The 55,447-nt window shown below is 44.7% G+C and overlaps 1 protein-coding gene across 3 annotated transcripts; it reads left to right on the top strand.

Moving 5' to 3' along the window:
* The first annotated feature begins 2,230 nt into the window (after nt 1–2,230).
* setd5 (SET domain containing 5) lies at nt 2,231–42,641 on the top strand. Of its 3 annotated transcripts, none has more exons than XM_084463991.1 (24): nt 2,231–2,636; nt 26,117–26,439; nt 30,245–30,347; nt 30,783–31,018; nt 31,129–31,187; nt 31,259–31,446; nt 31,567–31,605; nt 31,757–32,059; nt 32,337–32,485; nt 32,574–32,691; nt 32,791–32,900; nt 33,215–33,461; nt 33,853–33,936; nt 34,098–34,247; nt 34,336–34,704; nt 35,051–35,311; nt 35,766–35,883; nt 36,153–36,379; nt 36,595–36,651; nt 36,767–37,276; nt 39,023–39,300; nt 39,599–39,717; nt 39,796–39,875; nt 39,961–42,641. In XM_084463991.1, exons 2-24 carry the CDS (start codon nt 26,369–26,371, stop codon nt 40,468–40,470), a joined length of 4,386 nt encoding a protein of 1,461 aa, XP_084320117.1. In that variant the 5' UTR covers nt 2,231–2,636; nt 26,117–26,368; the 3' UTR covers nt 40,471–42,641. The 3 variants fall into 3 exon arrangements, with proteins under 3 accessions (XP_084320117.1, XP_084320116.1, XP_084320115.1); XM_084463990.1 differs by having other exon boundaries at nt 30,753–31,018; nt 31,259–31,440; XM_084463989.1 differs by having other exon boundaries at nt 30,753–31,018.
* Nucleotides 42,642–55,447: the final 12,806 nt, after the last annotated feature.

Here is a 55,447-nt window from a genome sequence, read left to right as displayed (position 1 = left end):
CGGCATTTCTCGGAGGCACGCCCCCTTTTGGTCGTGCCCCCTCGGAATTCTGAGAGTAGTCCGAGCGATGTGATGACGCTCTCAACAAAAATGGCTGCGCCCGTGAAGAGATTTATTTACTCTGGATTTGTAACACGTTGGTCATTTTAATGTCGATTTTAAATGCTCTTACACACTTGATTACTTTATTCCGGTCACCAATGTATGCATTGCACGATCTTGCTGTGCGTGCAATACAATGTAAAGTTGTGTTGTCCGTTTTCGAGCTGGTTTGCTAAAGAGGCTAATGTAGCTAACAATGACTAGCCAATGACATGACACGATCACAAAGACGAACGGGAACGCTATAACAGGAAATTACGTCACAAGTGAAACTCAGAAGGTTGGTGTCCGAGGCATCTGGAACACACCATTAAATGACTAGGTTGGCCTTATATGACAAGGTAGACCGTATAGGACGAGGTAGACCTTAAGAGACTAGACTTTATATGACGAGGTAGGCCTACATTACTGGGTAGACCTCATATGACGTGGTAGGTATTTTATGACGGTGGCCTTAATACGGCATTTCAGAATGTTAGTAAACAATAGCCGTAACGACACTTCCGGGTGGCAGAACGAGCGGCTACCACTGACCAGAAGCCATCCAGCCGGCTGTAAACACAAATAATAATAATAAATAAATAACAAAGACTGTCACACAGTCAACAAAACATTGTTGTTGATCTGAAGTTGAAACGATGACGAAAACTATATTAATATAATATATTATATATATATATATGTATTAATGAGACGTCCCGTAGCACCCCGCAAGAAGAAAATTATTAATTCAAGCCATTTACCCTGTTTTTCTCGATCGTGGAAGGGTTTGTTTACTAGTGGTGCCAACGGAGAATGCATCGGCTTTTGCCACCCGGAAGAACATAGTGTGACGTCATGGTGAATTGCCGTATAGTTCTTTAGCTACGCTGCGACAACGGGCCCATTGTGAAGGTTCGGGGAGACGGCCATGATGGATCGCTTTGAATCAGGCTGTTTTAGTGCGACCCTTTCAGAACCTGGTAAACCATAAATATCTGCTATATCTAATTAAAGCGGCTTCAGTCCTGGGAAGGTGTGTAGAAGATCCCCATCTCATCTCTTGTCTCTGGGGGCTCCAGCGAACCTACGATGAGGACCTACAAGCCTTCACTATCTTATTATATATCAAGTTTTAACAATCCATAAATGTTTCCTTTATTTTTATGAACCCTTATCAGACATAATATAGCAATGTACAATGCGGCTTTCTTCTTGGTCCTCAGAACACCGCAACAAATGACGTTGAACACCTCAGCCAATCATAACCCGGATCCCAGGTCCCGTGACCTGACAAGAATCCAATCACGCTTCAGGACAATATATTACATTCTGACGTTAACATAATCAAAAATATCAATATAAAAATGCTTTTTAGACCGGAAACATATGAATACCTCGAAATTACAGCTATTCTTCAAAGCCTAATAAAGTTAAAATTTCGCTTTTTTAAAGTTCCACACTTCCGCTTTACAACGCGAATTTGTTCATAAATATCTGCGAATGCAAAGATTTGGGAAGAGGTGAGTAAACGAGGCGGGACCTTCATGAATAGATGTAACCTACTGGTCATTTCCCCTGCCCCATCCCTTACCAGACCATACAGGAGCGTCCCCTCCTACTCCCTTCATTCTACTGGGCCTGACGGGCCTGACCCGTGTCCCTGGAACCGGGCCACAGAGACCCCGTGTAGCTGACGTCTGCCACTAGATTCCTCCATATAGATAATACAACGTCAAATCAAACAAAAACATAATTCCACTACTGAGATAAAATTAGTTCCAGGGTAATTGCATTTAATAACGACATTCCCAAAATGTGAAACAAATCCATATACAATTACTTCCGAATGCATCCACACTGTACTGCTCTCCTCCTCCAAATGGCTCAAACACAAGTACTGCGAAGGACACGAAGCTCCGCTTCATATGGCGCCCGCCCCTCTGTGCGTAGACTACCAAAACATTCAGTCGCCTAGCGGACCAATGACGTTCCTTCCTTTTTATTTGACTTATTACCAACACATCTCTGACCAATGGGATGTGAGGGGTATGATATCCGCGCAACGCCCCCCCACCAAAGAAGCCCCTGCTTGGTCACCGGGAAACCCCGTTGCTTGGTTGTGTGTCAGTTTGGTTGGACCCGCGGTCGATGCCGGTGAGGAGGGGGATGGGCGCCGACGCGAACGTAAGGACCCGAGAAAGAGTCAGAGCCCTGAACACATAGAGCAGCATATACCCTTTATAATACCGACTGTATATATACAAAACACTAACATACATGGATCAGGCAACCGGGACCTATAGCAGACACTCAATGGAATAACTGTACCTGACCGGGACAGGGGATTTAACTTTATGGCAATGCGTGGAAGACATTGAGAAGTTTGTTTCCTACCCCTGGAGAGGGAGCTACTTTTAAAGGCAAGGGATATAGGAGACGCCGAGGTCGAGCCACGGGCCTGCTGGGCTGGAGCATTGATGTTGGAATACCCGAAGGCTCCTCTGGCTGTTGATTCGATTAACGTGTTTGCACTGGTGGGAATGTCTCTTTAGGTGAGTGCTTTATTGTGTTACTATATGTTTATACCACTTATATGTCACCTTTAACATATTTACAAGATACCATCCCTGTTGTAAAGTGAACCAGCTAAACACTTGCTAGCTAGGTGACTTCATGTACGTTCTTTAGGCAGTACCCTTCTGGTCTCGTCTTTCCTATGTTGGATAATAATGTTCCTGTAGGAGACCAGGCTGCAGTGGCTCTCTGAATTGATCTTCGATTGGTTTGTGATCAGGTCCTCGTGTGATGTTTCCCAGTCCTTGTTGCTCCAGCCATGAACTAGCTCAATACTCCTAAATGTTTCCATGTCGGCTCCTATTCCTCCTAAGCTTATTACGCTATTATGCAACAGTTTTCTGGAGTTTCATTGAAGAAGTTAATCAATTGTAGGTTATATTCCGTCATTATTTCTCAAGATTTACACACAAGGAATGACCCTGTCTAACGTCATTCCGCCTCCTCTATTTTAAGTGTTTGTCTCGGTGCTGTTCATGTAAATCAACGTTACAGCTGGTATTTGGTATTTTTGGTTTGATCAACTATAGCATGCCCAACGTATACAGTTGGACTATTTAACATGAGTGCATGATATGAGGCTCACATCATAAGATAGTTATATTTTGACATTAAATGGATCAGGAGTCGACATCAACTTCTGTGATTAGCTAGTAGCACAAGGCCAGGTAACAACCCGCTGGATCAGAAGGTTTGGACTGAATGTGGTTCACTATTGGGTTACTAAAGAGCAGCCTTTTAGCTCCATGGTGTATACCCCCCCCCCCCCCCCCCCCCCCCCCCCCACACACACACACACACACACACACACACACACACACACACACACACACACACACACACACACACACACACACACACACACACACACACACACACACACACACACGTTAGCAGAAGTGGGTTAGTAAAGAGCAGCCTTATTCAACTCGGTGCACTCAACATGTTACCAGACATGGGTTAGTAAAGAGCAGCCTTATTCCACACAACATGTTAGCACACTTAGGTTAGTAAAGCCAGCCTTATTCAGGTCATTCCACAAAACATGTAAGCAGACATAGGTTGGTAAAGCCCAGCCTTATTCAGGTCAATCCACACAACATGTTAGCAGACACAGGTTAGAAAATAACGGCCTTATTCAGCTCAGTATAAGCGCTCCCCCCCACACACACAACATGTTAGCAGACATGGGGACAAGCCTATGCTAGCCAGTTGGCTAACTTTTTGGATGTTTGATGTGTTGTAACACAATTAAGGCAGTTTCTTAACACATCATTGTACGACTTGGTTAGTGGACAAATGTGTTTATTTATAACTTGCATACAAAATAAAAAATACAATTGTTCTACATAGAATATTTGAACCGTGTAACTGAGGCTACTGTTTACAACAACATCCATCTGGCAGTGGCCACACACTGGACTTCTGCTGGCGAGGGAAGTGAATGAAACGCTGTGTTTTAGTGTGGGATCAATGAGAGCAGATCTCCTGAGTAGTGACTTGCTGTTCTCCACCTCCCAACCCCCACCTCTGGCGCTCAACACCAGTGTTTGGTTCTTCCTTTTTTAGCCTCCATCTTTTATTTGAACGTGTGAATAACTGACATTGTTTCTCGAGAATTTCCCGATGAAGACATGTTTAGAGCACAGCCATACACCATTTTACAGTATTTTGTTATTTAGATATGTAGCAAAACGCAGAAGAGGCATTTCCTGTTTCGTGTAAGAAGTTTAAATTAATTGCTACATCTTTAAAACGTGTTCGTGTTTTGGAAGCTTCTCCCGTCCGCATGTTAGTGGTGGAATTCACCCACACCTTAACCGCACTAATGGCCGCCTGCGCTGTGTTCGCATTGCTGAGCTCAGACCCAGCGTCCTCCGCCCGGGACGAGGACCGAGACGTGTTGTTCTCTGCCTGGCTGACTGTGCGACGACCTCCACACGACGGACGCTTTCTGTCCGACTGATGTCTGACGTGTCAATAGTGTTATTTTCCAGCGATCTCGAATCCCACACATTCAGGAACAGCGTGTCACATTTCGTCGAACGTTTTCTTATTTAGAAAATGTAGTACGTTTGTATGTGTTGTATGTATTGTAGATACAAGTTTGATACGTGTTCATTATTGCGTATAGATGTACAGCAATCGTCTAAACATGCTCAACAGTGTAATATCAGCGAATTTTCGTTTCTTCTGCGTTTGTGTAGTTTCGTCCTGCTGAAGTGTGAAAGAAGTCTGTCGGTACGAAATGTGGATCCCCTGGATTCTGCGTGTTGCCATATGCGATTTAGCCAGTATGTTTTTCATTGGTTAGAACCCACATTCTCCGAATATGTTTTACATCTTTTAATAGCCTCTGTGCACTGCAGCCTGCCAACTTGGCCAACAGAACCCCCTCCCCCAGTTCCCCAACCCCCCCTGCCTGACCCCTCTTGTTATCTAGAACAAACGCTGGGTTCTTTACCAGAGACAAAGACAAGTACACAGTCCTCTCTAAGAAATGCTAGGAGAATTTGGGACATGGGCAGGGCACACAATGCTGAGCTTTCTTACTCAGCCCAACTTGCTATACCCTGGGAAAAGATTGTCAATGCAGTGTGAGGCTAGTTGGGGTTTGCTTTTGTTGTTACTTCCTCAACTCTTTGTAAAAAAATAATAATAATAATAATAAAAAATAAATAAATAAAGGCAAAAACAGCAGCCAAACAAACCTGTTTGTTACCTAAGTTAAAGGGGTGAGTGAATATCCAAAACAATAGCCTAACAAACCTGTTTGTTACCTAAGTTAAAGGGGTGAGTGAATATCCAAAACAACAGCCTAACAAACCTGTTTGTTACCTAGGTTAAGGGGTTAGTGAACATCCAGGGGTTGAGTTTAAGTCTAACGGCTAGGAGTTCCTCCTGTCCCTTAAAGCCGGGCCTCTGACAAATAAAAAATCTAAGGAATTTGCAGACAGGTCATGTTTGTCTGGCCCGGTTCTGTTGCTAAGGAAGTGGTCTTAGTCCCTCTGGCTCTCTTTATCTCTCACCCACATGTATGTACGATCACTAGTTAGGAAATACTCATTGCATTCATCCAGTTTTGGTTCAATTCGTTTAGCCAAATCATTAGAGACCCGATACGAATTATTCACTGTGTGTATGTGCGTGAGCACCTCCTGGAGAGGAAATGAAGCAGGATGCTGGCCCGTTTCCAGATGAGGAAGACAGGATCTTAGCTGGCCACAGACAGTTTTGAAGAGGTGGAGTAAGACCGTTTTGGAGAGGGATTGCTGTTAGCAATGGGAAGAGGAGAAAGCTGCCCTGTTTTCTGCCTTTCCCATTTGCATGCTGATGCCATGCTGTATCATTATCCAGAAAAAGCAGGTGTAGCTATTGACATGTTAATTGAGACGGTGTTGGTGTGCGTGTGCTGTGATTATGCAAGTCTTAAAGACAACGTCACAAATCCACAGTTGTGAGGCTAAGGACAAAATGAAGATTACCTAAGAGTTATTTTGCTGATATTGGAAATGTAGGTGTAATAATTTCAACAATCTAATTTGATTCAGATGGCTGCACTGTAATCTGCCACCATATCCGTTTTTTTCCTTTTATGAAATGTATCAACTTTGAAAATGTTTTTTTCAAGACTTCTAAGCCTTAGCCGGTGGTTAAATGTTCTACTCCTAATCCTCTTCATTAGAAAAAGGGAATTCATGCAACATGCCTGTATTATAATAATAATAATAATAATAATAACAATAACAATAAAGACCAATGAATCATCTATTTGACTCATTGGATATTATTTAACTTCCCTTAATATTGTTATTGGTTGACATGGTTCACGATATCTTTAAGCCCTTTAGATTTGTCTGAAAGGTTGCTTGTATTGTCTTAGAGTATTGGTAATGACCAGGAGTGTGTCGGGGGTGGGGGGGTCCTAGGACTTTGTATTTCTATTTGCATATTTGAAAAAACATCTTGATCCCGGCTTCTACCTTCTGCATTTGTGTCGTGCTTGTCTTCTTGCACAATGAGGTTAAAAAACAAGCTAGTGTGTGACGCCCGTCCCTCTGCCCGATTCCTATTGGCCCAGGCATGCTGGAGCAGCTCCAATGGGGCGCGTCCGTTCCTCAGCACTGCCTCAGTGCTCAGGGAGCCGTGTTGCAGGGTGCTCTGCAGGCTTATTCTTTATGTGCCGAACAGCAAGGCTTCTTGGGAGAATAATGTAGGAGGAGGAGGCTGGGAAAAAAAAGGCTGGGGCAGAGAGGGACAGACGAGCTACGTAATAAGCTCCTCTCTGCCTTAGTCTTTTTCTCCTACTGCCATGTTCTCTCCTTGGCTTCATGATGGGAGCTACGCTCTACCTTTTTGCTTAGAAAAGAACGATCCAAATGAAATGGTTCTTTCTTTACCTTGTTCTAAACATATGGAAGCCATTTTAGGTTTAGCCTCTCGCTCTCCGTCCACCTCATACATAAACAAGCACATTGCCAGAATGCACCCAGGGTCAGGTAAAACCCAGTCAGAAATGCTATTGGCATAATACTCAGCGTGTTTGCTCAAAGGGTGTTGTCAGTTGGAGGAAAAGAGAAAGTAGTTGAGGGAGAGAAAAGCAAATGAAGGGGAGCAAATGAGGAATAGTGGTGAAAAGAACCACTCAGCCATTTTGTCCTGCCTAACACCACCTATCCCTTTCACATCTCCATGTTAAGTTGTTTTCTTTTAACATGAAACAAAAATGTTGTCAAAGAAAACTTTTAGCCATATTGTCAGAAAGGCAGTGTACATTATTTATTTGATATTTAAAAAAATGCAGTATTTTCAGCTAGTTAGCTTAGTTTTAGCTAGTAAATCTATGTTAGGCTAACATATCAAAACAATTGCTTGGCTGGTAGACTCTTTCTCATGCAGGTAGGACCCTGGCTGCAGTAAGTGAATGATGTAGAAATTCAAAATGGTAACCGTGTGTGTGCATGTTTAAAGGATTGGGTGTGACTGATCAAACACTAGCACACAGCATACATCTCTAGCTTGAATGTGGAGGCAGGGCCGGGCCTTATGTCTCTTTCTCGCATTTGCACTCGTCAGGCAAAAGGAGGAAATGGAAATGTTATGTAAATGTGTTTTGTCACGCAGCGACGGATCACGGGGCGAGAGAGGGAGAGGTCTGTTGGGCCAAAGTGTAAGCTTACCTCATGGCACTTCTCAAAAAATGTTGCTTATCTTGAAAAAACTAGTTTCTACCCATTCAGCTGTGTATGATCTCCCACCCTAGATCTCTTCTCAACCAGAAACCGTGATTCAAATGTACACGTAGGTAACTCAAGTGTTGTTTTTGTCATACCCACATTTCCTGTACGGGCAGTTATGCCTCCTTTTCTAGGATATGAACATAGGTTAAGTTTAGCTTTAAGATTAGAGGCTAATTCTCATTGCTAGACATCCCCTGGCGGGAACAGTCTGGGGAAAGCCATAGATGTATAAATAGACACTGAGACAAAGATGGCTGCTTGTACATTTCTATGGCTTTGCTCTGTGATGCAACACAACGAGAGAGAGACAAGGAGAGGGGGAGAGATAAAGATGGTAAAGATTATGTATGCAGTTCTATGTTTCGTATGCGGGTCCCCATAATTCCTAGTCATATTCAGTCAACTAGGAGCAGCCTAAGAAATGTTATTTGGTAAGAACTGAGTCACTGCATTAATTACATAATTGTCTGTCTAATGATTGTCATTTTCCAGTACACCTCCAAAATGGTAATGACAGTCATTGGATTGCAAAAGAATCAGCAAAAATTTAAAGTTCATGAAATTTTTTTTTCCCCAAAAGAAACATTACAGCACTAATATATCATCAGCGGATGGAGAAAACCGGTTTGCACAGTGCCTGTATTGTCTTGAATAGTTATTGAAGCAAATGTTGTGCCTATTGCCTATTTATTTCAGTGTAGTCCAGAGATGCAGCGAGCCAGATAGAGCTGATCAGGTTTCGTCCCCACCCACATGCTCATCCACTTCTAGGTTACTGGTCGCCTCACACACACACACTGGCTGGTTTGTTTGCTGTGGAACAAATGATTGATTTTTGTGTCCCGCTGGCCCTTCTGTCGACCTCTCTCTCTCTGGCTCTCTTTTCCCCCCCTGCCCCCATCCCTCCCGGAACCCAGCCCTTTGTCCCCCATTGTGTGGCTCTCATCCCGGTCCTGGTCCTGGTCCATTCAAGCAGCTGGACATTGTTGTGTTAATGCTGGGCTGCGGCGCTCCCAGTCGTCAGGAGGGCACTCGCCATGTCTGCTGCTGGACACGGAGAGCGCTGCTCTGCATCTATCCACTTCCGGCTAGACCTGCTGCATCAAACTGTTGTCCAGGTCTCCTCTTTCAGCTTCTTATGTGTAATTAAAATGGCCTGCAACTGATTCCGTTCTTGATTGAATTGAGCTGTGTATTTCCTTGTCGGCCTCGCTAGAGAAACATCTGCTGCAGATGGTGTAGTTCTGTTTTCTGGTGGGTTGGACTAGAGGGAGAGAGATGCAGTGGTCGGGCTGGCCAGACCAGACAGCTGTGAGTCATGTGATTATTTGAGCAGACAGCCCATGCCAGTAAGACGATTTCTACTACTATTGTTAGTTACTATTGTTAGTATTGGAGTGGGTCATGCAACCACATTCTAGTGTATGTAACTATACACCAACATCCATTAGATAAGGCCACACTAGGACTTTGCCATGTCTACTGTGGGACTGTTTGAGTGGGCCATGTAACCACATTATAGTGTAGGGCTGTGGATAGGGACAAAACCTCCTATCACCATATGGGACTCATTTCATATCTCCATAACAACATATATCACGATATGAGTCATCTCATATCTTCATAACGATATATAACACAATATGGGTCATTTCATATCTCCATAACGATATATATCACAATATGGTTAATTTTCTTTCAATTCCCAGAATAACCACATGCATTATGATTTTTTTTTTTAATAATCCTGTCACCTTAATACAAATGAAAGGCACTTTATTCTCCTTTTGTTTGGAAGTGACTTTGAGCAGAACTGTTTCAAGTCTAAGATTTCAGGAGCTAGTAGGAGTAGGAAAATAAAAAAACATCAGTCCATTTCATAAATCTCCAGTACTGCAGCCAGTAAAACACATAAGTACAATAACAAATATAAAACCCCTCTGTTTCAAGTTTCAAAAATCTCCAAATGACCAATCAACAACTGAGTACTCTGTGTAACTGGGCGGGTCCACAGCTCCGTTAAGTGTGAGTGGACCTGCTGATCAGCTGGAATTCAAACACTAACTTTATGCAAAAATAATAAGTATTTTGAAAAGGAAGGGGGGGGGGGGTTGTTACGAGCAATGGTAACGTTGTGATTCTTTGTTAGTACCGTTGTTGTGTATGAGCGCTTTAACGAGCAGTCTTCTATATGAAAGACTCCACACACACAGTGGAGTTAGACTGAGCCTAACCCTCACTGGGACACGGACATCAGAATGAGCCGCTGCTCAGATGAAGCCCCACACATCCACATACACCGTAGCGTTATACTGAGAGGCCCAACCCTCTCTCAGACACCCTCATCAAAAACGAACAGTTCTTAGCAGCACCCTGGAATTGAGAGAGTATGTGAATATATGAATCATGTACACATATTTTCAGTGTATTATGAACAACTTAAATGTTTAACCAGGCAGCCAGTGTAAATAAATAATGTGAGAGCTGCTTGTGAGGCTAAATTTAGTGTGCGCGCGAAACAGCCAATGTGCAACAGTGCCATCAATATATATATTATATATATTGTTAAAAATTCCCGTTGCTAGAAAACACACAATGCAGCATGTTTTTCTAAATGAAATCCTGATTCCAACAAGTATTTATAGGTCAACAATAATACAAGACTGTTAACTTGAGCACAATGTTCGTAAAAGCTGAACAATGCGCTCAACACAGGAAACAATTGAAAAAGACAATCTGTATTAAACCGCTTGGCTGTTCCGTTCTCCCACTATGCAACACAATCTCCTTTTGATCAATAAAAATATCACGTAATCAACAAAATTCTTAACGATCAATGATCAATCATCGATTAATCATGCCCATCCCTAGTGGTCACCCTATGAATTATGATCGGGCGGGTTGCGGGTATCAATTGAAAAAAAACATTGCTTCAGGTGAGTGGCGGGTCGATTATTGATATTAAGCAGCGTGTGTGGATGACATTACAGCTCATCCGTGCATCTATGCGGTGCTTGTAAAAGCTGAACAATGCGCTCTTAAACACGGGAAACGATTCAAAAAGACATAATCTGTATTACAGAATAAGAACTTATCGCCAACAATAATCATACAAACCACTTTAAGTGAACAACTACTTGAAAATAATAACAAATGTAGGCCTATGCGGCACTCGTAAAAGCCAAACAATGAACCTATGGCGCTCTTAAACGTTTGGAAACAATTCAAAAAGACAATCTGTATTCCAATTTCAATAAGAACCAAGAAACAGCCAAGTTGCTTGGCTGTTGCTTGGCTGTGAGTACACATGTTTGATTGCGTGAATTTCAACACTTGCCAAGTGTTTTGAAGAATATCGGAGTAGGGGCTATCTTTTGAACGCCAATACTTCTTTCTGCCAATTCATTCTCAACCATGGCCGAGATAACCACCAATGCGAGTGATATTATATAGATATTATAGAGCTCCGGGAGTCCTCAGACCGCAAAAATCACTTTCTCCTCCTTTTTGGAGTTCAATCTGGACTTAAGGGATTGTACACGGATAGGCTGTCACGACAAAGCATCATGGGAAATTTGCGGGGAAAGGTCAAATATTTCAACTTGAGCTAAGGTTTCGCACGAGTAGAATAATTAATTAATCCATTTGTGCCACCTGCTTGGCCAGCATTTCTATTCATACAACTTTGTATGTATTGGCTCCATGCATTTTTATTTGTTTTGTAATGCACGTCTCTCACGCGGCCACTTGACGCTTCCACAGGAAAGGGGATGGATAAAAAAATCGATCATGGGATTTTATTAATCGATATTGGAACATTTAAATGAAGATCGATTTTAATCAGAAAATGAACCGATGGAGGGAAATTTATTGATCAACATCTTTTTGCGATCAGATCGCATATTGGTGATTTAAGGGATGATCAACAATTGTAGAGCCCTGTTAAATCTGTAAAAAGTTTTTGTTTACGATTTGTGCTAATTTTATCATCAGAAAGATGTCTACTTATGTGAATTAATAAAACGTCAACAATTGAATAAGATATAACAGTATATTTTTAAGGATGCACCCAAAGTATCTTTTTATACTATTGTACACTATTTGGAACTATGGAACGATCGTCAGCTAGGTTGACAGGCAGACAGCTTTTGGAATCATTGCTATAATTCACCACGATAGCTTGTCTTTTAGAATATCACTGATGACTATGTTTAGAATGATATTCTGTATAATGGCCCTTTTGAACACACAGGGCAGGTGAGTTTGTCGGAGGCTGCTCTCATATATGGTGCTTTAAGGAGGCATGCTCTGGTAACACGGTGCTGTTCCTTGTTCTTGTAACAGTTTATTCCCTGACTCATAATAGTCCCGGCATTGCTGTGCTCTGAATTTAGGGTTAGGGTCGATCATTTTTAGTTTCTAAGAGGACTGTTCCGTCTTAGATGGCCTCTTTGACATGTTTCTCAAAAGTCATGATGCAACCGAAACCCCTTCTCAAAACCCCCAGATCATAGGGTCCTGCACTTGGGTTTTCGTACACTGATATTAAGGCGGTTTTATCTATCGGAACACTCTTAAACACTAAAAACAGAGCGCACGGCGACACCGTCTGAACGAATCACTCTGCGCCCTTCAAAATATTACTTTAAAAACGTGTTTGACTGCAAAACCCCAGATATTTTCAATGTCCTTCTTTGCAGAATGTGCGCATGCACAAAAGAAGCTTGGAAATACTGTTGACGCACTGATTGATCTGGCACCGATCCTTATCGGCTGATATGCGCCCTAAACATGTGATCAGTGATTGAATTTGACAAATGCAGGGAGCCAATCACGTGACTCAAAAAGTATTGTGCACAAGATGCGCCATCATTAAGGTTATCATACTTTGACATAATTAATCTTCACCTACAATAAAGGTAATTTCACTCAACCAAAGAAATAGCTTTTTGTTGATTCTTTTTTTTATAGCATGTAATAACCAGCCTGCCTTTGAGTGGGCTTCATTCTCCCAGTGTTGAATTTCTTATGTAGGTTTGCACTAAAAGTCGTAGACCTAGTCTTGACCTTATTCACACATCCATAGATTTTCAATGTAATTATCTCTCTAAAAAACAGTGTAACCAAAGTGTACATCATGATTGCAGTCATAGTACTTTAATGTCAACATAGTTCCTAGAATATGAAGCGGGGGGATTCAGACGGGCCCCCCTGTCTGAGCTGGTGAGAGAAGCTGTAGATGGTGCTCCTTTCATGGGCACGGACGTCACAAAGAGTCGGTGTGTAGCGCGAATACAGGATAACCTGAATACAGTATACGCTTCCTTTGCATATTGTTTGTTTAATATATTGTAGTTTTGGCTGAATTCATTCGTCCAAATGGTGCAGTTCCAACTTGTTTCCGCGTGTGCAGATTTTATTTATCTGCAACGTTATGTTGTAGGATTACAGTTTTGCACAATAAATGTTCTCAAAACGATATTCTATATTTCTTTCTTTCGTTTTTTTAAAATACATTTAGCAGTTTGGCTTTCCTTAAGGTCTATGTAACCTGTTCTGAAATGGTTCTATTATGATTTATATATTGTGATATATATATTGTTATCGCAAGAGGCTGCAATGTATATCGCAATATGGATTTTAGGCCATATCGCCCATCCCTAGATTGAACCTGTAAAAAATACCTGCGATGACCACTGAAAGTCTGTCCATGTGAAGAACAAGGAAAATATCTGTTACCAGAGCATGCCTCCTCAAACCACCTAGCACTAGTGGTAGCGCATCCACAGATTCAATGAGAGAATCTATTCAGGACTTCTTGGCTGTGTGCGCAGAGTCAGAAAAGCTAAGAAAGCTACCGCCGTTTCTAAGCGTTGCAAAATGGTACCCTGGAAATCTAGGATTTTCGCGAGAGCACAATTTGAATTTGTTCAGCGGGTCACTCTGGGAACAAGCAATATACTCACTCCCCGATTCCCCTGGCCCAGAACATTAACCAATCACATTGGTGTATCTGATATAGGCGGACCAAAAGCGTTGCTGTTTCACCGACGGATACGGCAAGAGTAGGGTTGGGTATCGTTTTAAATATTTCGATTCTGATTCGATTTCGATTCCTGTAAACCGATGCCGGTTCCTAAACGGTTCCGTTTTCCGGTTCCGTACTTTTTTCTTTTTTTATAGAAATGCCATGCCAACACTGATTCTTTGAAAAGGTACCAGTTCCTAACAGTACCAGAACCAAGATGACACCTTCTTTAAAATAAAGACCAAACAACTGATTCAATTGTTGAAATTATTCCATTTTTAATTATTATTAAAAATGGTAAGACATGAGCAACTTAGGCTTTGCGAAAAGGTATAGACCTATTTAAACAAATAAAATTGTCACTGTAGGTTATAAAAAAAATTGTCTCTTTGTTTATAGTTTCATACACTGCTTTGGTGTGAAGCACTTTCTGCTCAGAGGTACCTTGGCTAACATAGTGTGCTGTTACTGTGATGTAGTGAGGCTGGTCCACCCATCACATGTAATTGCAGCCTTTTTTACTAGTGCTGCTAACTCAGTAAGTATATTGTGTTGGGAACGTTACTTTAAAAAAGTAATTAGTTATAGTTACTCACTACTTGTTCCAAAAAGTAAATTAGTTAGAGTTAGTAACTGAATTACTTTATAATAAAAGTAACGAGAGTACTTTAACTTTTAAAATAAAAGTTACCAGGGAAAGTAACTATTTGTGTTACTGTAAAAAAAAAAAAAGTTGCTATATGTCAATGAATTTGAAGTAGTGCTTATATCTCCACCTTGAAAATGCCAGCTTTTCATCGGATTGCTCCGGACTCACCATCTCTGCTGCTTCTTCGAATCTGTTTGGTGTGTGTGTGGTGCTTGTGGCCTGGCTTGTGTGTAAAAACACTGGCTCCGATTGGCTACCATGAAACATGACTCTGCCGTAGCCAATCATAATCGCTTATCTTGTTGTTGAACCAGCCGGTCTCCTCACTAGCAGTTTGTGTATGGAGCCAGGGGTGCGTTCGGATTACGCAGTTTATTCAATCAATTCATAGTAACGCACCACATTTAACGTTCAGTAACGATAACGGCGTTGTAACAAAAGATACAGTAATTAGTCAGATTACCCCGTTACTGAAAAAATAACGGCGTTACCTAATGCCGTTCATTTAAACAACGTTATTCCAAACACTAAGTGTTTCATCAAATTGGAGGTATTTCCCCCCTTACACAAAATAGTTGTATTGCACTTACATGTGCTGCTCATTTTTTGTCATTTTTTGTTTTAGGAAAGTAAGGCGAGAGCATTTTACTTTGGACATGATGGCTGCAGCTGGGCAGCAGGGGAGGAAAGTGCTCTGCAATTTTTCCGACCACAAGAGGGTCCGGTCATTCGGTCCGGGTAGAACCATGTTGCCACCGGTACCACTCGGTCCTCGGTACCCAACCCTAGGCAAGAGTCTTATCTATTGGTTAGCTCCACTGGTCTGGATAAGTCACCCCTTGTAATCTTCTGATTGGTCGTAGTATTATCCAATTGCGTGCAGTGATATTTTCAAATGCATGCTTGGTGCCGCCCCTCGAGTTGGGCCATTTTCATTACTCGTTGCCAGACCCTACAGCTTTCTAGATGTGGGTCTGGATTTATAGGCTAGCAAAATGGGGCAGCGTCGCAAAAAATGAGAGTAGCCTCCGGCAAACTCACCTGCCCCTTCATTTTAAATATCCAAAATAAATAAACAAAACCAAAAACGATAAATAAAATTGAAATAAAACTACATGAAGCGAACTACAACTGTCAGTGAGTGCACACCATTTGAACTGTCCTGTTTGTACTTTGTCGACTAAACGCCCCAGTGATTGTGGACTGAAGACGGAGACGTTCCATGATCTGTTTTTTTTTCGCAGCTGGGAAAACTGCATCGGATGATTATGCTTTAGGTGCAGATGCATGTTTGTTGTATTGGCTCGTTTAGTTTCTACCGTTTTACAACAAATGCGATATACCGGCTCGCACAGGTTAAGTGGTTCACCACGGTCATTTGGTTTGAACCTGAAGTGCTCCCGCACAGCATCTGTCGTGTTCGGCTTTGAAACCAATTCCATCTTTGTTTTTCATTCCTCCAAATCTCAACTAGCGTTTTCTCTGGCTTGCTACTCCTCACGGGGCTCTCATGCTGCACTCTGGCAGAGAATGTCTAGGAAGACGGGCATATAGACGGGCTCTGACTCTGTGTAACGCCAGGGCTCCGCCTCCCCACACAGAGACCATGCGGCTGACCATTGACTGACACTCCTCATTACGTCAAGGAAGCGAGAGGGGTCTGTCGAGGCCGATGCTCCGGAGTGAAAACTCTTGTCATCCAGTCTCTTTGATAGAGAGAGACACGAAAAAAAAAAATTAAAAAAAAGCTCATTTATCACGGACGGCAAAATTATCGTCTCATTTGAATTTATTGTGCGATTAATTGATTTATTGCTTATCGCGACAGGCCTAGGTCTATGTCTGTAGAGTGACGTCAGGTCTATGTCTGTAGGGTGACGTCAGGTCTAGGTCTGTTGGGTAACGTCAGGTCTATGTCTGTAGAGTGACGTCAGGTCTAGGGCTGTAGAGTGACGTCAGGTCTAGGGCTGTAGAGTGACGTCAGGTCTAGGGCTGTAGAGTGACGTCAGGTCTAGGGCTGTAGAGTGACGTCAGGTCTAAGTCTGTAGGGTGACGTCAGGTCTAGGTCTGTTGGGTAACGTCAGGTCTATGTCTGTAGAGTGACGTCAGGTCTATGTCTGTAGGGTGACGTCAGGTCTAGGGCTGTAGGGTGACGTCAGGTCTAGGGCTGTAGGGTGACGTCAGGTCTAGGGCTGTAGAGTGACGTCAGGTTTATGTCTGTAGGGTGACGTCAGGTCTAGGGCTGTAGAGTGACGTCAGGTCTAGGGCTGTAGAGTGACGTCAGGTCTAGGTCTGTAGAGTGACGTCAGGTCTAGGTCTGTAGGGGGACGTCAGGTCTGTAGGGATTAGCCCGTTTCACTAACGGTAAAGGCTTAGCTACACCAAGTGTTTCTGGTCTCGCACTCAAAAGGGGATATTGGTACATTAATTTTCTATGAACAACGGTTGTACAGTGAGAAGTTACATACAAATTTAGATACAAACATAGCAATTGCTGGTGCAACCTGCAGACTGCAAACGGAACGAAAACGATTCCTCCCTTATTTGTGTTAGGGATGCTTACTTACATTAGTTAAACAATTGCTGAGCGAAGAAGCATGGAAGCTTTGTAACCACCCAAATGGCTGTGGACATCAGGGTGGGAGTATGACCGGGGTTGTTTAAGACGATGGATATCAAATCTGCAAAACTTGCAGAGAAAAGTTGTGGCTCAAGGTGCTTGTACACCAGATGCGTATCAAATGCTAATGATGCGAAAATGTCAGAACGGCGTTTAAAAAACACATTTACATCAGCCGTGATGCGAATATGTGGCATATTCCGATATAATCGCACAGGTGAAAAAGACAGGTGGCCTACTCAACCTATATAGTCTAGTGAAGAAGACTGCATCCTTTTCACCACCCTCACCCTTACTCTCGCTTAGGGCTGACCAAAAGTCATATCTCGATATTTTCAAGCAGAATGTCGATATAAGATATATATCGATATTTGTTGACGCAATAACATAGTGGTTGCTGCACTCCAACTCGTCATTCTACGTTGGGGGCGCCGCTGTGCTTTCATTTCCCACCTGCCTGCGTTGCTGTGCCCGTTAACCTTCCATGCTGATTGCAAACTCAATCCTAAATTTGGGTGTAGGCCAGGGTAGCTAAACAATTTCAAATTAATGAGTCAAAAACTGTTGGAGCAGGATGTGGCAAATGCGTTTGACAGTCTCCATGTTTCGCGCTGAAGGGGATTTTAAAAAGTGACGTGAGTGGAAGAGCGGGGCCGGGGTGTGTGCTAGTGTGTGTGAGCAGCGTTGCCAGATTGGGCATGGTTTCCCGCCGAATCTGGCAACCCTGGGACCAACACGCTGCAGCCAGTATTGCCAGATTGTGTGGGAAATTTTACCCAATCTGGCAACACTGTGTGAGCCAGAGGCACAGCACGACGGAGAGAGATAATCCATTTGTACGGAACGTCGGTACGTCCGACCTGCTCTAGTGAGAACTAGGCCTACACGACAAATTGTTATAAAATCGATCTTGATTCACCCCTGTGCGCAATTTAAGTTTTAAATTACTTCGATTCTCTTTTTTTTTTATGAGCCGACTGACACACGGTAGACAGGGTTGTGTGTAACGCGTTAGGTAACTACTTGTTCATGTACTTGTTCAAAGTCAAGTTACACGTAACTACTGAAAATATGGTAGGCCTATATATGGGAAAATACTAACGAAACGTAGTTCCTTTTTCAATTCCGCGCAACGTTACTTTTCTCAGGGACAGATTTGACAGAGATACTGCCTTCTCATGCAGTATGCTATTGCGCAAGCACACAGCCGCGCAGCAAGCGCGCCTGTGTCCCTTCACAAGCTCTCATTCCACACCGTACGAGACAGACACTGGTAGCGTGAAGCTGTCTCTGCATCTCAGACATCGCTTCTGCAGGCATTTTCCAAAGCTTACGACAAAAAAAGCCAGCAGTGGAACGAGATAACAAACGCCATCACTGTTTACCAGTGTATGGACTAGGGCTTTGACTCCGAACTCCGAAACCTTTTATGGGCATTATTTTTTGCAAACGGGACATAGACCGACTCATTTCCCGGATTCCTGTAAGACCAGGTTGCCTTAATTACATCTGTCTCATATTTAAGGTGAAAACTAAATGTCATGGGAAAGAGGCGGTGGTTGCAAAAAGTATTTCGATTGCTTATTAAGTTCACTCGTTGCTTATAATGGTATTATTTGTTTCTCAGTATCATTTCCTTAATTTAGAAGACAGTTTTTTTTTTTTTTTCATTTTTGAATTGTAAAATAAATAAAATGCAGCACAGCGCAACGCAGATGTCAGCACAACGCAGACATCTATTACTGACACCTTGCACAATGCGACCCCATACCCACGTAACTCCAGTAGGAGTAAGGAAATAACAGACGCAATTGCTTACCATCTAGCAAAAGATATGGTTCCAATAAACACCGTAGAACGTGACAGATTACGAAAGATGATCCATACATTGGACAAACGCTACTCAATACGCTCCCGCAACAATTTTTCATCCGTTGCATTGCCAGCTCCTATAAGAAAGTGCGGGATGTAGTCAAGGCAGAAGTGCAGGAAACAGATTATTTTGCAGCAACGACTGATTTAAGGTCCAGAGCCTAACTGTCCACTTCATTGTGACTGATTTCGCCATGAATAAACATTACATTTCGTGAGAAAAAATCATGGCAGAGAATCGCGATATAAATTCTAAACTAAAACATCGGGATTCATATTTTTCCCCGAATCGTGTAGGCCTAGTGAGAACATGATGTAATTTCCTGGCTTGCAGCACTTATAGCGATCCCGTTTCTCATTGGCTAGTCATTGTTGGCTACATTAGCCTCTTTAGCAAACCAGCTTGAAGACAAACACAACTTTGACGCTAACAATGACGCAAAATAAAGATTTTTGCGTCATTGAAAGCAGTTTAAAAAAAACTACAAGCACTAGTTCCAGTGTGTGGGACTTATGGGTGTATGGTATGAACGGTATAGAGAGTACACTGGTGTGAATTTGTGCTACGGTATGGATTTTGACGTGACCGGTAGATCACACGAGCGCTAAAGAAGCAATGATGTAGTACCAGAGACACAGTTGTTTATTCATAATACCATCCGGAGGCGCACACAGCTTTTGACCATGTTCTATATAAATATTAAAATATTTAATCGGGATTAATCGCACATTTTTGTCTATTCTAAATGTCTATTCGGCTTGCTTTGTGTAAATGTTTTTTAATTGAAAACAACATTGGCATATAATGTAGTGTTCAATTTCACACTAACATTCTCACTTGGAGCAGTCATTCACATTTGGAGCAAATAATCTCTATATTAATATATATTTTTTATAATATCAAAACAGAATTTCGATATCATTTATACTTTATTCAGAATCACAGTTAAGTTTTATATGGCTTCGTTTTCAGTTGGTCTCATTGATTTACGTTGATGAGTGTGAGGACATTCAGCAGGTGTCGCCAGATTGGGCATTTTTCCCCGCAGATTAAAGAACGTTAATCTCAGGATAAAAAAAATTATGCTGTTAAAATGGGTTCGTTAATAACGTGTTTAACTGATAGCACTAAATATAATATATAATATCACAGCCAAAAGCTGTGTGCGCCTGGATGATATTATGAATAAACGACTGCGTTGGGTTCTCCGACGTCTCTGGTCCTTCCACATCAATCTGAAGTCGTGGTTCAATCTGGACTTCAGAGAGTCAAAGCCAAAGTTTCTTCACCCAATTCCTTCTTCACCATGGCCGAGAATCAATACACGTGTCTTATTTTACAAACCCCCACCCGCCCGTACCCGCAATACTTAAAAACTGTATCCGACCGTGTTCCGACAGTAACGGGAATTACAGTCCGCACCTGACCAGACCCGCTATAAATTGATATTGACACCCGACCCGCACCCGAAGGAAAATTACACATTAGATGTAACGCTGGGGAATTACACTATCTGATGTTTGGCATGCTGCTTTAGTTTGCTGTACAAAAAAGCACATCATCCACTGTGGACGGGTTTAGTTGACTCCTCTGGACCTATATATTATGTAATATTATATTATTTAGATATAGAGCTCCGGGAGTCCACATATACAATACATATAACAGATTGTGATAATTATTAGGGGTGGGAATCTCTTGGCACCTCACGATTCGATTCAGATTCAGAGGTCAACGATTTGATTCTAAAACAATTATTGATGCATCTCGATGCAACAATTTTTTTTATGTACATTTCCATGGGTGATTTTCAAAAATGTATATATACATCTGAGTTTGCTACTCAGAATTTGCTAATCACTTCCTACTTGTGTGATGATCATTAAAGACAATCAACAGATGAATTACCTTATCTAATATTTTATATTATATTATATTTTATATTAGATAAAGTCTGTTCTCTGTGCAGAGAACCCGCAGGCAGAAAGGAGTTTTCTGTAGCGGTTGTTAGGTCTATGATGGTAGTTTACCACTATGGATGATCAATACATGTAACAAATAGTGATATTTATGTCTATGATGGTAGTGTACCACTATGGATGATCAATACATATAACAGATAATGATAATTATAGGTCTGATGGTAGTTTACCACTATGGATCATCAATACATATCACGGATCGTGATAATTATAAGTATATGAAGGTAGTTCACCACTATGAATGCAGTAGGAGCACTGTGAAACTGGGAACTTTGAAATTTGCCCTCAAAAAAATACACAAAATGTTAGAATAGAAAATAATGTACAAATATGTATCCAACTGTTCTGCAATTTCTATAAAACATTTAATGAATAAAATAAATACACAAAATAATAATAATAATCATTGCAACTCGATTATATTAGCGAGTTTAGAGATCGTTTGACCCAAATTTGATTAATTGCACAGCCCTACTTTATCCAAGTCATGCTATCCTTGTGATCATTTTGTTTTAAGTCTTCATATACCAAGTGAACAAATGAACAAACATTTAAATGCTAATATGAATTTCAGACTGCCAGTTTCTATCTGACCGAAGCAGACCTGAATATTCTAGGGGAAACCATCTTTGTAATTATATTCTACATGCAGTGTGTAGTCCCTGTAGCTTCCTGACTTCATAGCCAGTAGGGATGTGAATAACAAAAAATGTTCATGGTAGAAAATCTGTGGGTGGCATGAAGGAATAATCAAATATTCGACATTCACAAAGCCAAACATGGATCATCTGCAAGAAATTACTTAATATCTCAAACGCACAATGCTCCATGTAGAATATAAAGTAGGGCACATTTCATTGTGTTTACCTGTATTAGGTCACTGGCACTTTGAGGGGAATTGAGTTCCATCTGTGACTAGAATCGTCAAACTATCTGATACGGTCAGACTGTTTATTCCTTTTGAGATTGTATCCCTGGCCAAGCCCCCAACATAGTCAGGCTACATAGATAGATAATATGATAATATTATATATACCTCCTAATAATGGGGACATTCATAGACGTGTGTGTATTGTCTTGTGTGTCCACGTTGAACACTCAATTGCTTGTGTGTAATAATTGTAATTAATATTTGTTGTATCATGTTTCCCCTTAGAACCACATTATTCTTCCAATAAACGTTTCTAAACCCAAGCTAGCCTCTGATTCACTGACCAGCGTCACGCCCCCATATGGTTGCCAGCTCTATTCTGCACGTCTGCAGAGGCCCCAGACCTCTATTCACATTGTCTTTTGAATTCTTTAAGTGTGCCCAGGTGGTACTTCTGCAGGACTTATACATGAGTTATACCATGAGCCTATACCATCAGAATAGGCAGGCACAATCTAAACTACTGCATAACTTGCACAATGCACTGTTTTGAATGACGTCAGAGTGCTTCCCACTCCGCACTCAGTAGCCTAGTGGGGCTGTTTGTGGTGTATGCATTTACATTAATATTTATGCTTGTGTATTGGGTATATTGTTTTTCTGTGCATGACAAGAAACAAATTGGGCTACAGAACCAACTCTTGTTTTGTCCGTTAATTCGTCTTTATTTGAATGGGGATGTTTTTGTAACGGTCCAAATGTAAACATTGGGCTTTGATCCTCGTGAACGAGTAATGGAAAATTGGATTGTTCTGACCCATCCCTAACAGAAGCCATGCATAGCTTTTGTCTGCATTACTGCAGGGGCTTTCCCAGTGGAAAATCACAACTGTCCTCCAGGCCTGTGGTGAAAGAGAATCCTCTTATGCTCTCCCATTTCACCTGTTCTTTCACCTGCCATTCACAGTTGGCGTGGATAAGCCTCGGTGCTAAAGCCGACTCAAGGGAAGGACTTGCTCTTATTTCTATCAAAGAAGGACACTTTCTGCATCTAAGTGAGATTATAGGTGGGATTTGATTTTGCATTTTAAAATGAGACAATTTCAGGAAGAGGTTTGCATTGACACTACATAGCATGGTAGGGCATTGGAGACACTGCTAGAGAGACGTTTGTGTCCTCAAAATGGCCTCTTCTAGGAGTGGAAGTGTATAGGTGTTGTTGGGGCGGTCAGTAACTTGAGCTCCTCTTTCACAGCCAGAGGAACGAGCCAACAAGTAGATGACATGTGGAGGGGAGGTGAACAGAGGCGTGTTTCTCTTCCTATGGAATAAGGCTCCCAAGTGCAATGTCTGGCCCTTTTGAAAGAGGCCCAGCCAGCAACTCCCTTTTTGTGGCTTAGCAAACGGACGGTGGCAGCTATTTTTGGGGAGGGCCCAGGCCGCCACAGAGCTGATAAACCGCCAGCCGGTTAAAGAGAATAGTTTCTTGGTGAAGCCACTACTCACAAGGATATACATTCATTGATATGTTCTGAACAACCCTTATAGCTAGAGTAGGTCATTCATCTTAGAAGGATTTTTAGTATTCATATTTGTTGAAATTCTCTTTGCATCGAGACAGCATTAAATAAATCAAATACTCTGACAGAAATCTTTAATCGGTGGCTCTCGCATGCCTGTAATAAGCCCGTTCTCCAATCATTTCATTCGGTCAGAATGATCGGGTGGCCTACCTCTCAGTCTACCCACTTACCCTCCACATACCCTCCAGTCTTCCACAAGACTAGCATACCTTTTCCTGAAGCTAATCACATGTTTTGGGGGGGGTGGCTTTGGACGGAGGCCTGAAGAGGTTAATATGAACATTCCACATTATTGTCCTGTATGATCTGGTTTGATAATTAAAAATAAAGTATACTTTCACAATGTAGCTTAATCTGGCTGTATCTTGTTGCATAATGTTGGCTGTTATATACCACTAAATTAGTAGAATTTGACTTTATTTTAACAATAGCCATACTGATTACAATATGGATATGAATATGGCTTGATTACAATCTCTCATGTGTTTCTGTTGATTCCTCATGTAACAGCAGCTTGTCAACCACTGGGCAGTAGTGTGTATTTTACAGTTGAACATTTCTATTTTCCCTTCAAGCTAGGTCCTGCTAGCAGCCAGTGACATTCTCTGGTTGCACAATGGCTAGGGTTTACTGACCTTGACCATGTTTTTGGAAATCCCCCAGCCCTGCTATGGTTGCCTTGGCACTGGATAGTGAAAGCAGCAGCCATCTGTAACCATGGGGCAGCCTCACAAATGTCATACATTCTGGGAGGCATTGTTGTAAGCAACAAGCCTTCCATTAATGTGTGATTGTTGTTTCTTTCACACGTATAATTACAGTTTTCTACTCCGTATATGAACTCTGTAAGCCTTGGCTTGTCGGATGGGATATTTGAAAGGAGGCGTGTGGGGGTGTTTGTGTGCTTGCGCACATGTGTTCGGCCGAGACATGACCTTGGTGTAAGCCGTAGAGTCTCCATGCCGAGCGTGTGAAAGCAGCACAGAAGTTGCTACTCTTTTCCTTTTTTCACCCTGTTACGAGTTGTGCCTCCTGCAAGCCTTGAGCTCTGCGTCTGCCGAGGAGGGAGAGAGTGTGGGTCAGTGTTCCAGAGACCGGATCACATGACGGCATAGATGACTCACCCCTCCGGGCAGTCTGGAAGTCAGGAAGCCCCCTACTGGAGGGGTGTGTGTGGCGCACACTTCAGCTCTTCATAACCCCCTGCCCTTACAGCTTGCCACTCCTCTGTGGACAGGGACCGCCTTATACAGGATGCACGCTATTCATTTCAACCGGAAGTTTCTCATCAGACATTCTTTCTTTGTCAGGATGACTTGGCAAAACATGGGCACTTTATTAGAGATTGGATTTGCATGATTTCCCATGAGACTTTTGTTCACAGGTAGTTTTGTTGATCCACTAACATGATGATGAACAGGGTTTCAATATGTTGAAACCGTGAGCAGTCTTGGCTCAATAGACGGACCATTTAGTTTTATTATGTTTTAGTCAGTAAAAACAGAATACTATCACAGAGAAATTGGGGGTTTCCCTTTATTTAACCGATGATTAAGGTCTGCATGTTCCAGTTGATTAGCATTGATGTAACCCAACACTGTATTGTACGGTTAACCACCTCTTCGAGGTACTGATGTAGATAGTTTGAAACATCACCCTGACCCAATCACACTCCAGAGAGGGGATAAATATGACATACGATGTGCTGAGTCATTGTGTGTGTGTGTGTGTGTGTGTGTGTGTGTGTGTGTGTGTGTGTGTGTGTGTGTGTGTGTGTGTGTGTGTGTGTGTGTGTGTGTGTGTGTGTGTGTGTGTGTGTGTGTGTGTGTGTGTGTCAGAGCCATAATTCAAAAAAGAAAAATAGGAGAACTTTTGAAGGTTTAAATATGGTCAGGTATATTCTTTTTTTCCCCTTTTCGATCTTTCTGGTACATTTGCAAATAAGTGTGCAACTACTTCACCTTCAGTCCTCATGATGTGAGCCCCTGTTTAACTCTGGTCTCCTCATGATGTGAGCCCCTGTTTAAATCTGGTCTCCTTATGACCGTGAGCCCCTGTTTAACTCTGGTCTCATGATGTGAGCCCCTGTTTAACTCTGGTCTCATGATGTGAGCCCCTGTTTAACTCTGGTCTCCTCATGACGTGAGCCTGTTTAACTCTGGTCTCATGATGTGAGCCCCTGTTTAACTCTGGTCTCCTCATGATGTGAGCCCCTGTTTAAATCTGGTCTCCTTATGACCGTGAGCCCCTGTTTAACTCTGGTCTCATGATGTGAGCCCCTGTTTAACTCTGGTCTCATGATGTGAGCCCCTGTTTAACTCTGGTCTCATGATGTGAGCCCCTGTTTAACTCTGGTCTCCTCATGATGTGAGCCCCTGTTTAACTCTGGTCTCCTCATGACGTGAGCCTGTTTAACTCTGGTCTCCTCATGACGTGAGCCTGTTTAACTCTGGTCTCCTCATGACGTGAGCCTGTTTAACTCTGGTCTCCTCATGACGTGAGCCTGTTTAACTCTGGTCTCCTCATGATGTGAGCCCCTGTTTAACTCTGGTCTCCTCATGACGTGAGCCTGTTTAACTCTGGTCTCCTCTCTTCTTCTCTCTCCTCTCCAGGTCTCCCCATGACCGTGAGCCGTGGGCGGCGGCTCAGCGGCTCCCCCCCTCTGGTGTGGACAGTCACTGCAGTTGGGGCCCTGTAACCAACCCCCCCAACCCCACCCCCTCCCCCCCCCCCCCCCCCCCCCTTTCCCTTCCCCCCTCCCCTCCCTCCCTCCCCCCTCCTCCTCCTCCCCTAACATTTCTTGAACATACCTCTTTCTATTCCCTCCCCTGCCTCCCCCACCCTTCCGCGTGCCGCTGGACGTCATGAGCATAGTAATCGCGCTGGGAGTCACCACACCTGAAACCTCGTACTCCGATATGGCTGCTGGATCCGAGTGAGTACAGACTGCTGCACTCATTCATCACATTCACATGTTAAGTCTATACACCATAATCAATACTTTAGCAATAGTAGGGCTGGGTGATATGAGAAGATTTATTACTAGATAACTATGGAGACTTCTTAATGATATCGATAAATGTCATGATATGCTTGCGAATTTAAAGGACCATTCTTAAGTGTCCTTACACAGAGGTATATGAACATTTAAAGTATGATATCGGACTAAACTTTCTCACTGACGATTGAACCCTCATACATGATCATTATAAGGGAATATCCTTAATAGTGCTGATCTTAAATATTCCAATATTTGTATATTTGTTCGTTAGGTAGGTATTCAAATCTCAATTCAGTATTGGAATGCTTGGGTTACATTTCATGGGAATATCTGAGCGATATCCCAGGGATAGAATACTGTATGTAGCGGCTGAGACATTTCAGTCCGAGAACGCTTAGGTCAACTCTTAGGTCAAAGCTTAAGTCAACGCTTAAGTCAATGCTTAAAGTTAATATTTCACGGTAACGCTTGACGGCAACCATTCACGTTAACACTTCAAGTTAATGCTCCAGTTAACGCAGCCGCTTAAGTGAACGCTTAACAGTAATGCTTCCTGGTAGCGCTTCACGTTGATGCTTCATGTTAACCCTTCATATTGAAGCTATGTTGGTTCTTCTTTTTGCGGGGATCCAGGCCCCTCAAGCTTGTGTGTGATTTCTCTTTGGTGAACAGCACCAATCCTGTCATGCAATTTTATAAAAATTGTGCACTGTTCACAGCAGCGATTTCCTTTTGTGATGATTGGAAGAAGAAGATTTTTACTAGTACACACCAGTCCTTTGGACTGGTGCCCAGTCCAAAGGATGGACTGGGCACCATCTTTGCCCAGCCCTATAAAGTAAACATGTAAAAATGTCAAATGCAGATGTATGCAAGCATTTCAAAGGTCAAAACACCCCAGTTTTCACAACTTTGAACTCGCCCAACTTATTGATGACTTCTGGTCTTTACTGAACATTTGCACTATGTTGATTACGTCTTGGGTGTGGCGGCTTTTGGCTAAAAGGACGACAAAAAGATGTGTTGGCATTCCAAAAATGCGTAGTGTATTGTATTTGTTTCAATGTTTTCAGTCAAGCTCTGTCGACTTTGGTGTTTAACTCCTAACCTAATAGGCTTTGAGTGTGAACTAGGCCTGGGCAATAAAACATTTTATAAATTATTGCATTGTGATAGACTTTTGATCAATATCAATATAAAACATGTTCAATATATAGCGATAAGAGACTGGACCACCGAATCTAGCAGCTGGGTTTGTTCCACAAACACGGCATACAATATTTGAGTGTTTTTCATGAAGAACAATGGAAGCTCATATTAAGTGTTAAACAGAAGTGCAGGATCCAGCATGGTAATTCCTAGTCTTTTTAGGTAATTAAAATTATCAATAGTTATCGATATCGCCCAGGCCTAGTGTGAACCTGTCAGACACCCTGGCATGCATTGTAGCCTCATCCATTCAGACCAGTAATATTCTGACCAAGAGTGGATCTGAAACCCACTGACTTCCTCCAAACAGCACTCAGTACGTTTACATGCACAGCTTAATCTGATTAAAGCCATAGTTCGACTATGCTCTGCAATTTGACAACTGCAATTGTCTGAGTATACATGGCGGTGAGTAAATTGATTCATTGGCCGAAGCATGTCATTCCCCGGTACGATAGGTGGAGCTGTACCCATTTAAACTAGTGGTAATAGAGCCACCGGTTGACCTCTTTATGTCACCAGCAACAACAAACTCAGGCGCCTGCATTCGAGAAAGATGTTTTCAGTAGACAGCTGTCAGTTCACTTTACTTCGGGTCCATATAATTTCTCCGACACTCCATTGTTTCAACCTCTTGTCGTATGCCGACTCCAGCTGGAGGAGCTGGTTCTGCCGGCGGAGGAGTCCACATACAAGGTCGGAACAATGGAGCGTCGGAGAAATGATTTGGACCCGAAGTGAACTGACAGCTGTCTACTGAAAACATTGCTTTCTCCTCCATGTCGCGTTTCAATCTGGACTTCAGAGAGTCAAAGCCAAAGTTCCTTTCCCCTAATTCCTTCTCACCATGGGCGTGATAACCCCCACTACAAGTCTTTACTTGTTGTGGAAGTACCAGAGAGTCTAAGAACCCGACGCAGTCTGTAAGATTCATAATATCAGAGAATACCCCCGTCAGTTCAGCGTCAGTTTGTTCGTGGCGCAATGAATGAATAAAGATTGTAGTTACTACTTTACAACCTTGTTGATGAGCAACATTTAGAAAAACATTTACTTTTAATTCAGCCTTGGGTGAAATCGAAGCGTAGTGTGTAGTGAATGCATGTTGATGATGATACACTCCTTATAGGGGGTAACTACATGGGCACGACACCGGCTTCCTCCATCTTCTGCGCCAGCTTTTTAAATAAATCACCAACCCGAAGTGAGTTGACAGCTGTCTATTGAAAACATATTTCTCCGCCGGAGCAGCCCCTCCGCCGCCCGTCCGTATACGGCATTCCTCGCCGCATCGCAAGGAATGAATAAAGATCGTAAACACGGCGGGAGAAAAAAACTTTTATTTTGACAGATGTGCCCGTAGTTACTACTTTACAACCTCGTTGATGACCCAGATTTAGAAAAACATGTACTTTTAATTCAGTCTTGGGTGAAATCGAAGCGTAGTGTCCGTGTGCTTCCACCTTTAATGAAAGCATGCCATGCGTTCTCCCGCGGCCGGGACACAATAGGGGTAACTACATTCACCGGCTTACTCCATCTTCTGCGGCACCTTTTTTTAATAAATCGCCGTTTCTCTTTTTCCGATGGCGACAACAACACAACTATCGTCTCCTTCTACTTCCGGCTCACGGCCACGGGAAAAGATCTCGAGCATGCGCAGAACGCAATTCAACGCATAATCCAATCCCATTCCGTACATGCACGCTTAACTCGACTATGAATTAAATTATTTAGGGGTCTTAATTCGACTATGACAAACCCAATTCGATTCGATTTTAGCTCGACTAAGGTGTATACATGCATCTTAGTAATCCAATCATAGCTGGACTAACCCAATAATTCGACTTTCTTGAGTGTCATGTAAACGCACTGACTGATATGCGGGCTACCTGGTAGAGTGTGCTGTGGCCCATTAAATTAAGATAACCTGACGATTTATTTGCCGATTGTTAGTGCAGATTTCATGCAGATTGGTCGATCAATCAATTGGTCGGAATTCAGTCTACCAAAATTTTCATTGGGTGACTACAGCCCTAGATAATGAATTGTTTGTCAAATTGTCAAATTGACACGAGTGAAACCCATAAGCTTGTCATGGTTCCTTTTAAATTCACTGGTGATTTATGATCCAAACAAAGCCTTGATCAGTCTGTTTATGGTAGCGATTATCGGGCCTCCACATCAGTATCTATGTGTACTGAGAGGGTATGTAACCAGGAATCGGCAGCAACCTGTAATGAACAACCGTGCGCTTGCATTACAGTGGTTCTATGGATTGCAACTGGCTTTGACACGCTTGCCTACAATCCACACTCAAAACATTAGCCCACTCAAAACCCCATTGTTTTGTGTTTTAAGGACATTTTTACCGTTTCCTTTTGTCAGGGGGAGGGATAGTAATTGAGAATAATAATGATGGTGAGTGTCTTTAGTTTCCTAAATGGCTCTGCTCACTGTGAGATGTTTTGGGCTGTGGCTCCATCTAGTGTCTGTCTCGAAAACGTCATTCTCTTTGCCTTTGTCACAGCCCTGAGTCAGTGGAAGCAAGTCCTGCGGTGAATGAGAAGAACTACAACAGCCACAGCTGTGGAAGTGCACAGAGCCATGGGTACCGGGGCCTGCCCTATACGGTGAGCTCACGGGTCATTGGTTAAATGATTTGACTCTGTCCTGAATTTGTGTTGGAACACAACACAAAGGAAATATATAAAGAAAATAAATTAAGAAAACGAGTACCTCACACATGACCAAGACATCTCATTAGAAATCCATTACTTGCTTGTCCACAAGTGTTGTTTGAACAAAGCAAACCATGCGTATTTAACCTGCCTTAACTACATTATATTTCTATTATATACTCTATCTATATATCTAGATATCTGTAGATATCAAAAAATCTGTCTTTACGATGAATCTTTAGTTACCACTGCTGCACTGTTTCACATACCGTGTTTTGCCTTCATTTTCATTCGTCTCCATTTTTCGTTTCCCTCCCTACTTTTTCCTTGTTTTGCCTGAACACCCGTTCTTTGAAGATGCAACAGTCTTCCGTTGTGTGTTGTCAGGATCACAACTATGGCGCTCCCCCTCCTCCCACCCCACCCGCCTCCCCGCTCTCCCAAACCATCATTCCCCGCATGGAGCTCAACGGCGGCGTGGCTCATGGCCACCGCTTCCGTCGGCGTGCCGGCACCGAGGACAACTCTGCGGACAGTGACAGCTCGTCCTCGGAGGACCCAGAGAACTGGTGCCGCTGCACCCTGACCTCCGACGGCCTGCTCAACAAGTGCGACAACTGCAGGTGAGCAAGTCTCTTGACCCGGTGCAGTGTGTTGCCTCGCCTGTATTGTGGTCACTTCAGTTTTATCCACACTTCTCCTCCTCACCTTGTTATTTCGGCCCTATCCGCAGGGGAGTGTACTGGAGGAAAGCGCCGGACGGCCAGCACAGGAAGCCAGAGAATATCTCCGGTGAGTTGGCCGGTTGAAAGATACGTGTGCCTCTGTAAACAGTATGATGAAACGCTTCCTTCTCTGCATAGTGGGGGAGAGCAGTGCCACAGAGAGCGGAGATGAGGAGGTGTCTCCGGCCAGCGTGTCTTACACGGCCACGCAGCACACGCCCACCAGCATCACGCTCACCGTCAACCGCATCAAGAGGAACAAGTCCAAGAAGCGGAAGAAGAGCACGGAGAAGGCTCGCGGGACGCCCAAGAGCAAGAAGGTCAAGGTATGTTTTTAAAGGCTGGGCAATGCTTTCCATTGTGCTTGCTGTTTGCCCAGACATTTGGCTGGATGGTAAATGTATATCCACATAAAGTTCCTATTCTTTTTTTCTTTTTTCTTTTAGGCCTTCAGAGAGGGTTCTAGAAAGTCCATGAGGATGAAGGTACGATTTGAATGCTTTTGTTATTTTTAGTATTCATACCTTGGTTCAGTCAACCAGCCTGAGGCATTTTGCTGCCTCCATCCCTTCTGAGATGCACTTGTGGTCAGTCACTGGTCATAACCACTTTGCCCTCCTTCACCCCCTGGTGCAGAACTCGACCACAGAGGCCAACGTGCTGGACGAGAATACTGCAGAGGGCTGGGAGACCAAGATCCGCCAGTGGACGGACCAGTACGACGAGGCCCTCGCCAACCAGTATAGTGCAGACGTCCAGACGCTTCTCGAGTCGCACTGCGGAGCCAACACAAAGACAGAGAGTATTGCCACAGCAACCACACAACAGTCCAAGATCAACACGACGACGTCTGCGACGACCCATCTCAGTGTTGACGTGGACAGCATCGACCACACAGAGCCGGCTAGCAACAACGCAGTGTTGAGCTCCCAGATGCAGGTAAGCTGACTTCTCAAACTCCCCCTACACACTTGTTTTCTTCAGGGAGGTTGCTGACATTGACCATCCCAAAGGCCCTCATCTGAAGCCCAGATCAGTGAGAAATTAATTTGGCTTAACCCGAGTCAGACCACTCCACTCTCTATCCATTAGATGCAATTATCCCAAGTTTGCTAAAGGCTCTGCCAGAGGGATGGCCACTGTGTGACTATGTGGCCGGTGTTTTCCATAGTCCAAAGCTTGTGTGCTTATGAGCTGCTATGTGAATTTGTTTCAGCTCCAGCTGGGCCGCGTTACACGGGTGCAAAAGAACAGGAAGATTCTGAGGGCGTCTAAGAACCTGGACACTGGCACCCTCATCATAGAGTACCGGGGAAAGGTCATGCTCAAACAACAGTTTGAGGTGAACGGGCACTTTTTCAAGAAGTAAGTCACCTTCATAAGTAGAAATTATGCTCAAAAGGAAAGTCCTCTTCCGGTGCCACATACCAATATTCTTACTCTGTTTCTGCAGACCCTACCCGTTTGTGCTGTTCTACTCCAAGTTCGACCAAGTGGAGATGTGTGTGGACGCGCGGACGTTTGGTAACGACGCCCGCTTCATCAGGAGGTCCTGCACTCCTAATGCAGAGGTAAGATTATTTCTTCATTCAATTTCTACAAGGTCATTTACTTTGCTTCTTTGTTTAGGGCTGCGCTTGATTTGTATCTCTTTCGTGTTTTCCCTGAAGGTTCGGCATGTGATGGCAGAAGGAATGCTCCACCTGTGTATCCACGCCCTCGGGCACATTGCCAAGGATGCTGAAGTCACCATCGCATTCGACTACGAGTTCCACAGCTGGTCTGTATCACGGCTCCCTAAAACTGCATTTCTTTGTCAGTAAGCGTTTGCTTGTTGAACATCATTCCTTCATGATTTGAGTCAGTTTGAGCCAGTTTGTGACCCTCGCACTGATGCCGTGCACTGGGGGGGGGACTTAACTAGGATATCAATAGCAAGCAATATTGACAATAAAACGTTCAGTAAAAGAAGTCATTGATGAATTAATTTGAAAAGCAATTAGACTATGGTATCGCCTAGCTTAGCAGGAGCAAATGAAACAACAGCATATACCAACATGCACTTTGTCCCTCCCTCGACACCAACCCCCTCAGCAACTACAAAGTAGACTGCGCCTGCCACAAGGGCAACCAGAGCTGCCCCGTGCAGAAACACAACCTCCGCCCCAAGGAGGACCCGTCGTGTCCCCCCTCGGCCCCTTCCTCACTGACCGGGGCCGAGACCCGACAGCGCAAAGCCCGCAAGAAGGAGCGGGGCGACGGTCCCGCCACGGGGGCCACCTCCGATGAGGGTAGCCAGCAGCCGGAGGCCGGAGAGCTGCATGCAGCCAGCGACGCAGAGGTGGGGTTTCCCTCGGTCACAGTTCCTTAAGTTTAAAACCATATACAAGTTAACAATCCATTAAAAGCCTTGTGACAGTATAAAGGGCTTTGCAAACATCATTGTGGGTTTTATCTTATGTTTATATCGTTTTGTGTAGCCAATGGTAGGCTGGCCAAGCATCAGGTGCTCTCGAACTTGACTCTCACATGCTATACCTTGGATCTTCACTCTACCACACACACACACACGCACAGTTGGCCAAGGTGTTGGACACCCTGGATGTTGGTGCACAACATCATAAACTTGTTTTAAATGACATTACATTGATATCGTAGTTTCAGGAGACCCATTTCATTCAAAATATTGTGTTTGGATAGTGTTATAAAGTGTTCTATATATTGTGCTGAAGGATGGCCTCCTGGATGAGGTGAAGCTGGAAGAGGCAGAGGAGGGAGAAGTGGCCGAGAATGGCCTCATCAGCTCCAGTAAAAAGGTAACACTTTGGACTCTAGGGAAATGGTTTAGATAAATACAGTGGTGCTCATTACACCAAGATAATATGAGGACCTTTTTGAAAAGCAAGCATTTGTCTCAAATTCCTGTTTTGTAATATTAAAGAAGGTCCTTTAAATTGTGTTTGTCTTCTGTCTGTAGGCGTTGGACACCATGGAGAAACGACGGAGAGCGATGGGAACGGAGGACCCGAAGGATGAGTGTGTGGAGCCCACCGACGGAGCAGTGAACCCCTCTGCTGGAAACACGCCAGCCGTGTGCATCAGCACCCGACGGGCTACCTACGTTATGGTCCGTTGGAATGAAAACCCTTTCTCCATCAGATCCATCCTGTTTGGTCCAGCAACTGACCTTTGAGTTGTTCCTCTTGCTCCTGTAGGAACCGCCCCCGAACGAGCCAGAAAAGGCACCGACATCCTCAGCCTCTGGCCTTGCCCCACCAGTCGCTCCGACCAAGCCCCCGCCAGCCCGTTCCAGCAAGCCCCGGTCCAAGAGCCGCATCTCGCGGTACCGCTCCAGCTCTTCGCAGCGCGCCCGCCGCCAGAGGCAGGCCCTGGCCCAGCAGGCCGCCGCTGCCGCCGCCGCCACCGCCGCCACGGACCAGGCCGCAGCGCCGGAGGAAGAGGGGCTCCACGGACCATTCAACACAGAGCTCAGTGCGGGGGAGTGCGGCCTGGGGGCGGCCCATCTCCTGGACCCTGAGGTCTGCCTGAACAGAGGCAACCTGCGCTACCCCAAGACAAAAAAGGTTTGGGGGACATTTTCAGAGGTTTTTGCTTTTGGGGATGTCTCTACGGCTGAGTTTTCCAAGTGGACTTAAATTCACCAGTTCTATCGATTATTCGCTAATTCGTGAAAAATTGCTTTCTTTATTACAGAGCATGAATATCCAAGATCTTTCCAACCTTAACTCTGTTTTACAAGATCAATACGCCATGGATCAAAGAGTTGACTTATTGTTGATTTACGTCCTAGTGACAATTATCTTTTCACTATAATGGTCCAGATGGTTTACCAACTTGGTCCGAATGGTTTTCCACTAGGACCACACTGCTTTTCAATTGTTTAATGTTAACTTTCCTTTAACCCCCCAGTACCTGGTGACTGAGTGGCTGAACGACAAAGGTCCCGCTGGGGAGAAGATCCATCCGGAGGTTCCTTCGGACGGGCCGCTGCGCATCACCACAGACCCCACGGTGCTGGCCACCACCCTCAACATGCTGCCAGGCCTGTCCCACACCTCCTACATCTGCACCGCGCCCAAACACTACGTCCGCTTCGGCTCGCCCTTCAACCCGGAGCGCCACCGCCCGCGGCCGCTGCAAATGGATGGCACCTATGGCTGCTACAAAAAGGTGAGTACAGAAACCTGCTCCACGCTGGGGTCAAGCACTTTGATTCTAGCTCTATTCCTTTATTGTAATTGTTATCTGCTGCGTCTGAAGTAATCTCTGTTGCAATTGTTTGCAAAGTTTACCAAAGGCCCACCCTAAAACATGATGGCTTTTTCAGTTCAGGCCTTCTCTCATGGTCATAACCGGACCACTATGACTGATGGCAGTCATAGCTCTGAGTACTCTTTATTAAATAAATGGAGCGTTCTCTCACCCACACAGCAACAGTAGGTGGGCAGCTTCAGATTTATCCACTTTGGAGACTTTTTCATGAAGCTCCATTTGTGTTTAGTGGTTTAAAACACTGGCATAATGTGGATGAAAAGGCAAAGGGATTCGATTTGGAGAGTGTGGACTTGTCTCAGTGAACTGTGTGTCCTTGACATCTCATGCTGTAATGTGTTGTCCCGTGAAGCGCTGGATCAAGCAGGCGGAGGACGAGAGCTGCTCAGCCAGCCTGGAGGACGGCTCAGAGTCCACCTCGTCACACCAAAGCACCAGCAGCAGATCCACCCCCAACCCCACGTCTCACGGTATGTTCTCCTCACACCGACCCAACGTATCACACACATCCATTGTTACACCCACCGGCTTCCCGTCAAAAAAACAGTATACCCTATTGAATGGGTGGTGCCATAACGGTCAGTAAGTGGTTTGTAAGAAACAGCCCATGTGTGTTTGTCAGGCTTCTTTGGTTCTAAAACACAATGTCTGCTAATATAGGAGCATCACTAGAACAGATTTTCTATATGATTGATATTGATTGATGATTGTTTGTTCCAACTTTGGCCCCCTCTCACAGAGCTCCTGGCCCCCTTTAAGAAGCGCCGGGCCAAGTACGCCGCCGTGCCGCTTCCCATGCAGCACCTGTCCCGCCCGCTATCGCCCATCACTCCGCCGCTGCCCGAGGACCCTCTGCACCCCCTGCTGGGTCTGCCCTGTGGCCCGCTGCTGCTGCCCAACAGCCTGGGGTACTCGCCCATACCCTCGCTGCCCACCAGCCGCTGCAACACGCCCCTGCAGTTTGAGGTAGCTCAGTCACATCCACTGGTTAAAGAACACTTCATTAAGCAGTTTGAGGTGGCTCAGTCACATCCACTGGTTAAAGAACACTGACCTTATAATGCATCTATTAAATGGCCTTGGACTTGGTGTAGATTACAGCTAACCCTCCTAGTCCTAGAGGCCCTGTATGATCGTCTCATTTATCTATGAATGTCCTTGTTTTTTGGGTCACCCTGCAGAACATATCGTCCCCAGAGGCCTCCCCTGTACACCGGCCTGAGTCCATATCTCCTGAGGTAAGCCCTCTTCCACACAGCCCCCTTCTGAGTCATCATCTCTCCATACAGAGCCAACCCGCCTGTTTCCCCCATGTCCTATCAGGCTCTCCCAACCCTGTGTTTCTGTCCCCAGCCCTGCTTGCGGAGCGAGGCCGACGGCCCGCAGCCCCTCTTCCAGGACCTCTCACTGCCCTCCAGCTCCGGCAGCCCCGCGCCCGCCTCAGAGGACTTTTCTCTCCCCGGGGTGCCCTACGGAAACGATTCCCAGGGCCTCCCTGCGTCGGGGGGCCCTGCCCCGCCGTCCTGCCCCCCCTCGGACCTTGCCCCCCCGCCTCCGGGCCGAGACCCTGCATTCAGGACCGAGTTCAACCTCATATACACGTGCTCCCCGCTCAACGCCAACCTTGGCACGGCAGGGAGCGGAGAGCAGCGCCCCTCCCGGGCCGAGGGCCGCTTCTCCCCGCTGGAGCCCTCCTTTGGGGGCGTAGGCATCCAGGGCCCCCCTGAAGAGCCGGGCTGCATGTCCCCCTACGGCGACTCCCACTACGGTGCTGGGGACCCCTACGGCGAGAGCCACTACGGTGCTGGGGACCCGGGCGGCGGCACGTCCCCCCACACTGGCCACCCACCAGTAAAGAAGAAGGCAAGTTGGTTGAGCGTGTGACCCTGTGTGGCGCTGGGGTTATTCAGCCCAAGCTGTAGCTCATCAGTCAGGCCCACCTTTTTGTAACAGTTTCAGCTGTATAAGCTTTGTCCCGAATCAACAGGCTCTTAGGTCAGTTGGCCAGGAAATGGGAATGTACTACAAATGTGGATCCATTTAAGATGTTTGTGTGTGCGTGCTCTGTGGATATCTGAAATGATTATGAATGTATGGCTCCTCTATATTATTCTTCCTCCTGCATACCTCCTATACCTGTTCTGTCCTTACCTTCCTCGTCCCTCTGAGTGATGGTTGAAACCTTTTCCAAGTCTTTCTTCCTGCTTTTCTTCCAAGGCAGAGGGCCAATCAGCATGGTATTAGTCTGCTGGCAGGAAGGCCCGGTTACCAGGCTATAGCTGTAAGAAGTCAATACAAGCCAGTACAGAATATGGTGAATATATTCTCCCTATCCAAATACATCTCTAGAAGTGTGCATGTCAATATTTTGTTTTTTGCATCTGCATAAAACGCCACATCCACAACGGCCCCTCCCCCTCCTGAGATCCCCTACATTTGTTTTACTTTGATTTGCTGTGGTGGACACTTTTCTTTTCAGTGAGGTTCAGTAAACACATTGGTTGCCTTCCAGCCCTGAATGAAATTTAATTGAACGCCCTTCTGTATTTGCTACATACCATTCATGACTCTTTTCCTGCCAGCCCGCTCACAGAATGATCAAACGGTTTGCACAAAGTACGGTGTAATACAGGGCTCCAGCCCAATCGTACATGGACGCATCCACTCAAAACTGTCCTTTTTGGTGCTCATGTTTGTTCTGGTTCGGCAGCATATATGTGCTGTTTCTAAATTGCAAGAAAATACTGTTGGCTTGCTCGTTGCTAGCACACACCGTTTGAAGGCTGTGATGCACTTTTTCCATCCTATGGACATTATGTACAGAGTTTGCCGTTTTATTTACTAGAATCTCCCAAATATACATGGTGCATTCCATTTTGACCACTAGACCGTGGTCAGAATGGAGCAACAGGAGAAAGCATTCACCCCGTGGCTCAGGGCTTCTCTTCAGAAGGCCTGGGTTCAGGCGTCCATCCATCTGCATATCCTTCTCTCTGGTCAACCCGCTCCATTTACCCTCTCTTACCCTCTCCCAAGTCCTGGTCTCGGCTGTGACTTGGGATGGGCGTCGCCATTCTGTTGTCTTCACTGTGTTTGTGTTTTAAATCCAATGTTTCTATTTGAAGGTTCTGTTGATGTTGTCTTGGCTATGCGTTTGGTTTGGACATAATCCAGCGTTAACTAAAAGCTATGTTATAGAGAACAGGGACATTTCTGGTGTTACTGTGGCTGTTGTTTCTGTTTGGTTCAAATTGGTGACATCATTGCCACATTTGAACCAAATAGAAATGGCTGCTGCATAGGTGCAGTGCTGTCTCGTGTCTATGCCTTGCCCTTTGCGTAGCCTCTGTCAAACCAGATGCCCGCTGTAAGTATTCTCAGGTAATTGTAAGAAAAGGTTGCACCTCCATGTACATAAATGTCAACATCCTTTTACAGAACAACATGCGGGCTCTGTTGGAGGAATGGAAATGCAAATGCCGGCGATGTCTTGGTGCATGTGTGCCTGCCATCTGCACAGCTTGAGCCAATAATGCCGCAGGGCGTCTCTGTGGCCCTGAGCGGGCGCTAGGAGCAGCAGACTAACGGCGGCTCCTCTCTCCCGACCAGGTGTCTCTGCTGGAGTACCGCAAGAGGAAGCAGGGCAGCGGCCGCGAGCCTGACCCAGGCAGCTCCTCCTCTTCCTCCCTGGGTGTTGTCCTGGGCAACCAGCCTGGTTTCCACTACAGCCAGGATCCCTATCATCCTCCACCTCCTGCCCACCCCCATCACCACCACCAGCCCCCCGCCTCCCCGCTGAGCTCCTTTTCCTCCCCGGCCCACGCCTCTTCCTCCTCTACCCCCCACATAGAGGAGGTCAGCCCTCCGCAGGACAGCACCAGCCACTGGTGAGGAACCTTGAAGGTGGTGCGTTGTTCGGTCCAGCCCGCTGGGCGGCATGGGGCCGTGTTGATCATGTGAACATGCTGCCCTCCTCGGCCTGTCTCATACATGAACAGGAAAGACCAGCCAGTCTTATTGGAGCTTGGGGATGATAGACGACGGTGCTTAATGATACCTGACGCCATATCACAGTGACGCCCTAAGTCCGAAGTCCTAACTGCCACTGTAGATTAACACGTTGTCCTGATAGCTAGTCTGGTGTAATGACCTGAAGATCTAACCCAGCTCCTCGCTGCCCCTCAGGATGGTCCCGACCAGTGTGGAGCGGCTCCGGGAGGGCCAGGGGGTGCTGGAGCGCGTGCTGCGCGGCGGCATCAAGGTGGACCGCATCCTGAAGAAGACCGACGGGGACAAGGAAGTTGGTAAGCCATTCCCCTGCTCTTTGTTTGCCTGTTTCCCTGTGTGTGGCCTGGTTGTCTCTAAGTCTCCCTGGCTTACAGATGGATACGAGCCGCAGGGGCCCCGGGGCTCTCCCAGCAGGAGCCCGACCCGCTACAGTCCCTCCGTGTTCTCCCAGCAGGTGAGGCTCCACCTTCCACCGTGTCTGTTTTAATGGGGCAGGATGACAGCCAGGCTAACGTGTTTGTCTGTGCACTTGTGTGCAGTCGTGTGAGAGCCAGCGGCAGATGGACAGCCCCTCGTTCCACCAGCAGAGCAGCCCCTCACCGTTCTCCGGCTCCTACAGTCCGTCGTCGGGCCAGAGCTTTTACTCCCGCCTCTCCCAGGACCACCCCCCTTCGTCCTACCCTGGGCACCACCACCCCACCTCGTGGCCGGACCCCCTGCCGCCAGGCGGCCCTCTACACCAGCAGAGTAACAGCAGCTGCAGCAGCAACCACCTGAAGGCCAGCCTGCTGAGCAGTAGCAGCGCTGTGGGGTCGACCACCCCGGGCTCCAGGGGCAGTGGGCATGCCAAAACGGACCTGGCCTCCCAGGCCTGTAGACTCAGTCAGCAGCAGCAGGGGGCGCTGCAGGCGGGTGCCCGGCTGCTGTCGTCGTCCCCCTCAGGGGCCCCACACTACCCACCGCGCCACGGGGCCACACCCTCCCTTGCCCAGTTCCAGCACCCACCGCTGCAGGGCTCTGGCGTACGGACCCAGTCTGGAAGCTTTTAGTGTGTGTGTGTGTGTGTGTGTGTGTGTGTGTGTGTGTGTGTGTGTGTGTGTGTGTGTGTGTGTGTGTGTGTGTGTGTGTGTGTGTGTGTGTGTGTGTGTGTGTGTGTGTGTGTGTGGCGCTCCTCAGGAAGGTGGGGGAGGGGTGGATGTACAGATCTAAGAGGACTTCTCCTGGCGTTTATTTTCTTATGGTGTGTGTCATGTTAGATGTATGATGCGTCCTGCACAGAGCTCCTCACTGACCGGACCGAAAAGGAATCAGTGCCAAGAGCCAGTTTGAAAAAAAAGACCTTTGAAAAAAATAAATCAGCGTGTAACTTGAAATCCCCCTCCCCCCCGCCCCCACACTTCGGGACGCACGCTACGTTAAGGCCCAAAAAGTGAAAACAAATCAACAAAAACAAAACAAGCAAGATCCTTGTACAAAGTTGTGAAAGACGGTGGAGCCGTGTTCCAGCTCCTGGGTCACGGCGCCCTGGGTCCTGAGAAGGCTTCTGGGGCTCTGATTCTCTTCATTTGTTCTTCATTAGTGGACTTCTCTCTGATTGGCCCGCCAGGTCCTCCTGCAGTAAAGACGCTGCTTCATTGGGAAGAGGTCAAATGAGTCTCTCGTCCACCAAGCTGGGAGAGGAGGTAGGATCATTCCATGGGATCGCCACACAACAGAAGCCTTGGGCCCTTTCCCTCATGTTCCCTCTGGGTTTCTCACCACCTGAATGTCGCTTCACTTCAGTGCTTTGTTTCCACTGTAATATGTTTGTGAACAGATGCGGAGCCCTCCCCCTCCGTCATCTCGGTGCTGCAGCCTTGTTTGTGTTGGGTTTGAGTGTCCCGTTCTTTGGTGTGTTTATTTTCTCCAGTGATGGAGCCTCGATCCGTTCACAGTTGTTCTTCCCGCCAAATCGTGTACTGTTCATAACAGCCCTATTCTATGTTGGAATGCAGGCGCAAATGAGAATCTGACCTTATTTCTTTTACTATTTTGTTGGGTTTATCTCATTGTATTTCTTTGAATCCTTTTGGATTTTTTACATATAAATATGATTTCTTTTTTTTTTTAAACAAGAAATTATCCTTTCTGACCGATCCGTGCATTCCGTATACCAACAAAGAGATGGGGACGAGTTCTCTGGGATGGTTTGGATGGTATATATATATATATATATAAATATATATATATATAAAGATTAGAAAAAATGCTGCTGTGTTCTCGTTTTTACGCAAGAGCTGCTTCATCACGTTTTTCCGTTTCCAGGAAATGCTGTAATCAGTTTCATGTTGTTTTTTTACAAGTGTCCCCCACCTGGGTCCTGGGTAGAAGGACATTAAAGACCTTACCCCCGCCTGGGTCCTGGGTAGATGGACATTAAAGACCTCTCCCCCACCTGGTCCTGGGTAGAAGGACATTTAAGACCTCTCCCCCACCTGGGTCCTGGGTGTGAAGACCGTTGAAGACCACTCCCCTATCTGGGTCCTAGGTTTGAAAACCGTTGAAGACCTCTCCCCCACGGTGGGACCTTGGGAAGACGTTTTCTGTGTGGTCTCTGTTCCCCGACCTCACAAGAACGAGAAACACTTCAGTACATCCGCTGTGGACCGGATCTTCTACAGGTTTTACATTTTATAGGCCAACAGCGCGCACATACACAAACACACTGGGTCGCCCTCAGAGGCACACACACCAGACCTCCCCCATCCCTCCCCTCCCTTCCTTTCCTCAGACCCATGGATACTGAATGTTTGACAAAGTGATCTGACCCAAAATTAACCAGCACCTTAAACTGAATCAGACACCATACAACCAGTATGTATGAATACATGTACTACTTTGTAAAGAGAGAACTGTAGGGACAGGGGGGTGACTGGTACACTTATTGTGAAATGCATGATCTATTTGTTTTAGGGTCCAAGTTGCCATGTGGTGGAAAGTCATTACCTGGACTTGTTTTTCTGGCCGGTTTCTGGATGTCCCCCAGAGGAACGAAGTAAACGGCGCTGCATTATGGTGTTCATGGACACTTCTTCAAGCCTTTGTTTCCCGTTGGTTTCTTTGCAGAGCGGTAGCCCCCCCCCCCCCTCCCTCCACCCATCCCTTCTGAAGAGTACAGGAGCAAAAGAGATGTAATGCATTTTGATAATAAAATACTTATGATGGGAAATGTATTTTGAAAAGAAAACAAAAACTGCCACTGTGATGTTTCATCTTCTATCTCGCACACAAACACTTCACAGCAATGCAATGATCTATTTATAGATAAGATAGTTTGATCGATTTATACATACCAGCGTCATCCACATATGCAATAGCTCCTCCCAGTGGCCGCTTCCTTTACGATGCGGATCCAGCTGGTTCCATGCATAAAACTAATATATACTACGAAGTGAGGCTGACCCTAAACGTATAACACATTATGGTTAAGCAGAAATGTAGCAGCGTTTTTGTTGTACCCTTAAGTCCATTTTTTTACTGAGCACTTTTCTCAGAAGAAAAAAAAAATCCTAAGCTAAATTTGCTGTAGCCTTGTGAGTCCTAAGTGAAGAACAATACTCGTGACGCCCACTAGAGGGAACGTCCTCTGGATGCATGGGGCGAGATCAGAACTGTCAGTAGTAGACATAACGGTAGCTCTTCATTCTTTTTACAATGGATTTATTGTATACTTGTTTATTATTTACATATTGACATTTCAACAAATAATGGCACTGACGAATACGGAACGTTCCCCACAGTGTACCATGCGTTCACGTTCACAGCCAGTGCTCAACCGGCAGCACAAGCGGTGCTCAAGGGTAGGGGAGGATTCAGTTGAGCTATGGAGGGGACGACGACTCGTATCTCTTCGAATCTATTTATGGCAGTACAGTTGTTTATCAGAGAGATCTGACCTTTGACATTTCAAAAGCTCTGTGACCCATTCGCTCCCATTTTGAACGGCTCCACAAAGTGTTGTTGCTAAGACACGGTGAATATAAGGTAATAACGATATTTTTAATACATGTGAATTCAGTTTCGTATTCCAGTTGAGTAATCATTCAACATTATGCTTTATCCTACCCAAATTACTATATAGCACTGCTATATAGGCCTACTATATAGACCTCTGAAGAATAAGTCTCTCCTCCGAGGCTCCCGGTTCCCTCGGTGAAATGTCTATGGGAAATAACGGGTTTTTTGAATGATCGTACATAACAAACTCTGTAGGTGGCGAAGAAGTTAAAGCTGCTTCACGTTTTGAACTACACACCTTTTCCATCTAGTTTCGACTGGCTTTTTGGATTTTCGGTGCCGTTAAAATAGCATTTATAATCGTTTACTACTTTAACGGCACCAACCTAAAAATATGTTGATTGATGGAGAGGGTGGAAATGTAAAGCATAGGCACACGGTGAGTGAACTGCTCGATAGTAGGCTAAATTGCCGGCGAACCAAGCTACCGTCTCTAGCCTTCTCTCTGAAGGACGCTACAGTGTGTTGCATAGCAACCGCCGAGCACTTTGCAGGCAGCCAGGAGGGACTACATTTTTGTATTCGTTAAAAAAAATGCTTTTCCGACTTTCTCTTTTTTTCAAAATTGAGGGTGTCTATGACTTTAAATTCGCCATACGTAACCGTTTTATAAAAGCAATAGATCACTTCAGTCAGTGAAATGTTCTCATTATACCACAGTTAGGATAACTGTTCTGCTGTTGGTGTTATGGCGCATAACACACAACACAATACGGCATTTCAGAATGTTAGTAAACAATAGCCGTAACGACACTTCCGGGTGGCAGAACGAGCGGCTACCACTGACCAGAAGCCATCCAGCCGGCTGTAAACACAAATAATAATAATAAATAATAATAAATAAATAACAATAAAGACTATGTCACACAGTCAACAAAACATTGTTGTTGATCTGAAGTTGAAACGATGACGAAAACTATATTAATATAATATAATATATTATATATATATATATATATTAATGAGACGTCCCGTAGCACCCCGCAAGAAGAAAATCATTAATTCAAGCCATTTACTCTGTTTTCTCGATCGTGGAAGGGTTTGTTTACTAGCGGTGCCAACGGAGAACGCATCGGCTTTTGCCACCCGGAAGAACATAGTGTGACGTCATGGTGAATTGCCGTATAAGGCAATCTTGCGTAAAGCTTGCATTTGGTGAAAAGACTAGACTGCGTCCGGTTCTCTGACGTATCTGGTATTTGCACAACGAGACTCGTAGTGGTGGTTATCTCGGCCATGCTTATGAAGGAATTGGGGGGAAAGGAACTTTGGCTTTGACTCCCTGAAGTACATGAACCGCGACATGGAAAGGGATTGTTCCCCGCGATTCTCTCCCGCCAGTCCCGCTGCCGCGAGGCACCACTGCCGCTGCCCGCTACCGCGAGGCACCACCGGCTCTGCCCGCTGCCGAGGCGGTGGTGCCTGGGCAGCGGGCACCGGGGCTCCGGCCAGAGACGGTCAACAATTGCGGGCAACAATCCCTTTCTCCTCCATGTCGCGGTTCAGTCTACTTGTGCCGCTTTTCCACCGCCAGTACCTACTCGACTCGACTCGACTCGACTCGCCACGCCTTATTTGCGTTTCCATTGGCAAAAAAAGTACCTGGTACCTAGTACCGGGTACTTTTTTTTAGTACTACCTCCGTCGAGGTTCCATGCCAGCGGAGTAGGTACTTTTGTGTGACGTAAACAGGCTGCTGGTAACTGATTGGCCAGCGGCTGTAAATGGGAATATTCACTCAAGTTAAGTTGTGTCCGGCGTGGTTGGAGTCCACGAACCCGCTCCCGAGGGGGACACTGATCAGCGTTTCGCCGTGTGTGTCGCTCCTTTCCCGGGGCTAGAGTTAGGCTGCGCGTCGTTATGTGTGTCGGGCGTGGTTGTGTGTCCGGCGTGGCTGGAGTCCACGGACCGGCGTTTCGCTGTTTCGTTTCAGTGTCGTTCCTTTCCTAGGGCTCGAGTTTCGCCTCTATCAACGTTACCGTATGACAACAATAGACGCGCAGTCATTGCGCTTTTTATTTTATTTTATTTTATTTCCCATCATAACCTTTCCCGGGAATCAGGAAATAGTCTTGATCAGATTCAGATTTCCCGGGAATCGCATCTCCCGTGATTAAAACCTAATGACGACCCGCCCATGGTGGAGAGGTTCTTTTCTACGACCCGCCCACATTGAAGAGGTACTTTTTTAGATGGAAACGCAACCAAACCGAGTTGAGTCGAGGCGAGTCGAGTCGAGTCGAGTTGGTACTGGCGGTGGAAAAGCGGCATTAGATTGATGTGGAAGTGGAAGAACCAGAGACGACAGTCTCCGACGCAGTCGTTTGAGATTCATAATATCGTCTGGAGGCGCTTGTTAAACTTACGTAACTTACAACTTGTAACTTACAATTGTAACTTACAACTTGTAAAACTTACGTAACTTACAACTTGTAACTTACGTAACTTACAACATGTAACTTACGTAACTTACAAGTTACGCAAGTTAGCAAGTTACAAGTTAATTGTTAGTTACAAGTTAGCTTACTTAAGTTACTTTGTAAGTTATGTAAGTTGTATGTTACGTAAGTTACAAGTTGTAAGTTACGTAAGTTGTAGCCTAAGTTACAACTTGTAACTTGTATAAATAAATTACGTAACTTACAACTTGTTATAAGTTACGTCAATTACGTAATTTAGGTGACTTACGTAAGTTACATAAATCATGTAAGTTACGTAAATTGCGTAAGTTAAAGTTACGTAAATTGCTTAAGTTAAAGTTACGTAAATTGCGTAAGTTAAAGTTACGTAAATTACGTAAGTTAAAGTTAAGTAAATTGCGTAACTTATGTAAATTGCTTAAGTTACAAGTTATGTAAATTGAGTAAGTTATGTAAGTTAAATTTACGTAAATTACGCTTACGTAATTTATTTTAATTTAACTTACGTAAATTGCACAAGTTATGTAAATTGCGTAAGTTAAATTTACGTAAGTTACGAAATTTACGTAACTTGTATCTTACGTAAATTACATAAGTTAAATTTACGTAAGTTACACAATTTACGTAACTTGTATCTTACGTAAATTACATAGTTAAATTTACGTGAATTGCGTAGGTTACGTAAGTTACGCAATTTACGTAACTTGTATCTTACGTAAATTGCGTAAATTACCTTAGTTAATTAACTTAGTTACCTAAGTTACATAAGTAACAAGTTACAATAAGTTGTAAGTTACAAGTTACAACAAGTTGTAAGTTACAAGTTACGTAAGTCACGTTAGTTACAAGTTGTAAGTTACCTAAGTTACATAAGTTACAAGTTGTAAGTTACGCAAAGTGTTGTACACTTCTTTGTTATTTGGTAAGGGCCGTTGTGGACGGCGAGCACATTCCACAGCCTGTCGTGATCTATTGCTTAAATATAATATTTTATTAAATATTCACTGCAGCATGATAACATTATTAGTACAACTCCTGTCAGCTACCTACCTAGCCAGCCAGCAAAACTCACCATAACCCAGTAGGTCTTCTCTTACATGCTGGCCCTGACTACACACAAGCTGGCCCCCACAAACACTACACTCCATGGCCAGACTTTTGTTTCCGTTTTCACCCCTTTGGACATTGTCCTCATCTCTAAAACTCTGCATCATGTCAGAAAGGGAAGTCATGGCGGCTCTGTGATAAATGGTCGAGTTCAGTGGTAGCAAATTGCAATTAATCGACGGCTTGACTTTTGCGCCGGCCGTAAACGTTTTCATGGTAACAGCGAGCTCCACCAATCAAAGACGTGTCTTTAGGATTGTTGGTAGTGTAGTTTTTTTTTAATTACATCACGAATAAAACAAGTTTTTCTTCAAACTCTCTTTAACTTGTAGCTTCTATAGGAGCATATACCATTGTTTCACACTCTTGGTTCGTGGTAAGTGTACCTTGGATGATTACGACATAAGGTCTTTCAATCATAACCTTTATGCAGAACATGAAGTAAGGTATAATCACCTCAAGGCAGGGCAATAAACAGTTTGATATGCCCGGCTCGTGGACGGCTTCATCTCGGGCGGTAACCTTCCACGAGCCGGGCATATCAAACTGTTTATTGCCCTGCCTTGAGGTGATTAACCCGTTTATTCTACTTCTTGCTTGCCAACTTAAAACAATTCAAATACTTTAATAATTATGCTTTATCTTATTCATAATGCGTGCTTATTAAATGTATACTCTGTTTGAGTTCATCTCCCTCATAAAGTAGTCCCCTTTAGAACTACGGTGAATAACGTTAGCTCAGCTGTAGCTAATTAGTTTCTATAGCAACCACACAAGTTTGCATCTGATCACTTGTTTAATAACGTAGGTGCTAGATTGTATCTCTTGCGAAACTATGTATCGACTGACCCTCCGATAGATTTCTGACACATTTTAGAAACTTTTTTAAACAAGGTTTATTTTTACAATGGACCTCATGTTTGAAATTTCTGCGATCGAAAAAAAATACAAGCGGCGTATTGATCTACAATTTGATGACGCTGTGCTCAGTCACCAGTAAGTACAACTGACAAGTCAGCGGGCAACCTACCGGGTTAACGCCCTCCTCCCAGCTAATCAGAATCAAGCATTCTTAAACAAAGTAGAATAATGCGATTTTAATTTCGTAACCACACTTTTGCGATCTATACCTGCTCATCTTGGCTATTCAGAAATAGTTTGTTGATCAAGTGTGTCAATTATCAATTAAAAAGAAGGCCACTGCTGCTTGGGGTTTATCAGTTACATCTCTGCAAGCCTCTTTGCAGAAATCAACGACACAGACCACACACTATAAAATAGGGCCTGCCATGCAGCTTGGTCCTATGTGTTTCTGAAGGAGAGTCCTTGAAGGGAGAACGAGTGCTTGGTCAGCCGGGTTCTTACAGCATCAAGTAAGGATGAATGGAGCTCATTCGCTCAGGGGAGCTGCAGGACTTTCACCAAATATTAAATAGACCTAGCAAGCAGAATACTGGCTTCATGTATTGAATGTGTGTTTGACATGCGTGTGTGTGTGTGTCTGTGAGCGAAACAGCCCGGCATCTTTGGTCTACATTTTAATAATTACGATCTTGGTTAATAACGTTTGCATATAAAATTAAATTTACGCAGAATTCTGATTTGTTTTTTGAAATCCTCCACTATCTGCAGAGACACTGCAAGAGACAAATGATCAGAACATAATACTGAGTACATAATGCTGTTGAAACAACTTCTCACACGTTTGAATGTATGTGATTTGTGCAAACATTGTTAACACAGGAAACAAAACTTAATTGACTTAAGGTACATTTATAATGATGCGTTTATAAATGTGGCAGATGATATGGCAAAGCCAGCAAACTGTCAACGTGGATACTTATTAAATATGGGATTTTGATTAGAATTTCTGCTCAAAAATCAACAAAACTGTTCATCACTGCTCTTAGATAGCATGGACAGAAATGTTTTAAACGTTAACTAAATACCTCTTTGCTATGCAGACTGTATACCAGCTGTACTGTATGTTGTTCGTATATTTTGAGTTAAAAGCACATACTTTGTAATAAAATAAGCTATAGAGAATTTGGATTTCAGCACACAGTGCAGCTTATTCAATAATTTTATTTAGAAATGGTACATTTTTCTCAAAAGCAACAATATTATGAATGAGATCAAGAGACTGACACTGGTAGCTCTTTTCTTTAATCCTGCATTGGTCTCATATCTTTAAACAGTGATCCATCACAGCCTCTTGCAACACTAGAAAATCATATTACAATGAGAGCAAAGCAAAGTCTGAAAACAAAGTCATTAAGTTAGTACTGAGGAGAAGGGTTGGACTTAAAGGGGAAGGATATCCTAATGGTGGTTAGAATATCACACATTCGACCCTTGGATATTCAACAAACCCTCAAACAAGGGTAAAATGTTTCATACAAATTAAGCTTTATACCAAATCATACCACAAATGAATCATAAAAAAATGTACCTGTGTACAACGTGCAACACCGTTATAATGGGTTCCTGCAATAACTGGTGGGCGATCTGATCAACATTTTTTGTACAAGATTAGTAAAAGTAAAGTGACTGAATCTCTGAACTGAATTGAAACCCAAACCAGCAGTTTGTGACTGGTGGAGAGATCTAATTGGGAGGCGTTTCTTCTAAAGATCTTCTCCAGCCAAACACAGCGTGCCCGTCACTGGTCAACACTCAGTGCGTTTACATGACACTCAAGAAAGTCGACTTATTGGCTTAGTCCAACTATGATTGGATTACTAAGATGCATGTATACACCTTAGTCGAGCTATACTTGGCTTACTCATAGTCGAGTTAAGACCCCTAGATAATGCGATTCATAGTCGAGCTAAGCGTGCATGTAGCCAATCGAATTGGCTTATGCGTTGATTTGCGTTCTGCGCATGCTCGAGATCTTTTCCCGGGGCCGTGAGCCGGAAGTAGGAGACGATAGTCTTGTTGTTGTTGTCGCCGCCGTTGGATAAGGGATAACGAGAAACTACGATTTATTTAAAAAAGGTAGCGCAGAAGATGGAGGAAGCCGGTGAATGTAGTTACCCACTATAAGAATTGTGTCCCGGCCGTGGGAGCGCGCATGGCATGCATTCATTAAAGGTGGAAGCACACGGACACTACGCTTCCATTTCACCCAAGGCTGAATTAAAAGTACATGTTTTTCTAAATGTGGGTCATCAACGAGGTTGTAAAGTAGTAACTTCGGGCACATCTGTCAAAATAAATGTTGTTTATGTTTTTTTTATGTTTATGTTTTCTCCCGACGTGTTTACGATCTTTATTCATTCATTGCGCCGCGGCAGGGAATGCCGTATACGGACGGGCGCAGGGGGGCTGCTCCAGTGGGAGAAAGATGTTTTTAGCAGACAGCTGTCAACTAACTTTGGGTCGGCGATTTATTTAAAAAGCTGGCGCATAAGATGGAGGAAGCCGGTGTCGTGCCAATGTAGTTACCCCCTATAAGGAGTGTATCATCATCAACGTGCATTCAGTACACACTACGCTTCGATTTAACCCAAGTCTGAATTAAAAGTCATGTTTTTCTAAGTGTTGCTCATCAACGAGGTTGTAAAATAACTACGATCTTTATTCATTCATTGCGCCGCGGCCGAACTGACGGAGATATTCTCTGATATTATGAATCTTACAGACTGCGTCAGGTTCTCCGACTCTGTTGTACTTCCACAACAAGTAAAGACTCCTAGTTGGGTTTATCTCGCCCATGGGGAAAAGGAATTGGGGGAAATTAACTTTGGCTTTGACTCTCTGAAGTCCAGATTGAAACGCGACATGGAGGAGAAAGCGATGTTTCAGCAGACAGCTGTCAGTTCACTTCGGGTCCATATCATTTCTCCGACGCTCCATTAATTGTTCCGACCTCTCGGTCGTATGCGGACTGTTCCGCCGGCAGAGCAGCCGGAGGAGTCGGCATACGACCGAGAGGTCGGAACAATGGAGCGTCAGAGAAATTATATATTCCCGAAATGAACTGACAGCTGTCAGCTGAAACAACGCTTTCTCGAATGAGTTTGTTGTTGCTGGTGACGTAAAGAGGTCAACCGGTGGCTCTATTACCACTAGTTGAAATGGGCACAGCGCCACCTATCGTACCGGGGCATGACACGCTTTGGCCAATGAATCGATTTACTCACCGCCATGTATACGTGGACAATTGCAGTTGTCCAATTGAGGAGCATAATCGAGCTATGACTTTAATCGAATTAAGCTGTGCATGTAAACGTACTGACTGGCCTTTGGTTTTCCATGGTTCCCGTCTGTGTTGGATACGATGCCACCTGCCAGGGACTTGAAATCCCAGGCAGAAAGTTGAAGCATGAATACCATACACACCACTGTCTGCAGAGAGTATGAAAACCTTTCTCCAAATATTTGAAGGAGCCCTAATACTTGATTGTATGGGACCCTAACTATCGGGCACACACACAACCATGCACACACATGCACGCACACACACACACACACACGCACACAGGGTCCTAGGTTTGAAAACCCAGGACCCAGATTGGGGAGTGGTCTTCAACAGTCTCCACACCCAGGACCCAGGTGGGGGTGAGGTCTTTAATGTCCTTCTACCCAGGACCAGGTGGGGGACACATGTAGAAAACAACATGAAACAGATAACAGCATTTCCTGGAAACTGAAAAACGTGATGAAGCAGCTTGTGTGTGTGAATGTGTGATCTGTACTGGTCATGTGGCTTTGCCATCAGTCCTGTGCGTGTTTGTGTGTAAGCATGTATGCATGCATCAGTGTGTGTGTGTGTGTGTGTGTGTGTGTGTGTATGTCAGCGTGTGTGTGTGTGACGTCTGCACAGAAACTTATTCTGGCTTTACTGCTTGATTCAAACACTCCAGCTGGCCTCCCAGTAGTGGCCGTTTGGATCTAGTATTGCTGCAGGCCTGAGAGGCAGCATGCTGCTGGCTACCAGGAATACTAACGAGAGCTGCAGGGTCGGAGCAGGACCTGCTAAGGAAGCACACTTTAGGAAGAGGAAAATGCAAAAGGTGAAAGTAGACAAGGAGGTATTCCTCAAAATGGGTGAGTTTATTTAACACATAAGTCTCTCACAGTTGTGGAAAAAAGCAGACCTCAGCAGGTAGAAGGGCGGGATTATTCCTTTGTTTGATTTGACGTTCTTTTTCATTCTGATCATTACATACTGTATCAGTGTATCTCAGACCCACCGAAAGAACAACGTTTAAAGTGGCCTGCTAAAACTTCAATCACTTAATTTGTTGTAAGTAGCACCTATGCTTTTATGTCTGTGCATAATAATATATTTTTATTTTCTTAAAGGAGCACTAAGCGATGATTGTTATCTGTATCTTATCTCAATTAAAATACTTTATATTTAGAAGCGCAAGCCCAGAAGCAGTGGTCTTGCTGGCTGTCATGTAGTGCCCAATAGCGACTGCTTAAGACAAAGGAGAAAAATAAGATGCTGAGATTTCCAACCTTTCCTTATTAACTTTGAATAAAAAGATGGATACTATCAAATACACCTTATCAACTCCACCACTGTTGCATCTTTTGCTAAAAGACCATCAAATGTGTGTTATTAGAACCTTTCCATCCTTGGATTTGTGTTGCACTTAAAAAAGGAAAAGTGTCTCTGCACTAGCAGCAGCTTCTGAGAGCGTTGTCTGTAGACCCGGCCCCAAACTTCTGGCCCCTATGGGCGTTGGGTGTTGTGGCCTTGTGGCGTCAGGCCCTCTGGACATCTGGCCTTGGAGCTTCGGGGCCTCGTGGTGGTGTGGCCTTGTGGCGGTGTGGCCTCGTGGCAGCGTGGCCTCTGGGCATCGGGGCATCGGGGCCTAGTGGCCTTGGGGCCTCGTGGCGGTGGGGCATCGGGGCCTAGTGGCCTCTTGGCGGCAGGGCCTTGGGGCATCGGGGCCTAGTGGCGTCGGGGCGTTGGGGCCTCTGGGCATTAGGGGCTCGAGTCTGGAAGATGGTGGCCTTTGAGAAATGCTGAAGAAGAGGAGAAGGTGAAGAGGAGAAGAAGCCATGAAGGACCGTATCAAGGAGGAGCAGCCGGCCAGGCCAACCTCAACGGAACCTCTGAAGGGCGTAGCGTGGGTCCTTGGAGTCCCGGACCTCGATCTGGAGGAGGGAGGAGATTACACCTCAGAGAAAAGACCGTCACAGGGGAGAGGAGGAATTTATAAAAATGTGTGAAATGGATTGAAGTAGGCTACTGTTACTCAACCCTTTGAGACTGTAGCTGTGATTAAGGGTTACAATTTAATTTAATGAGTGTTGGTGGGGAGGTGACCAGATAGGAGTGGGGTATTGAAATTCATGCCATGCGTGTTTGTTGATTAAAAGCGAGGGGGGCTGGGTAAGGACCTCTCGTGAGGTCAAACTGTAAGTGACTAATTCTAGCAGCGGGTCACAGTGCTAGTGACTCTAGTGTTAGCAGAGGGTCACAGCGCTAGTGACTTTAGTGTTAGCAGAGGGTCACAGCGCTAGTGACTCTAGTGTTAGCAGTAAGTCACAGCGCTAGTGACTCTAGTGCTAGGAGTGCATCACAGTGCTAGTAATTCTAGTGCTAGCAGCGCATCAAAGCACTAATAACTCTTATGCTAGCAGAGCATCACAGCGCTAGTGATTCAGGTTCAGACGCACTGCTAGCACTAGAATTACTAGCGCTGTGATGCACTGCTAGCACTAGAATTACTAGCGCTAGTGATTCTAGTGCTAGCAGCGTGTCACAGCATCAGTACAACACAAAAACAAGGACAATGCAAATGTAACGATGGCCCCATGAACCCATCAGACATGCATGAGCCGTGTCACCCCTTCATCCAAACTGCTTATCTAGCAGTTTGGATGAAGCTATCTTACCTGACATAGGAGTGAAGCCACCTGACCAGGGGCCCTGACATAGGAGTGTAGTCACCTGACCAGGGGCCCTGACATAGTAGTGAAGCCACATGACCAGGGGCCCTGACATAGGAGTGAAGCCACCTGACCAGGGGCCCTGACATAGGAGTGAAGCCACCTGACCAGGGGCCCTGACATAGGAGTGTAGTCACCTGACCAGGGGCCCTGACATAGTAGTGAAGCCACATGACCAGGGGCCCTGACATAGGAGTGAAGCCACCTGACCAGGGGCCCTGACATAGGAGTGAAGCCACCTGACCAGGGGCCCTGACATAGGAGTGAAGCAACCTGACATAGGAGTCATCGTGTGTCAACAACACGGAATGGGATCATAAATAACAACAATCCAACCTTGAAACACTAAAACATCATCATGAACTCCATGAGGACAAGGACAGATTCACTATTAACAGAACAGCCTGTGTTCATGTTGCTACTGTCCTCATTCAATTTGAACAATGAAATGTTTTACTTCTTACGTATGTATTTGCTTTCATCTCATTTGTGTATTGAATGGAATATAATTTTCTTAAACATCATTTTACATAACTAACAGATGCGTCAGAGTAGCCAAAGCTGATCATGATGATTTCCTGAGGTCCAGAATTGTTTCACTGGGATCATAATCAAGCTGAATTGTTGCACGGCCATTGTAAACATCCTGCCATCCATGGGGGAGAGGAGTCTAGCAGGCCTCAGGTTGGAGGTGTGTGTGTGTGTGTGTGTGTGTGTGTGAGAGTGTGAGAGTAAGAGTGTGAGTGTGTGTGTGTGTAAATGGCAGGATAATAACAGTTATAAGACTTCCTGATGACTCATCGTCCACATAAGGCAGTTTAATCAAAGGGGATTAGGCCTGAAGGGTTGAGCGGGTTGAGCTCCCGGTCCTCTGGCTGGGAAATCTATTCCCAAAGTGTGGAGCCAGGTTGCGTTCCTACCCCCATGCCCGGGTACATGAATCTACGGCTGGTCTCCCTGGTCATCATTCACAGTCATAGAGAGCCCCCCCATGCCCGGGTACATGACTATAGCCGTACCCTGGTCTTCGTTCACAGTCATAGAGCGAACCCCCCATGCCTGGGTACATGACTCTATGGCTGGTCTCCCTTCATTCACAGCAGGCATGCAAACTAGTCACCTTTCGGCGAAATTTGCTGTTTTTTAAACAAAATTGGCCACTTGTGTGATTTGTGGGGATCCATTGAGAAAACATTGGGGGTGGGGGGGGGGTGGGGGGGTCTACAGTCTGACGAAAACGAGACGATAACTAAATAAAAATACCATAATCATAATCATACCATAAAAAATTTAGGATGACAAAAACTACGACGAAATCTTTTGACACTTGGTTAACGAATAAAAATGAGACGAAAATGTAAGCGGGACGATTTGGGAAGCGATCCAATCAGAACTAAGCTCTTTATGTGGGGAAGTACTGATCGTCCCGCCCGGCAGGTCAACTAGCAGGCACTTGCTGGGTCACAAGCAAGTGTCCCTTTGTAAACAGTTTGGCACAACAATCACCGGTTAAAACACAACCAACTTG

This window comes from Micromesistius poutassou, assembly GCF_964030765.1.
Source record: "Micromesistius poutassou genome assembly, chromosome: 2".
Taxonomy (NCBI): Eukaryota; Metazoa; Chordata; class Actinopteri; order Gadiformes; family Gadidae; genus Micromesistius; species Micromesistius poutassou.
This window is presented reverse-complemented; position numbering and strand designations above follow the sequence as displayed.

What these genes read in the sequence shown, in the direction of transcription:
- setd5 (XM_084463989.1), top strand. Translation starts at nt 26,369, where the DNA reads ATGAGCATAGTAATCGCGCTGGGAGTCACCACACCTGAAACCTCGTAC. An exon ending in AACGGGCACTTTTTCAAGAA is followed by an intron (nt 32,486 to 32,573) that starts GTAAGTCACCTT and finishes CTGTTTCTGCAG; the next exon opens with ACCCTACCCGTTTGTGCTGT. An exon ending in CCCCAACCCCACGTCTCACG is followed by an intron (nt 35,884 to 36,152) that starts GTATGTTCTCCT and finishes CCCCTCTCACAG; the next exon opens with AGCTCCTGGCCCCCTTTAAG.